This window comes from Triticum urartu, chromosome 2A (genome assembly GCF_056163025.1).
Source record: "Triticum urartu cultivar PI428250 chromosome 2A, HENAU_Tu73, whole genome shotgun sequence".
Lineage (NCBI taxonomy): Eukaryota > Viridiplantae > Streptophyta > Magnoliopsida > Poales > Poaceae > Triticum > Triticum urartu.
In genome coordinates this window covers 201,199,364-201,271,084 of record NC_141874.1, presented here as the reverse complement: position 1 = coordinate 201,271,084, position 71,721 = coordinate 201,199,364, and the positions used below count along the sequence as shown (strand labels likewise).

General features: G+C 45.6%; 4 protein-coding genes, 1 long non-coding RNA gene and 1 pseudogene across 6 annotated transcripts in view; 1 reads left to right on the top strand and 5 right to left on the bottom strand.

The window, feature by feature from the left end:
• Window positions 1-18,717: 18,717 nt before the first annotated feature.
• On the bottom strand, window positions 18,718-19,211 carry LOC147984540 (uncharacterized). The gene is made up of 2 exons (XM_087539773.1): window positions 19,153-19,211; window positions 18,718-19,070 (listed from the first exon to the last, which is right to left on the bottom strand). Exons 1-2 carry the CDS (start codon window positions 19,209-19,211, stop codon window positions 18,803-18,805), a joined length of 327 nt encoding a protein of 108 aa, XP_087395899.1. The 3' UTR covers window positions 18,718-18,802.
• A 1,971-nt stretch (window positions 19,212-21,182) lies between these two features.
• On the bottom strand, window positions 21,183-28,712 carry LOC125541526 (meiotic drive suppressor JIEYAO-like; annotated as a pseudogene). The gene is made up of 10 exons (XR_015615054.1): window positions 28,611-28,712; window positions 27,689-27,865; window positions 27,529-27,603; window positions 26,664-27,173; window positions 25,884-26,249; window positions 23,481-23,572; window positions 23,348-23,391; window positions 23,200-23,261; window positions 22,687-22,749; window positions 21,183-21,707 (listed from the first exon to the last, which is right to left on the bottom strand). The product of XR_015615054.1 is annotated as a meiotic drive suppressor JIEYAO-like (transcript).
• Window positions 28,713-31,491: 2,779 nt separating this feature from the next.
• LOC147984539 (uncharacterized) lies at window positions 31,492-35,377 on the top strand. Its single transcript, XR_015616096.1, has 4 exons — window positions 31,492-31,833; window positions 31,979-32,112; window positions 32,774-32,883; window positions 33,370-35,377. It is a non-coding gene; the product is annotated as an uncharacterized LOC147984539 (long non-coding RNA).
• A 109-nt stretch (window positions 35,378-35,486) lies between these two features.
• LOC125537220 (receptor protein kinase TMK1-like) lies at window positions 35,487-38,693 on the bottom strand. The gene is made up of 2 exons (XM_048700526.2): window positions 38,029-38,693; window positions 35,487-36,795 (listed from the first exon to the last, which is right to left on the bottom strand). Exons 1-2 carry the CDS (start codon window positions 38,428-38,430, stop codon window positions 36,136-36,138), a joined length of 1,062 nt encoding a protein of 353 aa, XP_048556483.1. The 5' UTR covers window positions 38,431-38,693; the 3' UTR covers window positions 35,487-36,135.
• Window positions 38,694-68,678: 29,985 nt separating this feature from the next.
• On the bottom strand, window positions 68,679-69,732 carry LOC147984538 (receptor-like kinase TMK2). Its single transcript, XM_087541145.1, has 3 exons — window positions 69,330-69,732; window positions 68,976-69,253; window positions 68,679-68,783 (listed from the first exon to the last, which is right to left on the bottom strand). Exons 1-3 carry the CDS (start codon window positions 69,730-69,732, stop codon window positions 68,679-68,681), a joined length of 786 nt encoding a protein of 261 aa, XP_087397271.1.
• A 1,133-nt stretch (window positions 69,733-70,865) lies between these two features.
• The window catches only part of LOC147984537 (receptor protein kinase TMK1-like), a 915-nt gene continuing 59 nt past the window's right edge, over window positions 70,866-71,721 (bottom strand). The window contains exon 1 of the mRNA XM_087541144.1: window positions 70,866-71,721. This exon is cut by the window's right edge and continues 59 nt beyond it. Coding sequence (XP_087397270.1) covers window positions 70,866-71,721 — 856 coding nt within the window.

Sequence of the window (71,721 nt, the reverse complement as noted above, 5' to 3'; positions counted from 1 at the left end):
GCCTTCTTTTTAATTCTGTAAACCCACTTACAATCAATAATATTTTTACCTCTTGGCTCAGGTACAAGATGCCATGTATTGTTCCTCATAAGTGCCATCAGAGGCGGAGCCAGGATTTCACAAAGCCTAGGGCTAAAACTAACTGACTAAAAATAACGTCAAATAGCATGCACACCAACGTGTGCTAGAAGTATGCCACAAATTCACATTAAAGATGAAATATAAATTCATTATTACCACGAGAGAAAATTCGATAAAACAAATAATTTAACAAAGTGCATTTTTGCAAACATTGTTTGGTACCAAATTAATGAAGCCTGCTTAATTCTAGGCAATTGTTTCTTCACCAGCAATAGTAGAAGGACCTGGAGCTGCAAACATAAAATCTAGTATTTAAAATTAAGACACTGGACATATACTAAAATCAATTGTTCGTATGATATTTTGCAAAATAAAAATACCATTGTCACGAAGTGCACGAGGTAGTAGCCCCTTTTGTTTCCTCATTTTTTGATAGCACTGTATAATCTTAATATAATCAATGCTTGCAAATACATTACGCTCAATATAGCACACCAAACGATGATTCATCCATTCATCATTCATCTTATTCCGCAACTCAGTTTTGACAATGCTCATAGCTGAGAAAGCTCTTTCTACGGTTGCTGTAGTGACAAGCAGAATCAAGGATTTTGAACAATATTTCCTCTTCAATTGTTCGAATCCTCTTCATCTTGGATTTTGAACAATATTTCCTGCTAACAAATAACAATGAAATAGAAGTGATTAAAGTAATACAATTGAATGTCACAAACTCATTGACTTCGGCAAATAGAAAGAAAACTAGGGAAAATCAGATGATAGATACAGTAAACTGAAGATTACCTGTCCTGTCCTGCTGTCTAGCCGATTCTGAAGATGAAAAGGAAGAAGGGATGGAGCCTGGAGGGCACTGCTCGGAGTCGACGAGGCGATGATCCGTGCTCTGAGCGGCGAGCGCCAGCCGCCTGGGCGCAAGTACAGACGCGGGACGCCAATCTGTCCCGTGGGAAACGGCGGGCGGCTGAGGTGGCGCAGCTGTGAATGGGCGACGTTTTTTGATTAATTGGGCGAAAGATCAGGCGAAACACTGGACGATTGATTCCTTAGAAATCGCTACTAACCAAACCAGTTGTGGTGGTCTCGAGTCGTGGCATAGGACATCTCCATTGGGCTGGGAAGTGGGAACTTACGTGGGCTGAACATGGGGCTGTGCTTGCACGCCTGGGGCTGGGCCTTGTCTGTATATAAATATAAAAAAGAAACTAATAAATGTATGCCTACTAGATGGGTCAAGCCTGGGGCTATAGCCCCAGTTGCCCCAGGCCCAATTCCGCCCCTGAATGCCATGTATTCTTCATCCATTGCATTTTTCCACTTTGGATCTTCAAGTGCATATTCTAATTTTGTGGGTTCTTCTGTAACACACAACATACCATATCATATATGTAGCGACCCGACCCGAATGGATCAAGTCTCTGTGCTTAAGTGTCATCCCTGGATCGGTATGCTGACACACACAGTACTTGAAGGATTTATAACAGAGGTAAATCACATGTATAAAGTAACGTAAATACTATTACCTCAATCCATATAGCGGAAGCAACCAGGTTGTGGATTCCCATCAACACCAACGACAAAGTTGAGTGTAGAAATCGTAACCCTAACGTATCACTTACTCGTCGTAAGAAACCTGCAACATGAGATGTTGCAGCCCGAAACGGGTCAGTACATTGAATGTACTGGCAAATTCACACCATAGAGAAAATGATAAACAATGGCTATCACTACATGCATATATGGCTGGTGGAAAAGCTCTATGGTTATAATGTTTTTGCGAAAAGCCAATTTTTCCCTACTGCAAAGGAATAAATTTTATTTAACTATCATGGTGGTTGTTAAACATTGAGAATGGTTGACAGCATTCTCAATCCCAATTAAGCATCATCATTAAAACCCAACAAAATTAATTAAAGTAACATGATGAGATTCAACAGGATAATCCAAGAACTAGATACTCAAGACGTCCATAACCGGGGACACGGCTAATCATGGTTAGTTTGTACACTCTGCAGAGGTTTGCGCACTTTTCCCACAAGACTCGATCTCCTCCGTTGGGATTCTCGCACTACAGGGTGTTTGAGAAACGGATGACCGAGACATAGTCTTTCAGAAGCGCTAGCACCTTATGATCGGGTAGACAGTACCACCTACATCCCCTAAATCTGCTAGTCTACCACTGTAAGAGTTCGCATGACTTAATCAACTATGCTAGAGCCCATAGTAGCTTGTGGCTGCACACGGAAGTTTCTAGTATGAATAATCTCATGATCCCTTTGAGCCTGGGTGGCGGTTCATAAAAAAACAGGCAATCCTGGTCTACCCAGGTGCCTAGACAGGCAATCCTGGAATACCCAGGTGCCTCAATCCTCCCAGATGTGTGTTTAAGTTTCCACCTTAAGTAAATCGTTAATTAACAATCTCACATCTGTCATGGATACTCTCAAAACCCAATCCACGTCTACGAGCATAGCATCGCAATGTAAGCATAACGTAATAGTAACTCCCAAGGTTTGAATGCAGGGCAATAGGTTCCTACCTCATCAACTACTTCCCAATACCCACATGTTATCAATCCTACTCATGCAATGTTTGAGGGTTGAAACTAATGCATAAAAACTGGGTACGAAAAGCGATATGATCAAAGTGTGCACTTGCCTGCAATGTTGATGAAGATGATTCGCACTCAAAACTCTTGACAGCTCTACTCGTCATACTCCGGTCAATCTATCGTAATCAAGCAATAGTAACCACACATAAGCAATCACTCAAAAGACCAGAAAGATCGAAGGAGTCGATTCGGAAAACATCAAAACCAAGCAAATAGCTCTTGCAACATAAAACAATTTCTAACAGTGCCAAAATTATGTGAATTTGGCCTTATCAGAAAGTTTATGTCAAGAGCTTTAATTTGCAAAAAGAATCAACTCAAACGGAGCTACGAAACTCAAGTTACGATCAAATGAAGTTCAAATTTAAATCTGATCTAATTCAAATTTCAAATCTTTCAAAAACATGTTTGAGTTTGATTACTGGATAGAGGGGATCACAACGAAGAAGTGGGCGTTGGTTTCGTTGAATTTGGACAAACGAGTGAAAAGTTACGAAGGTTTGAAGATCAGGGACTAAACGGTGAAGAAACTAATTACATACGGGTCCCTGGCCGAATTTATTAAACAGAAAAAAGAAAAAAAAACTATCTAACGAACGTTCGCTACAGAAACCAAACCGACGAAAACCGTTCACTCCAAAGGCATAACTAGTGAATGCTCACTACATAACTAAACATAAAAAAATCAGATCTAGGTTTTCTGTAGAAAACCGATCTAGGGTTTTTTTTAATCGAAAGAAAAAGCGGCGGCTTTACCGGCTCGGGGGAAATAAACCAGTAGTGGTGGCGGTTTTCCGGTGTCTTTCCGATGAGGCGGCGACGGCGGCGGTTGCGGCGGATCTCGCCGGCGGCTTCGACGGTAAGCGGAGGCGGCGACGAGGCGTGGTGCAGGGCGGCGGCAGGGAGCGGCAGCGGCGCTAGCTGCGGCGGCAGGCGGAACGTGCAGCAGCGGCGGCGAAGTCCGGCGAGGCGGCGCGAGAGGCGGGGCACTGCAGCGGCGGCGGCGGCGCGATGCGGGGAAGAGAGGGGCGGCGCGGGGCTCCGGGCGGCGCTATTTATAGGCGCGGGAGGCGAGGCCTCGGAAGGCGTGGAGGAGGGGGCGGGAGAGGAGGAGTCCGGCGGGGAGACGGCTCCGGCGAGCCGTGGCGGCGGCGGACTCCCGCCTGGTCACGCGGGGTGACGGGGCGGCGCGCTGGGCTGGGCCTTGGCCTGGCAGGAGCTGGGCCGGCCCAGTACGGCGGAGAAGATTTTTTTATAAACATTTTTGCAGACAAGAAAAGAAATGAGAATAAATTAAACTAAAAATATAATATAAGCATATTATATATCAAAATTTTCAGAAAAAGATTTCCTACAATTTGAACATTTTTCTAGAGTCTAATAAAATACACACAAATTCAAATAAAGCAAAGAGTGCTTCTGGTCTAATAAAATCCAGTAAAAATTATTTTAAAAATACCAAAATGATTTAAAACTTATTTATCTCCAATTTTCTGACGTAGGGAATCATGTTACCCTATTTTCCATATATTTTATTTTTGGAGAAAAATAATTTGAGTAAAACACAAATAACTCCAAATAGAAAATAATTTCAAAAGGACATTAAATTTTGATCTTTGAAACTCCCAACTCATATTTCATAATTTGAAGAAGTCATTTTATCTTCTCTCGTGAAAATCATTGAGTTGCATAAAGTTTCAGAATTGGAAAATATTTCCAAATGAAATTCAAATATTTTCAAAAACCCTTTTCATTTATTTAAATGGAAGAAGTCATGTCATCTTCTCTCTAGGGTTTTGTAATGAAAAGAATTTGAATTCACGGAGATCATAAATGCAAAAATGAAAGTTTGGGAAAGTACTTTTATTCCCTCTCATTGAACTTTTAAAAAGTTTCGAATTTCACTCAATCAATCAAACAGTCAATCAAATCTATCTATTTAATATAACATTCCAAAATTTAGAATTTTGGGATGTTACAATATAGTGCCATCAGTTCTAATCTTTGGATTTCGTATACCTTTTTGTAGTCGAGTCATAACATGTGACGCTGGTTGCGGTGGAACATGGAGTGCAGTCCGTTGTACACGAGGTGGTGTAGAGAACTCAGCCGCAGACGATATGAAGAAAGTCTGGACCCGCTTTGCGTAGAAGATCCCATAGCCTGCGGTGTGGCTAAAGGGGTAACTGCATCCAGCCTAGAGCCCGCAGAAGATCCTGGGGAGTCGTCCTGCACATGCATGTGGGACTGCGATCTCGAGCCAGATGCGGCTGTGGACGCGGTTCCTGCCGCGCTCGCTGTCGGGGCCCCGCGCGTGGGGCGCGGAGTGGAGCCTGCATTCAAGGGCGTGGCGCCCTCTGGTTGGTGCGGGTCAGCTCTGCCCGGCGCGTGGTGCTGAGTGTATCTGTGTGCGCGATCCAAGGAGGACTGATGCACAGGAGTTCCAGGAGACAGCTGATTTTCCTCGTGCTCGGCGCCAGCTTCGTCCAGTTCTGGCGCATGAAATATAGGGTAGTTTTCTTCAAAAAATTGATCATTTTTTCTGCATCGTTTTCTGCCGCATTTTCTGCATGTCCCTGCACATGAGGAAGCACAGTACAAGTACTAGTAGGATTATCAGTTGGGTTAGTACAATCATCATCCCCATGATCAATGTTTTGGAGATTTGATGGAAGGAGGAGAATTTCTTTTCTAAGGAGAGCTCTGGCATTTGGATGCAAAGATTCAAAAGGATATACTGATTCATCGAATACAACATCTCGAGATATGTAAACCCTCCCTCTGGACACATCCAGACACTTGACTCCTTTATGAATGGGACTATAACCAAGAAATACGCATTTCTTGGAATGGAAAGCAAATTTGCGTGTATTGTATGGATGAAGGTTGGGCCAGCAAGCACAACCAAAAACACGAAGCGATTTATAATCAGGAGTAGTGCCAAAAAGATGTGTGATGGGAGTATCAAAATCAATGACTTTGCTAGGAAGAAAATTTATGAGATATGTGGCAGTCAAGAATGCTTCATCCTAGAATTTGAGTGGCATGGATGCATTTGCTAGTAGAGCTAATCCTACTTCAACAACATGGCGATGTTTTCTCTCAGCAGAACCATTCTGTTGGTGTGCATGAGGACATGAAACATGGTGTGAAATACCAAGTTGCTGAAAAAGGAGATTCAGTTTCTTGTATTCACCTCCGAGTCAGTTTGCATGGCAATGATCTTAGTGTTAAGTTTTCGTTCAACAAGGTTTTGAAAATTCCTGAAAACTTGAAACACTTCAGATCGTTTCTTGAGAAGATAGATCCAAGTAAATTTGCTATAATCATCAATGAAGCTTACATAGTATGAATGTCTACCAACAGAACTAGGGGCTGGCCCCGAAACATCTAAGAATACAAGTTGTAAGGGTGCAGTGGAAATACTGGTAGATATAGGGTATGGTAGTTGATGACTTTTAGCTTGCTGACATGGATCACACACAAACTCAATGCTAGACTCATGACTATGGGGAAGTTTATTTTTACTAAGGACAAACTTAACAATAACTGACGAAGGATGACCTAATCTGCTATGCCACTTTGCTGAAGAAGGCTTGACAACGAAAAAAGCTTGTTTATTCGACGATGATGATGATGAAGATATGAGTGGATAGAGGCCACCCACACACTTGCCCCTAAGAAGTACCCTCCTCGTGTCCAAATCCTTTACCAAAAAGAAATAGGATAGAATTCAATGAGAACACGATTATCAAGGGTAAAGTGATGAACAGAAAGAAGATTCTTTGATGTTTCAGGCACATATAAGACTCTTTTTAGATGCAAAATTTTCATGGGGGTTTTGACAATTGAACTACCAACATGAGTAATTTCCATACCAGAACCACTCGCAGTGTGTACTTGGTCACCCCCACGGTACTTGTCTCTGATCGTCAGCTTGTCGAGCTCCCCCGTGATGTGATTTGTAGCTCCGGTATATGTGTGCCAGTTTGTGTCGATGCCGTAGGGGTCAGTGACAACATTGGCCTCCTTCTCCTCGTACTCGTCATCTTCATAGTGATCCCAACACTCGCGGGCGCCCCCACGATGATGCTTGAGGCAGATTTGGCACTCGGGATAATCCCGATGCGGTTGGCGTTGCTACTGTTGGGGTTGTGGACGACTGCCGCGCGCTCCTCTGTTGCTGCCGCTTGGAGCAGAATGAGATCGTCTTCCTCGGCCGCGACCTCTGGTGCCGCGTGCACGCCCCCGAGGCTTGTACTGGACACGGCCACGGTAGGCCAGATTGGCGGACGTGTGGAAGCCGCCTTCACCACCATCACTGAGCATCTCCAGGCGCTGGTCGAAGGCGGCGATCTGAGCAAACAGCTCGTCGATGGTGATGACAGACTTGACAGCGCCGATGGCCGCCACAACTGGATTGTAGTCCCGATCCTGTCCAGCGAGCACGTAATCAACCATCTCAGGATCTGTGACGGGGCGTCCTGCAGCCGCAAGCTCATCCCCAAGACTCTTCATCTTGGAGATAAAGGAGGTACTGGACATGTTGCCCTTCTTCATTGTGGTGATGGCGATTCTCAGGTTTGTAATCCTGGATTGAGATTGCGATGCAAAGAGGGTAGTGATGCTAGTCCATAAATCATAAGTGTGTTCCTTACCAACAAATTGGGCGAGGACTTGTTTGGAGAGGGAGTTCAGCAAGAAACCAAGAACTTGTTGATCCCTTGATAGCCATGGTGCGTATAGTGGGTTTGGCACCATTGTGGCGGTCTTGTCCGACTGTTGCTGCTCCACCATTGAAGGGGGCGCGGCGTTGGTTCCATCCAGGAGCCCTGTGACCTGCGCTCCTTGCAGGCCAGGCATAACCTGGGCCTTCCACAAGAGGTAATTCCCCTTGGTGAGCTTCTCGGCTGGTGGAGATCCGAGGTTGAGGGCAGCTGGTGAGGAAGACGACATGGCGATGGAGATGAGTTCTCGTAGCTAGATTGGGAAGAGAATTGGCTCTGTATACCATGTAAGATTGAAGCGTTCCTACTCCTCGATGAGGAGCCGCGTTGGTATATATTGATGTGAGGTAGGAATAGCCTCTGCCGTGGCATACAAGACTTGCAACCCGATCGCTAGGATTCAGGTTGTCGCTAGGAGAAGAGATAGACACGAGAGGGATAGAAAAGTGAGACCATTGAGATTACAATTGATCTTTATCTCTAACTCTAACACCAAGAACTAAAATTGGTAAGACTTCTAGGTTAGTGGTGAAAATTTAGTAGTCTCCTCACAAATTCTCTAGAACTACAATCAATCATTCAAGATGTGTTCCCCTTTAATACTCTTACAACCTCGTAGATCACATTTCTTTAGCTCTTCTCTGATAATAAGTACAATAACGAGCAGAGAAGTGCAAATTGCATGTCTTCTCTCGTGTGAGGAAGAATAGGGAGTTTATCATTTGTCTCAGCATGTGTCCGCGGCTGACCTAACTGTTAGTAATTTTTGAGACACCAGTTTTGTTAGTACAAATTTGAATTTTAAGACATTTGCTAAATGGTGGTTAAGTAACCGAAAGTTTTCGCTTTCCGTGTACTTTTCGTTACCCATGCATTTTTTATCACTTTCTTCGTTTCATAATACAGTACATATTGATCTTCTCAAAAGTTAAACTTATCACTTCCTTCGTTTCTTCTTAACTCATGTTCAGAAATGGTCGGAGATATGATTATCATGCTGATTTGGCGGATATGGCAAATACGCAATGACTGCTATCATGGCAAGGAAGCCCCACCCGTGCCTGCATCGGTTGAATTCTTGGATAGTTACTATAAATCTATCAACCTTGCCGGCAAGTTTCCAGTTGAGGACATTATCAAAGGGAAAATGCCCTCGATGACACAGGAGGTGTCACGCCAAAAGGTGGCTGTTCCCGTTGTGCCCTGGCTGGCTCTGGCAACATGTACGGTGGCCCTGTCTGTTGATGGTTCGTTCAACCCAGAGGATGGCTCCGCGGCGGCTGGGTGTGTTCTCAGGAACAGTGAGGGTATGATCTTATTTGCGTCATACAGATACATCTTCCACTGCAATGAGCCACTAGAGGCAGAATTACACGTGATGATGCAAGGTATGGCTCTGGCCATCCAGCATTCAAACTCACCGGTGATGTTGCAATCGGATTCCTTGGAAGCATTATCTTGCATGTCAACAAATGCTCTGCGGCGGTCAGCTTATGGTCAGTTAGTCTTGGAGATTAAACATTTAGCTGGTAGTAGGGAGTTTGTACCTCAGAAAATTAGTCGTTCTCAGAATAGAGTTATCGATCGTTTGGCAATGCTACAGCCGAACGGAGCGAGCCACTGTTGTTTGGCTTAGTACTGTAACTCTATGACTTTGCAATAAAACTCCCTTTACCCTCGCAAAAAAATAATTTTTGATCTAGTTTATAGAGAAAATTATATGCACCTATAATACCAAACATATACATTATGAAAGGTATGCAGGACCAGGAGGAGTGAACATCGGAAAGCTATGCATTATGGGCATGTGGATGCTATGGAAACATCGAAACGACATTGTCTTCAATGAGGCGGCACCGTCAATAGAGAGGATCAAGCGGCGGACAGGCAATGAGGGTAGGATTTGGAGGAGGGCCGGGCTCTTCATAAGGGATGAGGATGCCGTGGACGTGCCATTGCGGGTACACCACGAGTAGTCCGTCTAGGTGTTTAGGGTGGCGGGAGGCGGTCGTTTCCTTTGTAAGGATCATGTAATCAGTGGTTTTGGGGATTCTTTCCCATCCATGTTTAATGAATGACACACACTCCTGCGTATTCGAGAAAAAAATACCAAGCATATACAATATGAAAATATACCTCATGACATATGTAATGATATGCATTTGGTACCCTAATGTGGAAAGTTTTCTCTATGAACTCGATCAAAGTTTAAACTTTCACTTAGAAAATCTATAGACACTACGTTATGAAATAGGAAGAGACGGAGATCCATGTTTATTTGATTTGGAGAGCTCTGCCAATGGTGTCGTGGTTTCGTGCTGCATGCATGCGTATGCACGGAAAAAGAGCAGATATCAAGCGGACATGGAGCCTGGGTTGTGCTTCGACCCGAATTAATCGTGTGCCTACTAGAGAGTTCTTTGCCCAACATTTTCCATCCAACACACACAGTACACAGACCTTTTGTTGCCCTGGCGCGTCTGGGGAGAAGAGCATCCCCGAATCGTGAACGTGTCACTGTTAGTCCTACTTCCTTTTTGGGAACATTGCAAAGCAAGAGGACCGATGGATGGATATTTGCTTCTGCATCATCGACCGGTGAGGCGGTGACCACGGCGTCTCTGTGCTGTGATGTATCCAGCCTCCTTTGCCTTTCCCTCATCACCGTATCTGACAACCTGACCCGCTGCGCGCGAGAGAAAATGATGCACTGCGCATGTTTTTTTGGAAATGGAGGCGTGCTCCCGGCCTCTGCATCATAATGATGCATGCATTGCGCATGTACTCCTTTATACTACTCACTCCGTTCATAAATATAAGTCTTTATATATTTCAAATGGACTATCATATACGGATGTATATAGACATATTTTAGAGTGTAGATTCACTTATTTTGCCCCGCATGTAGTCACTCGTTAAAATCTTTAAAAAGAACTGAGGGAGTACTACTTAAATATCTGCGGGGATCGCCATTTACGGTTGTTGGTGGAGTGGAGCACGCTAGTTGGAAGAGCACTGGTTCATGTGGAGGTGATGGGCCTCCTATTCGGTACTGATGAAGTGGTCAAATGTGCCCCACCCCCTGCCCTGCTAATTTTTAATGCTTTCACATGTTAATCTGTTATTTATCAAGTGAAATGCGTCATTGGTCTATTAACTCAAACGGATTGCATGTTGTAGACGAACAACTAAAAAATTGATCGATTTAGACCATAAACTCGTTAATTTGATAAAATAAGGTCAAACCCGATTCAAATGGGAAAAACCAGCCAAGTTGTTGCCGCACCAGCCTAAAAAATAAAAATAATTAAAGGCCACAAGAGTCTGTGTTGAACCGGGCTCGGACTCGCGACATTAGTCCGTTAATTATAACCGACTGCACGCTTTAGGCCAACAACAAGAAATTAATCGATTTAGGTCACAAGCTAGTTAATTGCAGACTAATTGCATACTTCACTTTTATTTATCGATATTTCTCAGTTGATGATATTCGATTTTCTTAGGCTAAACTTGCCTTGCTCTCTGCAAAGTTCTAGGAGATGTTTCTATCCCCAACAAAAAAAGCACAACTAGCTTGGTAGTACTACTAGAAAGATGCTCTGTGGAGGGGAGAACAAAGTACTCCCTCCGTCCCAAAATACTTATCGGAGAAAAGGATAAAAATAGATGTATCTACAACTAAAATACATTCAGATACATCTATTTGTCCGACAAGTATTTTTGAACAAAGAAAGTACATACTAGTACAAGTAATTATGGAAAAGTTCTCTCTACTTCTGGGCCCTGCTTACCCGTCACATGGACCGGTGGTGGTACAAACTATATTTGACCAATGTGCCGATGTATATTTGGAGAAACATTTTGACTAGTAGATAATTCTTGGCCACTCCAACGTTGCCAAACAACCATCTTAAAAAAAATAGTTGCCAAGCAACCAAATTTTTTTTTTTGAAACAAGGCAAAAGATTTGCCATTTTCATTGATTAAGAAGAATAGAATTGTCCGGCTAATTAACGGAAATCCGGACTAAAACCGTTACAGAACGCCCACAGAAAAGGGCACATCGGCCGACCTGGCACCCATAAGATCACGCACATCGTCGAGGAGAGGACACCGTCGAGGCTGCCTGCAATGTCATCGTCATCACCTCTCCCCGAGCAGGCGACTTCGACTTCGCCGCTAATGACCCGTCAAGGCCCCTCCGAACGAACGACGCCCAAGAACCTCGTCGGCAATAGCCAAACAGTCAGCCGAGACGTCGAGGACCGGCAGCTTCGATTTTGTTGATGCGCTTCGCAGGAGAAAGTTGCAAGCCTCGCACCGACCTAGTCCAACGCAACCTCTGGAGAGCACCGTCCGCTGAAACCACCCTCATGGAGTCATCGTTGCCGCAGGGGCCCCGCCACACGCAGCTTCGACTTCTCTGTCACGGTGAGAAACAAACATAGGCGCACCCAACGGCGAATCGGACCATCGACATCAGAAGGACAAGCCGCGACCCAGCTCGCATGCCATCATCGTCGTCGCCGCACAAGTCGCAACGCCAACCACTCGCATCACCGATTGGGCACCCGCCAACCGTGATGCCGTGCACGTCCAGCCCGAGGGAAGCGCAGAGAAGGATCACTGGTCTTCAAAACAATGCCCCAAAGGAGGAAATGTTGTAGAGACGACATCGTTGCCCGACCCAGCCGGGTCTAGGCTTTCACCCGAAGAACCAGATCCAAGGATGAAGCGCGGTGACAAGAACTCCACGGTGACGCCTTCAAGAAGGGAGCGACGCCCACAGGCGCCGCCGCCACCGGCCGACGCAAGCCAGGCAAGCCTTCGCTAGAAGCAACTCGACAACCACCCGCCCCACGCAGTCGGCCATGCCGACCCGCACATCCGCTGGCCCGTACACCTCCTGCGCCTCGACGGCGCCATCAACACACAGGAGCCACCACCAATCCTCGTCGCCAGCCAACGCCGCGAGCCAGATCTGACCAAGCCCGGCCAGATCGGACAACCACCAGCAGCCGCGCCGTCAGCGGAGGAGCCAACGGCCGCGCCACCAATGCACCAGGGGCACACCCACCAGGCAGGGAACGTGGGCTGCCACCCCACCGCTCCAGATCCCCTCGCTGGAGGGACGAAGCCCTCGAGCTCCTCGCTGCCGCCGCATGAGGGAGCGCCGCAGCCACCACCTCGCCGGAGAGCGCCGCCTAGGGATCCGCCTGAGTGTGCCAGGGCGGCCGCCGAGCCGCCGAAATCCGCATCGCGCAGCCGCGGAGGTCCAAGCCTCCCCCACCATAGACACGCGGAGAAACGCCCCGCCGCCGCCGTCTGCCGCGCGGGCTTAGCCCGCCGGCGTCCTCCGGCGGCGGCGAGGGAGGAGGAGGCGAGGGGAGGGGCGGCGGCTATGGTTCCGCCCGAGCCGCCCCCTAAGCGACGCGGGCGTGGGTTGGGAACCTGTGTGCCATTGTAATCATTGGACACTAGAGAAAAAAAACATAACCAATTTTCTTTGGAAAGGAGGTTTTCTCCCAATTACATACTGTAATATAAAACTTTTTTTGCGGGTAAACTGTAATATAAATAAATAAAACGGTAGAGTTCTCAATAGTATATCTCCGGGGACAGACGACAGCGTTTGATTCTTGTCCAGTTGTCCCACGCAAAACAAGCAGCGATGGTTGGAAGAAATAGAATGCTCTTTACTTTTTCTCACACTGTTTACCAAGCCATGCTCTTCGCTGCTCAAAATAACCACAACTCTTTTAGAATCGATGCAGGCAACACCAAACCATGTGATACCCAACACTGATGACGAGCCTACCAATGCTCGATCTACTAGAGGAAGGAAAGCGACGATGAACCTCCGCTTGTGTGGCTCTCCACGGGTTGCCATCATGCCTGTAGCCGCTTCTGTTCTTGTGTCCTACGCTCCTGCCACCTGACTCTCCACGGCTTGTGTGGCTTCCTCCGGCATCCTCTTTCCCTCTCTCACCACTAGCTAGTGTCTCATGCATCCTCCTCTACACCTTTAGACCTGCCACCGTCCACCACTCCAACTCGTCCTCCCGGCGCCTCGTCCTCCTGTGCTTCTCCCCTCCTCCTCCGGCGCCGGCGCGTTTCCGCCCAGGTCGCCGACGCCTGCACGTCCCGGTGCATCAAGCGCGTTGGCACTGGGAGTACAGGCAGCCGCTGCCCTACCCCGACGTCACGCTGCCGCACCACTGGCACCTGGATCCGCAGAGGATCCTGGTGCCGGCGGTTCCTCGAACCCAGCGGGCGCACGAGGAGGATGTGCGCAGGCACCACACGCAGCGGTGGATTACCAAAATTGTTCCTACCAACAAAATTCATATCCATAGATTCATTATTATTCTCAATCAAAATAGACAAAGGCATATCATTAGGATCAATAGAGCACTCTTGCTAGCAATAAATTTCATAGATTCATCCATCTTTTCACTCAAAGTATTAATTTCTTCAATATCATCCACTATTTTACTAGTAGAAGATTTTTCGGTATGCCATTGAGAGTAATTTATCATAATATTATCTAGGAGTTTAGTAGCTTCTCTAATGTTATTTTCATAAAGGTACCCCCCGCGATGGAATCTAAAAGATTTCTAGATGCAAAATTCAACCCCACATAATTTTTTGTATGATCATCCACAAACATAAACCATGAGTAAGGCAATTTCTTATCATCAATTTCATCCTCTCCCAAGATTGTGCAACATGTTCATGATCAAGTTGCTTAAAATTCATTATATCGTTCCTAAGGGAGATGATCTTCGGGGGAGGAAAATACTTGAAAATAAAAGCATCCTTAAACTTATTCCACAAATTTATACTATTTTTAGGCAAGGACGAAAACCAAGTTTTAACACGATCTCGTGGTGAGAACAGAAATAGCTTAAATTTAACAATATCATTATCTACATCTTTTTTCTTTTGCATATCACATAATTCAACGAAAGTATTTAGATGGGATGCAACATCTTCACTAGGACTACCAGAAAATTGTTTTTTCATAACAAGATTCAACAAAGCGGCATTAATTTCATGAGATTCCGCACTGGTGGCAGGAGCAATCGGAGTACTAATAAAATCATTATTATTAGTGTTGGGAAAATCACACAACTTAGCATTTTCTGGAGACATCATGACAAAGACGAACGGAAAGAAGGTGAATAAAAATAAATTATTTTTGTGTTTTTCTGAAAATGTTTTAGAAATGGGGGGTAGGAAAACGAGAGGCAAATGGGGAATAATGTAAATGCAAGAGATGAGAGTTTATGATAGGTACTTGGTAGGCTTGATGTAGCTAGAACCTTCCCGGCAACGGCGCCAGAAATTCTTCCTGCTACTTCTTGAGCTTGCGTTGGTTTTTCCCTTGAAGAGAAAATGGTGATGCAGCAAAGTAGATATAAGTATTTCCCTCAGTTAAGAACCAAAGTATCAATCCAGTAGGAGGAACACACAAGTCTTCAATGATCGCACCTGCATAAACAAACAAATACTTGCACCCAACGCGATAAAAGGGGTTGTCAATTTCTTCACGGTCACTTGCAAGGATGAGGTATGATAGAGATAGGTATAAAAGATAAATAAAAGTGCAAAATAAAGTAAATGTAAATAAATTGCAACAAGGTATTTTTGGGGTTTCGGTCTTATAGATCTGAAAATAATAAGATAAAAGATAGACCCCCAGGTCATAGTTTTCACTAGAGGCTTCTCTCTTGAAAGAAAGCATACGGTGGGTAAACAAATTACTGTTGAGCAATTGATAGAAAAGCGATTAATTATAACGATATCTAAGGCAATGATCATGAACATAGGCATCACGTCCGTGACATGTAGACCGAAACGAGTCTGCATCTACTACTATTACTCCACACATCGACCGCTATCCAGCATGCATCTAGTGTATTAAGTTAACAAGAACGAAGTAACCCTTAAGCAAGATGACATGATGTAGAGGGATAAACTCAAACAATATAAAATAAACCCCATCTTTTTATTCTTAATGACAACGATACAAATGCGTGCCTCGCTACCCCTTCTGTCACTGGGTGAGGACACCGCAAGATTGAACCCAAAACAAAGCACATCTCCCATTACAAGAAAAATCAATCTAGTTGGCCAAACCAAATAATAGATCGGAGAGAAATACAAAGCTATTTTAGTCATGCATAAAAAAGTTCAGAGAAGACTCAAATAATATTCATAGATAATCTGATCATAAAATCACAATTCATCGGAACTCAACAAACGCACCGCAAACAAAGATTACATCGAATAAATCTCCAAGAACATCAAGGAGAACATTGTATTGAAGATCAAAGAAAAAGAATAAGCCATCTAGCTACTAGCTATGGATCCGTAGGTCTGTGGTAAACTACTCGCACATCATCGAAAAGGCAGCACGGTTGATGTAGAGGCCCTCCGTGATCGAATCCCCCTCTGGCAGAGTACCGAAACAGGTCTCCAGATGGGATCTCACGAGGACAGAAATTTGCGGCGGCGGAAAAGTATTTTTAGTGTGCCTCCGGTATACGGGGAATATTTGGGTATTTATGGAGCTGAGATTAGGGTTGGAGGAGTCCCAGGGGCCCACAAGCTCATAGGGCGCCCCCCTAGGGCGCGCTTGGTGAGCTTGTGGCTCATCCGTGGCTTTTCTGGCCTCCTCCCGAAGCTTCGTGGGTGTCTTCTTGTTCAAGAAAAATCGACAAAAAGTTTCTTTCCGTTGGGACTCCGTTTGGTATTGATTTTGTATAAAAGACAAAAATAAGGAAAAAACAGTAATTGGCACTGGACACTAGGTTAATAGGCCAGTCTCAAAAAATAATATAAAATAACATAATAATGCATATAAAACATCCAAGATGGATACTATAATAGCATGGAACAATAAAAAATTATAAATATGTTGGAGACATATCACAGCTGCTCGAGGGCGCGCCAAGGAGGATCGCCATGGCGCCATGGCCCGAGCTCAGCTCACGTGGCTCTGCCGCCGCCTGGATCTGCCGTTGGTCGTGGCTGAGGGTGACATCCTACTGCCCACGCTCCAAGATGGAGGTTAGCCGGGCTACCGCTGTTGTGGCCCCACCTTGCCAGCTCCGGCGCCTCTACCGCGTAGCCGCCGACCGTTTTACATCTTCAAAGTTACATCTGTTAGAGTTGGACTTTACATCACCAAATATACATCATTTGTTGAAGTTGCCTCTTTTTTGAAGATGAAAAATGCTTTTTTTGGTGATGTAAATTTTACGTCTCCTAGTTTTGCAACTCCAAATTTGCATAATCTATTGAAGATGCTCTTAAGAGCCTGTTCGACAATCCACTAGCTCCGCGAAATCCTAGGATCTTCGAAGCACTTGGTTCCTCGCTCCGCAAGTGCTTCGCGATTTTCAACTGCAACTCCGCCTGCTTCGGGAGCGGAGGGACTCCGAACACAGCCTTATAATGGATTGAAGGAAGTAGTGGTTTAGTTCATTTGTTTTTAATAATGCTTCTTGTCAATTGACTCCCTATTGTCGTTACCCTACCAGCCAGCTAGCGTTTTTTGTAGTTTGTCCGAGCAGATGATGTTATGCACTGATGGTAAAATATCCGCTATGAGCCTACGAGTTCTCTTAGATGGTAGCTTAAGTAATAGACCTATGGTTTACAGTATGTTTTCAAAATTGTTGTGTAATACTATAAATTACATCAAGACATCCTAGTACTGTGCAATGTAAGCTTGTGATTTATGCTTGTATTCTTCCATTTCTCTACCTGCATCACAGTATTACTTGCTATTGCCATGTGGTGGAGCTAAACTGGTAAAATCCATTTGGCCCTTTTTTAGGGGAAAATTGCCCGTCTTACCGTTAGTATCGTCTTGTCTCACCTTTGTCATGTGCCGGTCTTTGAACGCTAGCGCCGCGCCAGTGCAGTCAAAGCCACCGTTCACAGGATACTTCATGGTGCGACTTGCATCCATCCAGTTTAGAGTAATTCTAGCAGACCCCGCATCTCGCCGGTCTGCAAAACACGTTTGCAGTTGGCGCAAAATCGCTTTTGCGTGCCGGCGCGGGCTGGCACAGATGCAAACCCCCCAAACGGATCCGTAAAAAAATATATTCATGGAATATGCCTTTTTACGGGTCGGCTTCTGCGGGTTCTACTCGGGCACCACCGCGACGACCCGCAAACAGAAAAACAGCAAATCTCGTATTTGACATAGGGTTTCACAAACAAGTTCAAATTCAAACGACATAAACAATTTTACGCGCAAATAAAAGCCAAGTTCATTACGGCAAACGCAAAAGAGGGCCCTGCAAAGGTTTGTGCCCATGTCCGGCATCATCTTGGTTGATCTTCACTCCACGCCATCAAGTCCATCTTGAAGTTCATCGGCGCCACCGAATCCACCTCCGGCGCTTGTCCCAATTCCCGCACTGAAATCATCCACATTGCCACCATATGGAGCAGAGAAAACATCACCGGAACTGTAACACGGACCGGCCGACGCGACCATTCTCCTCTTCAAGATTTCTTCCTTGCCATATCATGCCATGTTTTGGTGAGGTCGTCCATGTCATTGCGGTTCATTGACATGATCTTGTTCTCTTCGGCGAGCAACATGGACATGGATTTGTTTTCAGCGGCGCGTGCTCTTCTCTCCTCGATGGCAGCTTTGCGCAGCCCCTCTTCCTTAAGCAATTGCCACTCTTCTTGCTTCTCCTTCGCCTTCTTCTCGGCCAATTCTTTCTTGATCTCCAACGACTTCAACAACATCGACTCGTTGGATTGCACCATGGCGTCAATCTTCTCCCTCAAGCTCGATGCTTCTTGCTCTCTCTTGATCTTCTCCTTAGTCTTTTTGTCGCCATCGGGCTTGTGCAAATTTCTTGGGCCATCATCATCCTCATCTTTATCCATGTTTGTAAGTGAGCCTCTCTTTGGTGGGGATTCTTTGTCGATCAACTTCCACTTCTCGCACTTTTGGAGCAACTCCCAACAATGCTCTAGTTTGAAAAATCTGCCTTCCGAAGCTTCCATGTCCTTGTATCTATGTTGAGCAATCTTGTCCTACACAATGTGAACAAAGTGATCCAATCATTTCCCATGATGCAATATGATGATGCACAATTTGAACAAAAGCAAAACAAACTCACATAGTCGGACTCCACGGTGCCACTTGAAGGTGCATTGCGTACTTGCTCCAAGCAAGCTGCACATAGGCTTGATGTTCTCCCAACGCCCTTGAAGCGACCGAAATGTGCGTGGAGTCCTATTGGGATGCTTTGCCATAATGCGGAAGTATTGATCTTCGATTCTTTGCCAATATCTCTTGGAAGTTTGAGAAATGCCCGTGCATGCATCAAGAGACACCGCACTCCATGCTTGAATCAAAGCTTGATCTTTCCAAGATCGTGTAGTTCTTCGATCTTTGGCTTTTCCCAGAATTTTCTTGCGATTGCTCATACGGTTCCGCTTCGATCTCCTCCAATTCGTCCGCACAACCATGATCATCCACGCCGCCCTCCGTTCCATTGTAGTCGAACGGCTCGAAAGGGGCTTGATCAATGTCAACCGCGTTCGTGTCCAACAAGTTCACGAACTCGGTTGTTGCATTGTTCGAACCACCGCTATAGCGAACGATAACAAGTCACGAGCTATCGAGAATAATGGCGGAAATGAAAGGAAATCGCCAAGACCGAAGACGCATACCTTCCGGCCATTTCGTCGAACACCTCGCTCGCGGGGGGAGTGGCACTGTTGAACGGCATCACCGGAGCACCTCCTTGCGGGGGGGGGGGGTGGAGTGAGAGGATGAAGAAGGTGGCTTCTTTGAAGCCGGAACCTTCCTCCGCTTTACGCCCGCGGCCTTGGCGACCTTCTCCGCCGCCGGCCGGGATCACGCTACCGCGTTGGCGCCCGGAGCGCGGGCCATCGCGGCGGGGGCAGCCGGATTCCCGCCCTGCACGACCACGTTGCCCTGCCGCTTGCGGGCAGGCGCGGCTTGTGCTTGGGCGACGACGGCGAGGCCAACATGGCCGGCGACGAGATCCGCCCGAGGGGAAGGAGCGTGCGCGACCTCGACGGTGACGGGGGACAGCATGGGGTCGTCCATGGCAGCGAGGGACGGCCGAGGAGGAGGAACCGAAGCTTGCGGAGGGGGGCAATGGTGGCGGAGGGTGCGGGGAGCGGGAAAGGGCGCGCGGACATGTCCCTCCCGCCAAATCTCGCAGCGGATAGGGGTTGAGCTCGGGTCGGCCTCCCAGCCCATGAAGATAGAGGTTGGGGAAGAAGATTTGCTGCGCCCCGTAAAAATATTTGTGGGCCGGGGCGGGATGCGGGGTCTGATCGTGCAGATTTTCCGGCCCCAACCCGCAATTTGGCGGTTATTTTGCAGGCCGGGGCGGGATACGGGGTCTGCTAGAGTTGCTCTTATACCTTCATGGTGCCCCCTCGCCTCCTTACAAAACTACATATAATAAAACTTCTTAGGGACACAGGAACGTGATGCTTAGCGGCTATCAAGTCAAGCGTCTGTCTGAATGACGCCGTACAGAGTAGCCCAATTGTCGTAAAGAAGTTGAGCCTCCTGCAGAGTTCACCAGAACGGAGGGAAATTGACAAAATCAGAACCACTTTGATAGAAAAAATGAAAATGACGTGGACAAAAAGGAAATGAAATTCTGACGCATTGTTCGGCGTCATAAGCCGGAAATTTAGTTCAGGCCAGTCATTTTCCCCACTCAATCCAGAGATCACCAGCTTTCATTTGGCTGGTGATTGAAGCACTACTCAACTCCATGTAAAAAAATGATCGTAAAAAAGAAACTCCATGTCGGTGAGCATCAATAGAAGCCACTGCATTAACAAGTGTTGGGTGTTTGGTTGACTAATCTATATCTATACCTACTATTAAAGAGAATAGGTATTTTTGGTTTGGTTCCACTTTGTTTCGTCCCGTTCTAAGTATTTTCATGTACAATATTTTTTTTGTAAGGTCCGTTTTCCGTTTGACGAATATACATGTGCAAACGGAAAGAAACCGTGACGTGATATACGTGCAAAGGAAACTAAGCGTACGTGTTAAGGAAACTAAGCAGCCAGCCCGTATTTCTATTTTTTTTTCTTATCGAAACAATGACCTCTCGTTTCAGACTTACCTGCCTTTCTGAACAGTACAAAAGGCTGCTTGCATGCCTTTTTTTAATCAAATTGCTGGGCCTATTTGAGCATCTAACAATTGTTGCTAAGCTTTTCTGGGCCGCGAGCCACATGAGAAAAACTTAATCTCCAGTCCAATAGGCTGCAAAACATCAATATTTCATGTGAAATACTCCTACCTTGCTCCTTTTAAGACAATTCCCACCCGTTTATATAGGTTAGGAAGTTGGCTGTAATATCAACAAGACACCTAGAAAAAGGGAAGATGACAACGGACGAGAGGGCGACTAAAGTCATGACAAAAGAAACGATGGATTTAGGACGTGGTGCACCTTGCAAAGAGGGACGTGTGGGCTCAAAGAATGAACTTACTAGGAAGGATTGTGTGTGTGGGTCGGAACATTCAAGGAAGGAAATGTTGCATGACACTATGAGTATTTTTAAAGTTAAAGGAAGGAACAATTTTAAGGCTGCAAAGAGTAGCAAGGATTGTGTGTGCGATGTCGTGCGCCGATTATTAACTGGAGGCCTAAATTGTTCGGAGAATGTATTTTTTCTCTAAACCTTGGCAACTCCTTGTCATTGTTTGGATGTCGTCTTGCTGGTACGCATTTTGGCCTACCAAAGCACGGGTTGTCGTGCTAGCACATGCACACCAATTTATTTCCCCGTTGCAACGCACGAGCATATGTCCTAGTAATACTACCCTATGCACAGGATCAAATGTGTTGCATAAATATTTCCCAGGGTTGAGAGTTCCCTAAGAAAACAAAAACATACTATAAATCATGTGGGGCATGCTCGGAAAATTTGGGACAGATAGACGGAACTCATGGCATACCTTTCTACTCTACTTTAGCACCTTCAAGAGCCTGAATGCACCAATAGCAGCAGTGACAAAGCTCCTTCTGGGTTGATTGTTGCTTGTAAATGGCGAGGTCCTTGGCATTGGACCAAGTTTATGATTTGGACTAGGATCTGAGCTTGCATAGGCTGGATACACCTTCAAAGGAAGCCGGGCTTGTAACACTGACCTCCAATGTGGAAAAAAAACTTCTCCTTGTGTATGTGGGATCCCATCCTCGGCCTACTTTCTTTCTCACAGCCTGTCATATATTTCATTAGAGGTACATCATAAAACAAAACATCCATACTTCCAGCCAGCACCTCTCGCTTGAGATGTATTATGTTGATCAATACACAACATTGGTGTTTCATTAGATATGAATGATGTTACTGCAGTATAGTAATTCAAGTAGCATGCTTAAGCAACATAAAAAGCTGTTGAACCAGCACAATGCATGGCACAAACTCGCAGCTGAAACATGCTTTGTTATTGGTTTATTGCCTCTAACGATTATATTACACTGGATCTTATTCTATCAAAATCTTTCTCGCAGGCACCAAATAAATTTCAGATGCAACAGAGCATTCAAGAACAATAATAAAGTGTTGGAAGTAACAATAATGTGCAAAGCCCCCTTGGTGAAGTCCCAATGTTGACGTTACTTGGAACCTATAAAGTTCAGCTATCTCATTAAGCTAATTAAGCCTCCTTTTTATTGCATTTACCCCTTTTCTTTGGTAAAAAAACCTGATGGGAAACACATTAGGATGGGGGAGATGAACCATAGTTGGAAAAGGTGATATGCATTTGAAGGCAACTCAAAGCTAGAATTCAGTTTCTATACATGTAGTTTCTATACATGTGTGTGAACACACACTAGGTATTCTAGGCTAGAATTTAGATGTTTTGTACTCCCTCCGATCCATAATAATGGTCGTGGTTTTAATTCAAATTTGAACTAAAACCACGACAATTATTATGGATCAGAGGGAATAGCTCATTTAATAAGCACTAGAAGCAGCTTGAACATGTCCAGTTCAGTAGCCAAAGTCCATTAGAACACAAATACTTATACTCTATAAATATGGCTGAATTCGGTACTGCAAAGCTTCCCAACTTTGCAACACCAAAACCATCACGTTGTGCTCTAGTTAGTAATCCATTTGTGCTGCCACAAGGTGTAGGCAAAGCTGCTTGGTACTGCTGCACCAAAATCAGTATTAAGGTATATGGGTTACCTTTGTTTGTTTGGTGTGTTGCCGTGCCATAAGGGAGAGACCGTCATTTTCAACAGTTGTGACCTGGACTCGAGATTAGGGCAAGATGAGTACAGTCAGAAGTCAAGAAAACGAGCCTTAAAACAAAGATTCTATTATGTATCTGAAAGCGTTCATGGGATTTGTCAATTTAGGAAAAATTTACTACTCCCTCCGTTCCTAAATATAAGTCTTTGTAGAGATTTCACTATGGACCACATACGGAACAAAATGAGTGAATCTACACTCTAAAATGCATCTATATACATCTGTATGTGGTTCATAGTGAAATCTCTACAAAGACTTACATTTAGGAACGGAGGGAGTACTTTACATATTCTTAAAAATAGTTGATGTAACATAAAATAAAAAGAACAAGGAAAGGGCACATATTCTTATAGCTTTCTTTCTTTTTGCTGCCACAATATCATTACCCGTTACCAACACCATCAGTCTATCCAAAACTAGATCAACCGCGGATTTGATTATCTTTACCTTTTTCTCTGCAGCATCCAGATTGGCTGATTCCATAACTGCCATGTTTGCATCTGTAAGCCCTATTATCCATTTTATTAAAAAGGAGAGAGATTAAGACTCGGTTTGTTTAATGCAAAAAGAATCACTTGAGCCCCACGGCCCCCACCTTTGCATGACTCTCCGTTTGACTTTCTGCAGTCATAAGGCTGGCTTCAAGAAATGGAAGACAAATAGAATAATCAGAAAAATAATCATTTATTCACATAGAAAATTATCGTGAGCAATACAAAGAGTAGTACAGATTTATAGTGTCCATGGGATCTCCATTAGGGCAAAATCCATACTCCTTGAGGATACATGAAACATGTTGAAAGACCTCCACATGGGGCACCTACATGACATACAAGCTGTTGTATAAGGCAATATATCACTAACATAGATCTACCATATATACAATGTAGCAATTACATAACCAATTGTAAGCAGCGAGATAATTAATATGAGTTGGAAGGCAATAGAACAGTGTGCAAAAAGAGTAATCGCATTCAATTCACTAGGTTTCATAAACTACATAATATACATATTCGGATTCATCTAGATTAATGTATCATGTCTATCTTGAAGCAAAATCTGTTAGCTCCCACAAGTTCTGTGTATTTAACTACACGTTATGATCTAGACGCTTCAAAGGTACGGGTAAAAAACTGCATCACACTTCTGTATATTTAACTACACGTCACAGTTATTCAAATTCCAACTAGTTCAAATCACTTTAATAGTTTTATTTTGGTTCCCCAAAGAGAAAGGTGTCAATTTCTTCAGGCTTTCTTCAGGCTGTATGATCCAAATGAAGTTCAGACAAACTTAAAGACCATACACCTAGTGTTTCTTGAACTACATTGAACTGTCCTCCTGGACCACAGACAAGTTACTGTAATGAGCTCCAACTCCCTGTTTCTTGGAGGACCTGGAGTTTGTAGGCTAAATAAAGTACATTAAGCATAAATTTCCAGTCTAACATGAATAAAGAAGGCTCATGTCAACGCCCTTAATATACCCCCAGCTCCAGCACCTAGAATATTTGGAGCTGGGAATCATGCCAAACAGCTGCAACCATAAAAATATGGAAGTTGCCATTTTTGCCAATTTATCTTCCATGCGTCCAGAAAATAAACAAAGAGAAATGACACAAGCACATGTTCTGTATTCATGCACCATGCAACAACATTAACCAAACGCCTGATGATGATACATGCAATTTTACGGCTAAAAACGATACAACGCAGTGACAAAACGAGAAAATAGACATAAGTGAAGCCAAGAACAAACAAAATTGGCATTTCACACTATACTCTAATATGGAGATCAAGAGTTTCTGTCACCAATTTTTTCACTATTTATGCATACATTAAATATTAATTGTAAGATTCGTATTTCCATGACAAAAATGCATATGGTAGTGGAAAAGGAACTAACATGCTCCTTTTAGTTGTAGTGTGTGAATTCAATGTAGAAACCATCAATAGTATCTATCATGAACTCGTATAGCAATCTCCTTCACAATGTAATAATATCAAGCAATGTCTTAGAAGATAAAGAACAAAAGGTGTTCTTATAGTTTGTTTGTCTGGTCAATGACGAAGATAAAATAAAAGAAGTAGCCAGACAGGGGATCTGATGTGGATAACTAATAACAGGCTGGTTGTTACTAATACTTCTGACATAGAACAATTCATTAAAATAACTAAAACGACGGCTTTACTCCCATCAATTATTTGCTCTTGTTTCATTATCTCTGCCATCACCTTTCCCAAGTGTTCAGAAATAAGAGGTGTTTGTACAGTGGCGGAGCTAGAGAAGAAATGCTGGAGGGGCAGAAGGCAAATATAGCAATCTTGAGGGGGCCAAAGACTATACTTTTTCTAATTAAGCACATTGAGGTCAGTATTCACAAACTACGCATTCTCACACATATTATCAGGAAACTGCACTTTCTTTAGTATGAGCTACAATGATAGGCCAACAGGTCAACCACTCTGAGGTCAGAGCCACATGTGTATGACATGTTGTTCATAGTTGTCCAGCTGGTAAAATATGCAGCTTTATGATAACATTAGCACAATAAGTACAAATCTGGGATAAGGGCTTGAAAAAGTAGTAATTCGGTGATAATTTTGAGATAGATAATTGCTGCAAGAAAAGTTCATTTGTTTAAGCAAGACAACTCTCAAAACATTGCAGCAAAAGGATAAAACAAAACTGGAGTAAAATCAAAGGCAAGGTTCAACAATATATAAGAGTTCCATCCTCCATATTAGACCCAAGAAACCTTCCAGGAGCAACTCTTGCATTAACCGCTGTCGTTAATTACAGGGGCAAGATGTGGAGCGCCAGGAATTTCCATTGTGCCTTGGTCCTAGAATTTTGGGCCCCCCAGCCCAGTAAACGCAGGCGGAGCAAGTATAACATTATTATTTTTATTTGTGGTGAGAACTATCTTCTTGGCAAGACAGAGCAAGTATTACCTCCGTCCGGGACGGAGGGAGTATAACATTTTTATTTTCAGTTGAGGTGAGAATTATCTTCCTGCTAAGACTAGATCATGTATTTTTTTAAACAACAGCACTAACAATAGTAAAAGTACAAATATTAAGTAAAAGGCATATGAGGCACTGCGGCCACAACATACCAAAAACGCTTACCTCAGAATGCGTTTGAATGTATGCAGAAAGATCTTCACCGGCATGGGAAATTACATCAACAAGCAGCCATGCGCAATCAGTAAGTGTCTTCCTTTCCTCCAAAAGCTCCGGTGCCGTTGCATGTGAACCTTTCTCCCATCTCAAGGCAAATGAACGCCTCATTATACATTTATTGATAATGTCAAACCCATTTTTCTTACTACTGCCATTTATCTTGGAAGAACTGCCCCCACGGATCTGCTCTTGAGCAGCCAGTAGTAGAACAGCAGACTGGATAATTTTTCCATCCTCAATGTAATTCCAGAGCTCTTGAAGTACATTATTTGTTTTTTCTGCAAGCAGTCTAGTTGTGTCCAAGAAGACCTTCTGTAAAACAACAACGAACAAAAAATAAAGTCCATTTAGCATTCATATGCAAGCAAGTAATGTTGAATAAACTTTCTGTGTATCGCCATGTTTCCTCCTATCAAAGTAAATATGGATTAGGGACAATCTCCAAGGCAAAGAAAATAACATTAATAACTAGCAACACTTTTTATATATTTTATTGATGACTTTTTATCCTTTACTATAAGAACATACGGAAGACATGAAGTAAGACAAAAAAGGATCAACAAACAAAAACTTTACACTCTCTGACAAGTTGAGATGAAAGGATGCCCGGCACTTAGTATCACTAATTTCATTATAACCTGTCACGGGTTTATGGTATGACCACAATTACTTTTTGTGTCATGCTGCAAAAGTAGTAATACATATAGGGAGGGAAATGAAACAGACCATCTCAGGTAGACACAGCAGATGAATAAGCTTGTAGATATAATCCAGATGACTCTGGTTGTGAGAAAGATTGTCCTCCAGATACTTATGGAGGCAAGTATTCTCAACTGTGACATGGAGCGGGAGTAGATTCTCAATGACATCAAAAATGACATCATTGCGAACTGTGCGCACATTGGGCGATGCACCATGGCGTAAAAGCAGCTTGATCATGTCCACAGAGAACCTTTCAGCAGCTTCGTGGAGCGCAAAGTATCCAAATTTGTTTATGCAGTTGGGATTGGCGTGCATCCCATAGAGCTCAGGTGCCATGCCCTCCAATACAACTTTTGCACATCGCAGGGCATTGAAACTGACCATGAAGGTTAAGGTTTGTGCGGTGATGGTAAGATCCGATGACATGCCCCGGCCTCTACAGTTCTGGAAGAGTCGGAGGAAGCACCAAGCACTATCCTTTACAAGGATGGGCTCCAATTCGGCATATTTGTCCAAGAAGTTATCAGCCACCCACTAGATGAGTCCGTCACAATTGAAAAAGGTGAAAGGCGTCAGTTATCCCATTAAAAGCACAACAAAATAAACTGTCTTGTGGTCTACGGAGGGTGCATGTATGACAACAACAATGAGAACAACAACCCAAGCATAAAGATAAAACCAAACATGAGGCACCAACAAGGAGGGAGGAGAAAGTAAGGGGATCTAAAGCTAGCATGGTTCAGGCATGTGAATCCACGTGCTCCAATCCAAGGTAACAAACATATTGTTTTAGTAGACTTAAGTACCCTATAATACTACCGGGTTAAATAATAACTAATATAATGGAATGAGCCATCAATCAAATTATGTGAATGAAGGTAACACAAACTTGGGGAGCAGGGTCTGGGATGATTATGTCGTTTGCTATGGACTTGGCGATCTCAACATCCCTTTCTAGCATAAGCTGAAGAGAGAATGTCAAGAGTCAGCAGTGGGAAAGAAAATAAATAAGGGGAGAGAAACATCACACAGATGGATAGTTATCATACCTTCTTAACCTTTTTCAAATCAAAACCCTCAGTAACTTGAAAATAAGGGACAGGGTAGTCTGGATAATCATTTCTTACTGTAATTGCTTTAACTTTACCATTAACGTTGTATTTGCTCAGGGCAAGTAAGTCCCTTTTCCACAGTGCATCAAATTTCAATTCCATCCTTTTGTTTTCCTGAAACAAGGAAGTTTAATCTCAAATTATGTTCCAAACAAGATTACTATGCATGGGCCACTGAAATAAATCCAGGATGACCCTGAGATAAAATGAGTCCTCTCTAAAATGGGTCGCGGATCACTGAGACATAAAACATATGGTGCAAACAGAAAACGATGTATTTACTCTGTGAATCCTGAAATGTAACAATGCTAGGTGTGAAATGAAGGGCCGCAAAAGTCCTGTCGAAATTTGATGTTACAGTTGAACAAGTATAAACGATATTCACTGGTTAATGACTCTCATGAATAACTAAATTGCCCTGTTGATGCCACCTGAAGCACAACGAGACATCTTCACATGCAAGGAACGACTACCAACTAAACAAAAACAGTAGTCGCATTTTAAGTACTGCCATATTTACTTTTCATATAAAAAACACGTCATGAATCAGTCCAATGTTCAGTCCAATGTGCAAGGAATCAGTCCAACAGCTCGCAGAGTACATACACACAGATGGGCTAGGAAGCAACTGAGACTCTGGCGAAACAAGGTGCAAGAAAATTAAGCTTTCAGTCCGATGTTCAGATTAGACACCCGTCGGAGAGAGTTTTATACTCAGATCGGAAACTAGATCAATCAAGAAGGACGCGACTAACAATTTCAGCAGTAATCTAGGGCAAGATTCAGCGCACACACAGAAACCATACATCAAACGAGAAGGACCGGAAGAGCGGTGCGCGTGCGGCGGGAAGAGCGGTACCTCGTTGGCGGCTCGCCGCGGATCTGGAAGGAGGCGACGGCGCGTACGTCGGCCACTCGCCTCGCGCCGGAACACTGTATCTGACGGCTGGGAAGGGGGAGTTTTTTTTAGAGAGATAGAAGCCGACGTGCGATCAGAAAGGCCCATTGAAATTATCAGAACGGCACGGCGGGCGCGGCTATGTGCCGCCAGCAGCGAGACCGAAAAGGGCCGGCCCAGTAACCACTTGCAGCGCCACGCTAACGTCAAGATGACATCGTACGTGTTCATTTTTTTTAGCTTTCCCTTCAAACTACCACTTTCGTTTTTAAATTATGTTTATGTTTGAAATATTCTAATTAAAAATATGTATATTAATAAAACCCTTTACATCAAATTAAGAAAAGGTTAATCTTGCATTTGAAAAATATTAAATGTGTACAGAAAATGTTTCTAATGTATACAAAAAATGTATAACATTAATGAAAAAACTAGAAATGTTTATCATGTATGCGAAAAAATGTTAATCATGTGCAAAAAATGTTCATCATGTCTACGAAAATGTTAGTCATGTGTACGCAAAAATGTTTTTATCAGCTGAAAAATATTTCAACATGTATTTGAAAAATGTTAATATATTTCGAACATATTGTTTTGCAAAAAATTTTAAATATGTATTTGAAAAAATTTAAATGTCTATAATTTTTTTACATGTCTACAAAAAAATGTACAAAAGTAGGCATGTGTTGGAAAAATAAAAAAAAAGTAGACATGTTTAGAAAAACAAAGAAAACCGAGAAAAAACAAAAAGGAAAGCGAAGAAACAAAAAGAAGCAGGAAAGAAACAAAGAAAATCAAAAGTGCAAAACAAGAAGAAAAAACTGAAGAATACCGTCAAAAACAAAGGAAACTGAAAAAATAACAAAGAAAAAAGAGAAAACAGAAGAAAGCAGCGATAAGCTAAAAAACAAAGAAAATAGATGCAAAAACAAAGGAAAACCGAAACATAATGAAGAAAAAAACCAAAGAAAACTGGCAAAAAAAGGAAAACTGAATGAAAAACAACGGAAAAGGAAAGAAGAAAATCAGATTGAACCGACGAACACACCTATTAGACCCGGCGCGAGGGAAGCCAGCGATCGACGCAGCTAAACGGGCCAGCCCATTACTGTGTCGCCCAGTGGCGATTCCTATTAAAAATCAGTACCCGCGACAAAATAGCTGTCACTCGGCATCGCCCACCCAGACACTCTTAATACACGGGATGTGTCGGGCCAACGGCGCTAATGTTTGAAAAAAAATCTAGAAAAAAAATAGGGTGTGTAGCACACATGCCCATCCTCGCGGTCCAGGCACAACCCGGTTATAAATGTGTCCGGTCAGCCCCATCATGGGGTGGGCACATGCTATGGGGCCAGCACGCCAGGATACATACATTTGGCCACCTTTGGAAATGACCAAATGAACAATTAGAAGCCTCGACCCTTTTTATGAGTATGGCCACCTCGGTTATTTTTTTGGTTACCACTAAAAATGTTTATTTTTTGGCCTTGTTTAACGAAGAGGAATGGAAACAATTTTAGAGAGGGGAATTCACCTTATGTGGCGATCTCTAGCGAGCCGCTGGTCCTTATCTCTAACCTCCCGAAGCTTGAAGAGGCTTAACTTTTCAAAAGGTCATTTTAAGGAGTTAGGCCGCACCTAACCGAACCGTCAACCGATTTTTCTCCTCAATAATTTAGGAGTCACTTCGGATGTGCCTCAAATTTAGAAGTCCGACGCAACTTCTCAGCAAAAGATTGCCTCACCCCCCCCCCCGACAGCCTTGCTCCCCCGCTCGCCCTCATCCATGTCGGCGTTGACTTTAGTGTGGACCCGTAGCCTCCGCCACCATCCCGTCGACACCATGTACCCCCCGCCACACTTAGATTCGCTCACCGGTGGCCATCGCTGCGCTTCGCTAGAAGTGTTCACCCTTTTAAAAATTCGATGAATGCATTTTAAATTTCATGAACACTTTTTAAACCATGTAGCATCCGGCCACGTAGTTGTCTAGTTCCCTCCGATGTCTCTTATAGACGCAGACGTCACAAAACATGTATATACACTCATCCCTATAAAATCCACGTACACTCTACCCCTATGAACACATTCGAAGACTAAGCTGACACTTCACACATGTGCATCGCTATCGACAGGAATGTCGCCTCCCACTAAACGAATATTCTGCCTTTAGGAGACACCAAAGCGTGAAAAATATGTGGTCTGATCCCTTGTGGGATTAGGGTACCATTGCTCTAGTAACCATCCAATTAAAGATTGGTTCTCATGTTCTGGTCCTGATTGTAATCCAATTCTGTTTTTCATTTTTCAGGAATTGTGACACCAAACTTTATTAGGTAATAGTAATGTTTACAGGTAAAATAATTGGGCTATAAGGTAGAGCCCGACCTATACCTAGCAAAGACGCATGCTTGATGAGATTATGAGCTTCAAAGTTGAAATTCCATTATTCATGAGCAAGCTTGGACTGAATGTAATCTAATTTTTTTTTTAGACAACCTTATGAAGCTTTTATTAATTCGTCACAATGTTTACAGGAACGAAGGGAAGGTCTCTATGGTGTCCCAACCACACATGGTGGCCATCCCCGAGAGATGAAGTATACTTCGCTAAGTTGTGAGCTTCGAAGTTCGAGCTCCTAAATTCATGGCTAAATTTACAAAAAGCAAAATCCGAGGAGTGACGTATGATTTCAATGTTGATGCTGTGGTTCCTTTTCTTTTCTAGAAAAACTAATTCTGCTTTCTAGGGCCTCTCTTCCCACTAAAATTGGGCCCAGAGCCTGGATCACTTCCTCTCCAAATTCAGCCCGTAGCAGCCACAGAAATCAGGAGCGGCCCATAGTAGTTTTCCTCTCGACCAAATAAACGGTCAGCGAGTTATCAAAAAAAAAAAAAAGGGTCAGCGGCGGCGATACGGCGAGCGAGCTCCTCTTCCTGCCTCGCCGCTGCTCATCTTCCTCTCCGTCCCATTGCAGGTCCACGGGACGGGAGGAGCCGCGGGCCGCTGCTCCTCGACCGGCACCGAGCAGCGCCACCGTAGGTCCACTCCGCGTGTCGCCGCATGTCCTTCCTGTTGCCTCTGATGGGGATAAGACACGCATCTGCGGATCTGCCTCCGGTGCTCCACCACCTTTCCATCAAGCTGCAGTCTTGCTGCGCTGGTCCTGATGAAATGCCTGGTAAGTGATGTAATTACTGATTTTTTATGTGGTGGTCAGGTGGTCAGGTAGGCAGTGCTGTTGACACAAGTTGCTCCATGTTTGGTATGTGAAATTCAGTTAAAAAATCAGCAGTAGAGAAGTTCATATTGTGCTCGTTTCACAGCTCAAGAAGGCACACTTGGTCAAGCAGGATCTTAATCAAGTTAACCAATGCACCCAAGATTGCCCATATCCCCATCAAACCCTTGCGGCATTGGTGATGGGCCATGCAGTCTAGGCACAGACAGACAGTTTCTGGTAAGGAAAAAAAAATTCAGTTTGCATAATGGTGATGTGCTCTTTTTCATGGATTGTTGTCATTGCTGTTCAGAGAGGCTGCCAGAAAGCATGTGACACAATTAGTGTATGTGACCAATTAACGCATTTCTGGTAGTACAAATAATAGATGGACTCCACAGCGTCACATCATACTCTTAGCAGTTTGGATACTTTAATGTCATGGATATTCTGTAGTGCTATTTGCTCTGGGTGGGTTCAGAGGGTACCAAACTTAACTGAAAGTATGTTAGAAAGGTGAAACTATCTCCCGCGCCACTCCCTTCCGAAAGAAACTCAAATTTCATTGTAGTTAGTCTTTTCTGAAAGAAACTCAAGTTTCATTGTAGTTACCACATTCCAGTATCCCCACCATTATTGTTGATTCCACTCATTTCTGAAATTAGTAACAAAGAGAGGGTTTGCTTATTACGCTCGAGGCGAGGATAATCCAAATTTCTTTAGAAGATGCTACAGGCTGATTAACAAGTAAAAGTTCAGTACCATTAATTCCTTTTTTCTTGGGTGCAACATTCATTTACATCAGTTTCTTTTTTGTGTGTTTCATTTCTTTCTTTTCAGCATGAGATCAATTTGTGTATTTTAGTATAACGGCATTGTACTTTGCACCTTTGCTTCGCAGATATTATTCTGAGGAGATACACATCCATGTATTATGCGGAACATGGCTTGAAGATAGTGCTAAGTAGCTGGATGCCAAAATGGATACATGTTTTAGTGCTATGTTTCAGTGTAAGATCACCCCATCCCTGGCTATGTCTTCTATGATATTTTAGTTCAGTTTATCAGTTTCGTTCGGCAAGTACCCACATGCCTATTTAGTTAAGATCCCAGCCTATAGTTGTGAATTATACTTGCATGTCCTTTCAGATGAGTGTAATCCTCCTCCATCTTGATATTTTCCAAACTACTAATATGTTCCCTTTTACCAGTGAAAAACGGTACTACATAATTCGATCTAACTGTAACATAACTTATTTACTGCTTTATAGGTTGCTCCCATGAGACATGATGCTTCTTTTGTCACATTAGAATAGAGGTAGATCTGCAGTTATGTTCCTGATCTTAGGTAATGGTACTGTGTTAGAGAACAAATCCATTGATGCTTTCTTACTTTGCATGCAAATTGCTTTCTGTAGCTCTCTGCATAGTTTCTACATAAAGTGTTAAGGGGGTTTTGCCCACCATCTACATAAGTGTTGAATGATAATTTTGCAGGTTTTGCAGTCAATGCTAACTTCGCACGATTGTTGAAGATACTTGGCTTTCCTTTTTATCCTGTAGACTGCTAGGGAAAACATACATGTTATTTGCCAAAGTCTGCTCTGTTGGGGCTCTAAGCACTCTACGACTGCCACCATCTCAGCTCAGGGTCAGCCTATACGCCGATGACGCGGCTCTGTTCATGTCTCCTTCGGCAGCAGACATTCAAACTACCAAACAAATCCTGCTGCTCTTCGGTTCTGCCTCTGGGCTCAAGGCCAATGTTCAGAAAAGTGTTCTTCTTCATATTGCTTGTGATGATATTAAGCTCCAAGAGCTGCTACAGAACTTCCCGGTTCCCATCAGTCAGTTTCCTTGCAAATACTTGGGTTTGCCTCTCCACTTCAGGAACATCACAAGAACGGACATCCAGCCAACTCTTGTTAAACTGGTACCTAGGCTGCAACGTTGGTGTGGTAAGCTTTTATCTAGTGATGCTCGCCTTCAGCTGATAAACTGGGTACTCTCGGCAATCCCCGTATACCTCATCTCCCTTTTCAAGCTGGATAACTGAATCATCAAACAAATAGATAAGCTGAGAAGGAATTTTCTGTGGCGCTCCAAACCTGACGCTGCGGGTGGCATGGCTCTTGTGAATTGGAAAACTGTGTGTCGTGCCAAAGCTCGGGGTGGCTTTGGCGTACTCGGTCTCAGAAGATTTTGACGTGCCCTGCGACTGTGCTGGAAGTGGTTTGACTGGACTGATAAGGATAAGCCTTTGGTCTTGCTCCTCCATCCCCTGCATGCGACAAAGATGACTTGGCTGGCTCTCTTCTCGGCTTCCAGATATGTCACGGTTGGCAATGGTCAGCGCACCAGTTTCTGGTGTGATCAATGGCTTGATGGGCAGGTTCTGCGCTACTCTGCTCCTGACATCTTCAAGCTCTCTAAGTGCAAGAACATTTCTGTTGCACACACACTTACAGATCATGGTTGGATGTTTGGGCTGCAAAGGATGTCAGTGATTTCTGAGCTTCGACAACTCACACAAGTCTGGCTACGTCTGAAGCAGGTATCATTCCAACCAGATACTGAGGACACCATTAGCTGGGTCTGGAACCCCTCCCAGGTGTACACGGCTGCATCCTCGTACCACTGCCAGTTTCTTTGTTCCTTCTACCACTTACCATTTGATAAGCTTTGGAAGGCCCCGGTTCCTGCCAAGTGTCGTTTCTTCATGTGGCTGTGGCTTCGGGGAAGAATCCAAACAAATGACAATCTGGAGATTCATGGCATTCCCTGTAATGATGCATGCAACCTATGTGATCAAGAAGATGAATCCCCTTTGCACCTTATTCTGAAATGCTCCTATGCTAGAACAGTTTGGCAGCAGGTTGCGAACTGGAGTGACACCCCTGCTTTGGCCACTCATGCCCAAGAAACTGAGTCCATCATGGAGTGGTCAAACGAGCACACCTGCAACTTGCCCAAGAAACATGTATCCACTGCAATCTGCACTGCATGGAATCTATGGAAAGAGTGTAACAGGCGAGTCCTCGAGCGCAAGTTCTTAAATGAAGCTGCTCTTTTATCCACTGAAGAAAGATACTCCCTCCGTTTTTATTTAGTTCGCATATTAGCTTTGGTCAAAGTCAAGCTTTACAAACTTTGACCAAGTTTATATACAAAAATATTAAGATATACAATAACAAATCAACAACATTAGATTTATTATTAAATGTACTTTCACATCGTATAGATTTATTATGATAAATGTCTATATTGTTTTCTATAAACTTGGTCAAACTTTGCGAAGTTTGACTTCAGTCAACTCTAATATGCAGAGTAAATAAAAACGGAGGGAGTATATTGCAACCGACTTTCTCCTTCTGCTGGATAGCCGATGTTCAAAAAGCACCAGAACCTGAGCCTGACTAGTTCTGTATTAGCTTGGTGTGGGACACCTTAACCCCAACCTCTTGTAAAACAAGGAATTTGTATTTGTTTTCTCCTACTTAATATATTGGCAGCAAAACTGCCAAATTCCTCAAAAAAAAAAACATAGATGTGAAAATACTAGCAAACAATTTTTTTCAACTTCTCACGGCCCTGGCCGAGACATTACTTTTCAGTTCAATTGCAGCACAAGCATAAATGATAACATAGCACTGAGTACCGATCCTAAGATAATCATCACAGACAGCAGCTAATTAAGCAAGTACTTAAGCATCGCAAAGACCATCTAATCAAACAAACAGAACAACAATGACCCTCATGGCGGCCACAACGAAGCTCGAGATGCACGCCTGGGAGGTGCCTGAGACGGTGAGGTTCGGGTTGCCTTCAGCCCAGATCGTCGTGGTGCTTCGGAATCGTGGCATGGTGCCCTCCAAAGAGTTGTGGGAGACGTCCAAGACCCTGAGAGACGGCAATCCCGCAATAGAACGCGGTACAACGCCGGTGATGTTGTTGCCTGCAAGAAGAAGCGCCACGAGAGACTTGAAGTCATCGAAAGCGGGGTGGATAGTGCCGTTGAGCCCAAGGCGGCAAAGGTTGACACCGGTGATGGAGCCGCTCTTGTCGCAGTGGACACCGAGCCACCCGTCACAGGGGTGGTTCCCCTTCCAGCTCATCGCAAGAATCTGTGGGTAGTGAAGTGCCCCGGCGATGGTGATGAAGGACTCGACACGGCTGTTGTCAGAATCGCGATTCTGTTATACGATTCTACGACTTTATGATCCAAACTAACCTCTATGATTCTACGATTTTAGTTCATAGAATCTACGTTTCTATGATCCTGATAGTGAAGATTCTACGATTTGCGATCCTATCATCGGAGCTCCGATCCGATTCAAAATCACGATTCTGACAACCTTGGCTGTCACATGGCCCGGGCTGTGGACGACAGAAACTCCTATCGAGGGACGCCTCAGCAACATCAGTCTGCACCGATCCTGCGAACACTGGAAGTGGCCCTTGGAATAGATTGTTCCTTAGTGTGACAGAAGAGAGACCTTCGAGTCGGACTAGGGTCGCTGGCACAACACCAGTGAGATTGTTATGCGCAAGAGTAACCACCTGGAGGCTCCATAGTCCGCTGAAGTCAGGTAACGGCCCGGTGAAGCTGTTCCGGTCGAGTCGAAGTTCTTCGAGTTCCGGAAGTTTCGCAATGAAGTTCAATGGCCCCGAGAGGAAGTTAGCACTCAGATCCAAGTGGGTGAGGGTCCGGCTTGAGAACGTCGTCGGAACCTCGCCGGTGAGCCGATTGTTCCCCAAAGAGAGACTGCCGAGGGCGGCGAACGTGCTGGAGCCGAGGAATCTCGAGAGCGTCCCGGTGATGCTAGCGTTGTTGGCGATGTAGTCTTGGAGGTTGCCAATCGTGTGAGGATTGTTTGGGAGATCCCAACCCTCAAGCTGCGAGTTGTTGCTGATGGTGAAAACCTGCATCATGGTTTTCCTTTCAGTTTAGACTAGTAAGTGATGTTCAAAGTGGTAATGAAGGCGAAAATCAAGGATAGACAAATATTGAATAATGATGAAAAATATATGAAAGAGTTGAAATATAAACTTGGTTCATACATAAGATGTATCACATACATTGGAATAGAAAGATAACTGCTTCTACAAATTTTGTCAGTGTCTTCTTTCGCACGGCATAACACAACTACTATGCGAGTGCATCTTTGTAGAAAATATCATGTAAATTTCCCAACGGATTTTTTTGTTAGATCGACACAGGCTTACTGTGTGGTGTTTATCAATGGGAAGTGAAATAACTGAAGTGTGTGCTCTTTCAAGTTTAAAAAACCTATTATTTACAAACGGTAGGATGATAAGTCAACTGAGATCAGATCATGCTAAGAAAACGTTGAGACCATGCAACCTACTCCTTCCGTTCCTAAATATAAGTCTTTGTAGAGATTTCATTATAAACTACATACGAAGCAAAATAAGTGAATCTACACTCTAAAATGCATCTACATACATCCATATATGGTCCATAGTGGAATCTCTACAAAGACTTATATTTAGGAACGGAGGGAGTAGTTACTTATCAAGATTAACTTCGTAAATTGAAGATGTAAAACATCTAGAAACAGCAATGACCAGAAGGCACAGACTTTTGGCGTCCCTTTAAATAAGTGAAGAAGACTCATTAAGCAACCACTTGCAAATTTTCAACTAATAAAGCCAACAGCCGACTAAGCAATTCTACTCGGTTGAACAAAGTGAATAAAAGGAAAATGAGTAGAGGGGCATTAGTTGCACCAGAAATTCTGAAAGATTGCAGAGTTCAGAATTGTGACACTGGGTGGGTTGCACTCCTCAATGATCTACAAGCAGTATATTGTGCCAGCCGCTGCCTTTCCCTCTGCTCCCTTTACCTCTCCCAATGTAAAGAAACAAAGAAAGAAAACACTACTCCTACCTCATAAGATTCCTTAACCATGTGTTCATCCACCCAAATCTGCTATCTTTCAGAAAAAGCATACGTCTGAAGCAAAATTGACTAACTGCCTGAAACGTTTTCGAGCGCTATTCCTAATCCTAAACTGAACTGAAGTGAGCTGCTAATTCATCATTCAAGTCAAGCACAGAGTTGGCACATTGAGCAACTGAGAATGAACTTAACTGAATTATATATCGAACTAACAAAGTACAGTAGATCATTACCTGCAGCGATCTCGCGCCGGCCAAGAACCCAACGGCCACGGACGTGAAGTTGTTGTTGTCCAGCCGGAGGAAGACGGTGCTGGGGAGCTGGCCGGTGATGGCGTTGTCCCGCAGGTCCAGCTCCTTCAGCCACGGCAACGCAATCTCCCCCGGCAGCGTGCCGTTCAGGCTGGCGTTGCGCGCGCGGATCGCCGTCACCCTCCCACGCTCATTGCACACAACTCCGGTCCAGCCGTGGGTGCACGGGGATGAGTCGTTGCCCCACCCCAGAGCACGGTCCGCGCCGAGGGACGTCGCGATGGTCTGCATGCTGTAGTCGTCGTTGACGCATACGCATCCGGGGATGGCGGATGCGGCGAGGAGCAAGAAGCATCCGGCGACGACGGAGAGAGGTGACGACATGATGGAGAGAGGCGCGCGACTCCTTCCTAGGCGAGGCGGAGGAGGAAGACGCCGGCGTCGTGTTGGTGCCGCACGCGAGCAGAGCAGAGGGTGCAGGGGGGACACGCCGGCGGGTCGGCCACTTGAGGAGAAGAAATGGAGCAAGGGGAAGACGCCGGCGCCGGCTTGGTGCTCTGAGGAGGAGGAGGAGCAAGGCGCCGGCGTCCCTAAGGGTGGGCAGCGGTGCGGTGGTGGTGCCGCTGCCCCATGGTTTGGAAAAGTGGGAGCTCAGTCACGCGCGCGGATGGCTTGCTCTCTAGTCTCCCTTCTGACTTGTCAGACTCCAACGGTGGTCAAACCAAGTAAACACAATGTGATGATATTTACCTTTTCTACTTTCTTTACTTTACTTGTATGTACTGTATATAGGAGTAGTAAGTATGCTTGCTATCCTGGTCACCGGCCACAGAGCGATCACAATCGGGAGACCCATGTCATCCATGTGCTCCAATATGTACCGGGCTGCCCAAGTTTGCATCTCCAAAGACACAAAATCTCAATACAACAGCAATATAAATCTGAATAATTAAAACAATAACAAATGGTCCGGAATTAAAATAATTGTTCAAATCACAAATGAATACAAATGAATAAAATGGGAGTCTATCTCTCATACATTTGCCACTAGTACTCAATGAGATCATTACGAAGCTGGGTGTGTGTGGCATTGTCCTCAATCTTCTGTTTGGTCTCAAAAAATGAATTGATCTGATCTGGATTCCTGGCAGGCTTGACACGACTACCAATATTTTCATAGTAAAAATCTAAGTTTACATCCCTCTTATTCTCGATGATTATGTTGTGAAGAATTACACATGCAGTCATGATATTTGAGAGGAGTTTCTTATCCCAGAAGCAAGCAGGACGTCGAACAATGGCAAACCGAGTTTGGAACACACCAAAGAAGCAAACCGAGTTTTCCACTAGCTAGCTGAGCAAAAAGATATGACCTATGCAGTACATTTATATCATTGAGAGACCTCGGCCATCCAAAGAAGCAATGCCAAATCCACAAGTCATGTGAAATCATGGCTTCAAGAACAATAGTGGGTGTACTGCCCGGCCCAACCCATAGGGCAGTTTGTAACACCCTCGATGCGACTATATCTCCCACGTGTCGAGGCATGACTTAGAGGCATAATCGCATTGAAGGCATATGTCGCAAGTCAGGTAATCATCACAAACATCCCATGTAATATAGATAATGAAAAGGGATAACATAGTTGGCTTACACTCGCCACGTCAATCAAGTACATAAATAACATACATCATCCAAACACTCATGGCCCGACTATGGCGCCAAAATGAAAGATAACCCAACATGCGACATGGTCCCGATCACCCCCAACAGGGCACCACTACTGATCATCAGGAAAAGAAACATAGTAACGCTGAGAGTCCTCGTTGAACTCCCACTTGAGCTCAAACGCGTCAACTGGAGCGGTATCACCTGGACCTGCATCTGGTGTAATAGTAATCTGTGAGTCACAGGGACTCAGCAATCTCGCACCCTCGCGATCAAGACTATTTAAGCTAAATAGGTAGGATAAGGTAAATATAAGTGGAGCTGCAGCAAGCGACTAGCATATATGGTGGCTAACTTAATCGCAAAAAAGAGCGAGAAGAGGAGGCAAAGCGCGAGCGAGAAACTAGAGAGCAACCTGCAAATATTACTCCAACACCGTGTCCACTTCCCGGACCCCGCCGAGAAGAGGCCATCACGGTAACACACTCAGTTGATTCATTTTAATTAAGTTAAGGTTCAAGTTATCTACAACCGGACATCAACAAATTCCCATCTGCCCATAACCGCGGGCACAACTTTCGAAAGTTCAATCCCTGCAGGGGAGTCCCAACTTAGCCCATGACAAGCTCTCACGGTCAACGAAGGAATAGACCTCCTCCCAAGACGTTCCGATCAGACTCGGTATCTCGGTTCTTCAAGACACTTCGACAGGTTAAAACAAGACCAGCAACACCGCCCGAATGTGCCGACAAATCCCGATAGGAGCTGCACATATCTCGTTCTCAGGGCACACTCAGATGAGCAAGACGTCGGGTAGGCCAGCCCAGAGTTGCCCCTGGTAGCCTCGGACATCGCTCGGTTGGACCAACACTCAGAGGAGCACTTGCCCGGGGGGGGGGGGGTTAAAATAAGATGACCCTTGAGTCTGCAGAACCCAAGGGAAAGAAAAGGCTAGGTGGCAAATGGTAAAACCAAGGTTGGGCATTTCTGGAAAAGCTTTAATCAAGGTGAACTATCAAGGGGTTCCCATTATAACCCAACCGCGTAAGGAACGCAAAATCCGGGAACATAACACCGATATGACGGAAACTAGGGCGGCAAGAGTGGAACAAAACACTAGGCGAGAGGCCAAGCCTTCCACCCTTTACCAAGTATATAGATGCATTAAGATAACATGGCAATATAATGATATCCCAACAAGTAAATAAATGTTCCAAACAAGGAACGGCCTCCAATCTTCACCTGCAACTAACAACGCTATAAGAGGGGCTGAGCAAAGTGGTAACATAGCCAATCAACGGTTTGCTAGGACATGGTGGGTTAGAGGTTTGACATGGCAATTTGGGAGGCTGGCAAGCAAATGGTAGGCATCGTAGCATTGGCATAGAAAAAGAGCGAGCAAACTAGCATAGCAAAGATAGTAGTGATTTTGAGGGTATGATCATCTTGCCTGCAAAGCTGTCAGAGTTGACTGGATCCTCGAAAGCAAACTCAACGGGCTCCTCGTTAGCGAACTCGTCTCCCGGATCTACCCAAACAAGGCAAACAAGCAATAAGGACACAATCAACCACGTGCAAAGCTCAAACAATATGATGCAAAGATGATATGCTATGCGGGATGCTATGCGGGATGCATATGCGAGATGTGACAAGAAATGCATGAACCTAGACTCAACTTGGAAATGCAAGTATGCCACTGGAAAGATGAGATGAAATCGCTTGAAAACGATATAAAGAACGCCGGAATCGGAGTTACGGTTTGAAAATGGCAAGCGATTCAAATATGACACCGGTCTGCGATTTACAGCAAGTAGCCAACTAAATGCAATGAGATGAACATGCTACAGCACTCAAACATGGCATCAAAATACATGGCAGGGAAGCATTCAAGATGCTTAACAAAAGTCTAGCACTGAGCTACGGCCAATTCATCCATTAACAGGTTCAAACAAGCATGGCAAAAATGCAAATGGCAAACAGATCTCAGACTTAGTGAAATTAACACTTGTCTGGAATTTCAGACCAAGTAGCTCTCTTCGGAGCAACAAAACAACATGCTACAGGACCTGAACATGACAAAGTAAAACATAGCATGGAGCTACTCAAATAGCTTAACAAAAGTCCTTTAGTGACCTTGAGCCAAAAGGGATCAGAAAATATACTAACAAGCACACAAACATCGCAAAAACATAATTAGTTTTCAGACAGTGAAAACTGGCACATGCTGAAACTTAACTCAAGTAGGCATGTTTACGAGCTCGATGCACTCACCACGGTGCAAGTCATGGCAAGACAAGCATACATCCATTAAGAAGGCACAAAATTCAAGTTAGACATGGCAAGAACAATAGCATAGCATGCATGGATCAACTACAACATCATCGGCAAAATTGCAAACAAGTTGACAATCTGCCCAGATTCACAAAGTAGTAAAAGTAGAGCTCGATTGACTCAAGCTAGGGTGCTCCATAATTGCAAACAAAGACATGGATAGATAGAGCACCACAATATTAACAAAACTCCTTTACTGATCATCCTCAAAAGAGGCACAGATCACTAGGAAACAACAAAAACATATGGCATCATGAGATAAATAGCTCCAGGACTTAGTGAAATTACTAAGTTCCTGAAAACAGAATTACCAAATGCCTCACTTTGCAAGCTTGCACTAGTCACCACAAACATCACAAAAATACATGGGTTGCACCTCTGGAAAGATGACAAAACTCTTAACAAAACATATGTAGAGCATCAGGGCATATCATGCACACAACAATCATGGCAAAAATGACAAATGTCTAAGATGAAGTAGCAGATCTGACAATTAACTCAAGTAGCCCTCTTCTAATAACATTTCGGGCATCAAGATGAACTCAAATGAAAATGATGCAATGGAATGAAATGATGTACTCTCTGAGTTGAACATTTTGATATGCTATATGCATAAATCGGAGTTACGGATGCAAAGTTACGGGGTCATGAACATGTGCACTTGGACTGGAATTTCTGGGACTTAGGAAAAATTCAACCTCCGGATTAGGGTTTTTTGGATCTAGATCTCGCGCACAGAAATCGAGGCGGACGGAGCACTGTAGACGGCCGGAGTTCGAGCTCGCCGGCGAACTCGCCGGGGCGGCGCGGAGGAGGGGCGGCGGGAGTCGAGGGAGGCGGCGGCTGGCGCGGAAGGAGGCGGCGTCCGACGGGGTCGGCGAGGAGGGAGACGGCGGCCGGGGCGGCGCTGGCGGCCAGATCTGGCGCGGCCCCCGGCGATGGCGTGTAGCGGGGCTGGCCTGCTCGGCGCCGGAGCGGAGGATGGTGGGCGGCGCGGGCGAGCCGGTGGGAGGCGGCGCGGGAAGCGGGCCGCGGGGGCCGGCCGTGGGCTCCCGAGCCGCGCGGTGGGAGGCGGCGGCGGGTGCCACGTGGCTGGGCGCAATTTGTCCGGTGGAAAACGGACGTGTCCGGCGCGGTGCGAGCGGATTTTTAGGGTTTCGGGGAGGAAGGAGATCCGAAATTTCGAGGGGGGGGTGTTTAAATAGGCATAGAGGGAGCTAGGAGAGTCCAAATGAGGTGCGGTTTTCGGCCACGCAATCGTGATCGAACACTCTATATGATGGAGCAGAGTTTGGTGGGTTTTGGGCCAAAATAGAGGGGTGTTGGGCTGCAACACACATGAGGCCTTTTCGGTCCCTCGGTTAACCGTTGGAGTATCAAACGAAATCCAAATGATACAAAACTTGACAGGCGGTCTACCGGTAGTAAACCAAGGCTGCTTGGTAAGTCTCGGTCCAATCCGGAAATGTTTAATCCCCACACACGAAAGAAAAGTAGAATTGACCACCGGAGGAGAACGAAGCGCCGGAATGCAAAACGGACAACGGGGAAAATGCTCGAATGCAAGAGGCGAACACGTATGCAAATGCAATGCACATGATGACATGATATGAGATGCATGACAACGACAACAACACACGAAGACAAAGACCCGAACCCGAGAAAATAAAATAACTTAACGCCGGAAACGGCAAGAGTTGGAGTACAAATTGGATAAGTTACATCCGGGGTGTTACAACACTCCACCACTACGAAAGGATCTCGTCCCGAGATTTAGGACTGAAAGAACACCGGGTACTCAGAACGGAGGTGATCCTCGCGTTCCCAGGTAGCTTCACGGTCGGAATGGTGTGACCACTTGACTTTAAGAAATTTGATTGACTTGTTGCGAGTCTTGCGTTCAGTCTCTTCGAGAATAGCAACTGGGTGCTCATGATAAGAGAGATCTTCTTGGAGCTCAATGTCATCGAAGTTGACGGTGCGGTCAGGAGTCTTGAAGCACTTTCGAAGCTGAGAGACATGGAACACGTCATGAACATTTGCAAAGTTTGAAGGAAGCTCGAGTTGATAGGCGAGATCGCCTCTCCTGCTGACAATCTTGAAAGGTCCCACGTATCTAGGGGCGAGCTTCCCTTTGATACCGAAGCGACGAGTACCTTTCATAGGAGAGACGCGGAGGTAAACATGATCTCCGATCTCGAAAGCCAAATCACGGTGCTTACTATCATAGTAGCTCTTCTGGCGGGATTGGGCTGCTTTGAGGTTATCACGAATGACTTTGCACATTTCCTCTGTCTCTGTGATTAAGTCATTGCCCAAAAGCTGACGTTCATCGGTTTCAGACCAGTTGAGAGGGGTACGACACTTCCTGCCATACAGAATTTCAAATGGGGCCTTGCCCGAACTTGCTTGAAAACTATTGTTGTAGGAGAATTCAGCATAAGAAAGACAATCCTCCCACTTCATGCCGAAGGAGATCACACAAGCCCTGAGCATATCTTCAAGAATCTGGTTGACACGCTCGACTTGACTGCTAGTTTGAGGATGGAAAGCTGTGTTGAAGCGGATGTTGGTGCCCAAGGCCTTCTGAAAAGAATCCCAAAACTTTGAGGTAAAGATGCTGCCACGGTCTGAAGAGATCACTTGAGGAATACTGTGCAAAGAGACAATCCGAGAGGTATAGAGTTCCGCCAATTGAGCTGCAGTGATCGACTCTTTGATAGGCAGAAAGTGAGCCACTTTGGTGAGTTTGTCGATGACAACAAATATAGCATCATTGCCACGCTTGGACTTTGGAAACCCAGTCACGAAGTCCATTTCAATGTGGTCAAACTTCCATTCTGGAATGGCAAGAGGTTGGAGGAGACCAGCTGGCCTTTGGTGTTCTGCCTTCACTCTTCTGCAGACATCGCATTCATTCACGAATTGAGCAATTTCTCGCTTGATTCGAGTCCACCAATAAGCTTGCTTGAGGTACTGATACATCTTTGTACTCCCAGGGTGGATGGAGAGGAGAGAATTGTGAGCCTCGTTCATGATCACTTTACGGAGGTCACCTTTGGGTACAACAATTCGATCCTCGAAGAAGAGAGTATCCTTGTCATCAAGGCGGTAACACTTGTACTTGGGTTGACTCTTGGCAATCCCAATCTTCACCTTTTTCACCATAGCATCAAGAAGCTTGGCTTGGCGAATCTGATCTTCCAAGGTAGGAGAGACTTGAAGGTTGGCGAGGAAACCTTGAGGAACAACTTGCAGATTAAGTTTGCGGAAAGCCTCACAAAGCTCGGGTTGATAAGGCTTGAGAATCAGACTGTTGCAATACGCTTTTCTGCTCAATGCGTCAGCAATCACATTGGCCTTGCCTGGAGTATACTCAATACTCGGATTATACTCTTGAATCATTTCGACCCATAGAGTCTGCCTGAGGTTGAGATTAGGCTGAGTGAAGATGTACTTGAGACTCTTGTGATCAGTGAAAATGTCCACTTTTCTTCCCAATAGAAGATGTCTCCAAGTCAAAAGAGCATGCACAACTACCGCCAACTCGAGATCATGAGTGGGGTAGTTCTTCTCATTAGGCTTCAACTGGCGAGAGGTATAAGCAACAACTTTCTTCTCTTGCATCAACACGGCGCCAAGACCTTGGAGAGAGGCATCACAAAAGACCTCGTACGGCTTGGATTCATCAGGCAGAGTCAGAACTGGAGCAGTGATCAATTTCTCTTTCAAAGTGTTGAAAGCAATATCACACTCCAGAGACCAAACGTACTTGACGTGCTTCTGGAGAAGATTAGAGAGAGGCTTCGCGATCTTAGAAAAGTTTTCAACGAATCTTCGGCAGTAGCTTGCAAGACCGAGGAAGCTACGAAGTTGCTTCATGTTCTGAGGAGGTTCCCAATTCACAATTGCAGACACCTTCTCAGGATTCACGGCAATGCCCTTGGCGGAGATGATATGACCAAGATAAAGAACCTCATCGAGCCAAAATTCACACTTGGAGAACTTGGCGTAGAACTGATGTTCCCTGAGCTTATCAAGAACCAAACGCAAGTGCTTGGCATGATCTTCCTTGTTCTTTGAGAAAACCACAATGTCGTCGAGATAGAACAAAACGAAGTCATTGGTGTAGGCGTTGAAGATGAAATTCATCATGCGAGAGAACGTCGGAGGAGCATTGACGAGGCCAAAAGACATGACAGTGTATTCATATGAACCAAAGCTAGTTCTGAAAGCCGTCTTGGGAATATCTTGCTCACGAATTCAAATCTGATGATAACCCATACGAAGATCAAGCTTGGAGAATACTTGGGCACCTTTGAGTTGTTCGAACAACTCATTGATGTTGGGAAGTGGGTATTTGTTCTTGATGGTCTTCTTGTTCAATGGATGGTAATCAACACAAAGTCGGCCCGTTCCATCCTTCTTCTTCACAAAAAGAACACCACAACCCCACGGAGAAGAACTAGGCCGGATGAGACCCATTATTTCTTGCTCATCGAGTTGCTTCTTCAGCTCCTTCAACTCTTCAGGTCCGAGCTTGTAAGGGCGTTTGCACACAGGTTCCGTACCGGGCTCAAGATCAATAACGAATTCAACTGGCCGATGCGGAGGCATTCCTGGAAGCTCTTCTGGAAAGATGTCTTGATATTCGCAAACGACTGGAATTTGCGAGATAGCATCCAGTTCACCCTTCTCATTGAGAGAAAACAGACGGATAGTATCATCAAGAGAGGCAAAGACAATTACATCCTTAGACGAATGAGTCAATTGAATCTGCCTGGCTGCACAATCAAGATGTGCCTTGTGCTTAGTAAGCCAATCCATTCCGAGAATAAGATCAATATCCGAGTTACCAAGAACCATAGGAGAAGAAAGGAACTTGTAATCGCCCAAGGTGATAGTAACATCCGGAGCCATCATTTTGGTGTTCATGAACAAACCCGGAGAAGAAACCGCTATCGGCTTAGGCAAATCAATAGTATGCACATCATGCCTTGATGAAAAAGGCTTCGATAAAAATGATAAAGATGCACCAGTGTCGAAAAGAACTTTTGCAGGAATGTCATTAACAGGAAGGTTACCCATGATCACATCTGGTGATTCCTCTCCCTGAGCTGCATTCAGCAAGTTGACCTTGGCGGACTTGGTGTTATGCTTGACCATAGCTGTACTTGCCGATCTCACAGGAGGAGGAAGAAGACGCCTCTGGTTGAAACACTTGTTGGCATAGTGACCCTTCTGTTGGCACTTGTTGCACGTAACCTCTGAAAGCGGACGGTGGTACTGAGCACTCGATCTTGGAGGTTGAGACGAAGTCTTGTTCTGAAAGCCAGGGTTGGGTGGGTGGGAAGAACCACTGCCACCTTTGCTCTTCTGCTGATACGGCTGACGGAACGGAGGAGGAGGAAGCCAATACTTCTGCTGCTTGGCCACTTGAGTAGAGGAAGGAGTAACATCTCTGACTCACTTCTTGGAAGCATCACACCTCAACTGAGCAGCCTCTTGCTTCAGTGCCATGTTGTGAACTCATCGTACCTCAAGGGCTCAAAGAGGACAAGAGCTAGCTGAATTTCTTCTCTGAGACCACCCCTGAACTGGTATATCATGCTCTTCTCATCAGGGACGTCCTGCTTGGCAAAGCGGGCGAGCTTCTGGAACAACTTGTTGTAGTCATAGACAGACAAAGAGCCTTGCTTCAGGTTGCGGAATTCCTCACGCTTACTTTCAACCACGCTTTGAGGGATGTGATGAGCTCGGAAATCTTGACGGAATTCATCCCAAGAGATAACACGTCCACCTCTGGAGTCCTTGTACTGCTGGAACCATTCTGCAGCTTGATCTTTGAGTTGGAAGGAAGCGAACTTGACGAAATCTTCAGGCCTGATGTTGCTGCACTCAAAATGCTTACACAGTTCCACAAGCCAATCGTCAGCATCGGTTGCCTCAACACAATTGCTGAACGTCTTTGGCCCATTAACAAGGAACTGGTTCAGTGTAGCAAAATGATTCTGATTGTTTCCTTGATTCCCTTGGCTGCCTTGATTGCGCTCTTGGAGAATTTGCATGATTAACTGTGTGTTTGCATTGGTTGCGGCCATCACAACTTACCATGCCTTCGGAGGAGGTGGAGGTGGTGGCAGATCTTGATTCTGATTCTGACTGATGCTCTTAGCGGGAGCCATCCTGAAGAGGTTGACCACCATTAGCACATAGACAGATAAATGAAGCTGAAACCAACGGAATGAAAATTGTAACATAAAATCATCACATCCGAACAAAATGAACGAATGCATTCCTCTTGAAATGGTCACATATCCATAAATTGAAAAGCCATGTAGAATTAAGGTAGATAAATAAATCAACAAGGTACGGCTCAAGAACGAATAATCGGTAAGAAATCCCAATCTCAAACCAATATCCGTGGAAGAAGAACTAGAACTACTAGAATTCCCACCTATGAAACTTCCGAACCTTTCCGGTTATGCAATCAGGTGTTGGGGATACAGGGGAAGCATAATATCTCACCCAAACTAGCAAATCCTACATCGAGCTGTATCCATCCTTCAACACATAACCGAGAAAAACTTCGGAAACCATCTACCTCAACCTTCGAAAAGCATCTGTTATACAAGTTATGGCGATACTCCCGAACTCCCGCCCCAGTACTGGGTGGCATCGAGGTTATCTCACCAATGAACTGCATAAAAGAGATTTTCGATGTCGGCGTACTAAACTCAAGTATTCCAGAATTGCAATGATAAAATTATGATGACAACACCTCAGAGCTCAACTCCCCGGGACACTTCCACTAAACCCCTGACAGGAGGCACCAAGACAATGTTCTCATCATAAAACCATCAGAACGATTCCAAGATACCCGCGTGATCCTAAATTTTTTTTAGTTAAATTTGAGAAGAGAAGAGTCAAAACTCTACGCCAGGATGCCTTACCAGAGCGATGAGGAGACTGGGAAGTAAAAAGAATTCCTAAACTCTCCGATATATAATTTCTAAATGACTCAAAACATTTTTCTAGACACAACTCGGCTGCTAAAAACGATCAAGCAATGGGGCTCCTAAGGTCGGGGAAGGCTCTGATTACCAACTTGTAACACCCTCGATGCGACTATATCTCCCACGTGTCGAGGCACGACTTAGAGGCATAATCGCATTGAAGGCATATGTCGCAAGTCAGGTAATCATCACAAACATCCCATGTAATATAGATAATGAAAAGGGATAACATAGTTGGCTTACACTCGCCACGTCAATCAAGTACATAAATAACATACATCATCCAAACACTCATGGCCCGACTACGGCGCCAAAATGAAAGATAACCCAACATGCGACATGGTCCCGATCACCCCCAACAGGGCACCACTACTGATCATCAGGAAAAGAAACATAGTAACGCTGAGAGTCCTCGTCGAACTCCCACTTGAGCTCGAACACGTCAACTGGAGCGGTATCACCTGGACCTGCATCTGGTGTAATAGTAATCTGTGAGTCACAGGGACACAGAAATCTCGCACCCTCGCGATCAAGACTATTTAAGCTAAATAGGTAGGATAAGGTAAATATAAGTGGAGCTGCAGCAAGCGACTAGCATATATGGTGGCTAACTTAATCGCAAAAGAGAGCGAGAAGAGGAGGCAAAGCGCGAGCGAGAAACTAGAGAGCAACCTGCGCAAACATTACTCCAACACCGTGTCCACTTCCCGGACCCCGCCGAGAAGAGGCCATCACGGTAACACACTTAGTTGATTCATTTTAATTAAGTTAAGGTTCAAGTTATCTACAACCGGACATTAACAAATTCCCATCTGCCCATAACCGCGGGCACGGCTTTCGAAAGTTCAATCCCTGCAGGGGAGTCCCAACTTAGCCCATGACAAGCTCTCACGGTCAACGAAGGAATAGACCTCCTCCCAAGACGTTCCGATCAGACTCGGTATCTCGGTTCTTCAAGACACTTCGACAGGTTAAAACAAGACCAGCAACACCGTCCGAATGTGCTGACAAATCCCGATAGGAGCTGCACATATCTCGTTCTCAGGGCACACTCAGATGAGCAAGACGTCGGGTAGGCCAGCCCAGAGTTGCCCCTGGTAGCCCCGGACATCGCTCGGTTGGACCAACACTCAGAGGAGCACTGGCCCGGGGGGGGGGGGTTAAAATAAGATGACCCTTGAGTCTGCAGAACCCAAGGGAAAGAAAAGGCTAGGTGGCAAATGGTAAAACTAAGGTTGGGCATTGCTGGAAAATCTTTAATCAAGGTGAACTATCAAGGGGTTCCCATTATAACCCAACCGCGTAAGGAACGCAAAATCCGGGAACATAACACCGATATGACGGAAACTAGGGCGGCAAGAGTGGAACAAAACACTAGGCAAGAGGCCGAGCCTTCCACCCTTTACCAAGTATATAGATGCATTAAGATAACATAGCAATATAATGATATCCCAACAAGTAAATAAATGTTCCAAACAAGGAACGGCCTCCAATCTTCACCTGCAACTAACAACGCTATAAGAGGGGCTGAGCAAAGCGGTAATATAGCCAATCAATGGTTTGCTAGGACATGGTGGGTTAGAGGTTTGACATGGAAATTTGGGAGGCTGGCAAGCAAATGGTAGGCATTGTAGCATTGGCATAGCAAAAGAGCGAGCAAACTAGCATAGCAAAGATAGTAGTGATTTCGAGGGTATGATCATCTTGCCTGCAAAGCTGTCAGAGTTGACTGGATCCTCGAAAGCAAACTCAACGGGCTCCTCGTTAGCGAACTCGTCTCCCGGCTCTACCCAAACAAGACAAACAAGCAACAAGGACACAATCAACCATGTGCAAAGCTCAAACAATATGATGCAAAGATGATATGCTATGCGGGATGCGATGCGGGATGCATATGCGAGATGTGACAAGAATTGCATGAACCTGGCCTCAACTTGGAAATCCAAGTGTGCCACTGGAAATATGAGATGAAATCGCTTGAAAACGATATAAAGAACGCCGGAATCGGAGTTACGGTTTAGAAATGGCAAGCGATTCAAATATGACACCGGTCTGCGATTTACAACAAGTAGCCAACTAAATGCAATGAGATAAACATGCTACAGCACTCAAACATGGCATCAAAATATATGGCAGGGAAGCATTCAACATGCTTAACAAAAGTCTAGCACTGAGCTACGGCCAATTCATCCATTAACAGGTTCAAACAAGCATGGCAAAAATGCAAATGGCAAACAGATCTCAGACTTAGTGAAATTAACACTTGTCTGGAATTTCAGACCAAGTAGCTCTCTTCGGAGCAAAAAAACAACATGCTACATGACCTGAACATGACAAATTAAAACATAGCATAGAGCTACTCAAATATCTTAACAAAAGTCCCTTAGTGACCTTGAGCCAAAAGGGATCAGAAAATATACTAACAAGCACACAAACATCGCAAAAACATAATTAGTTTTCAGACTTAGTGAAAACTGGCACATGCTGAAACTTAACTCAAGTAGGCATGTTTACGAGCTCGATGCACTCACCACGGTGCAAGTCATGGCAAGACAAGCACACATCCATTAAGAAGGCACAAAAGTCAAGCTAGACATGGCAAGAACAATAGCATAGCATGCACGGATCAACTATAACATCATCGGCAAAATTGCAAACAAGTTGACAATCTGCTCAGATTCACAAAGTAGCAAAAGTAGAGCTTGATTGACTCAAGCTAGGGTGCTCCATAATTGCAAACAAAGACATGGATGGATAGAGAACCACAATATTAACAAAACTCCTTTAATGATCATCCTCAAAAGAGGCACGGATCACTAGGAAACAACAAGAACATATGCCATCATGAGATAAACAGCTCCAGAACTTAGTGAAATTACTAAGTCCCTGAAAACAGAATTACCAAGTGCCTCACTTTGCAAGCTTGCACTAGTCACCACACACATCACAAAAATACATGGGTTACACCTCTGGAAAGATGACAAACCCTTAACAAAACATATGTACAGCATCAAGGCATATCATGCACACAACAATCATGGCAAAAATGACAAATGTCTAAGATGAAGTAGCAGATCTGACAATTAACTCAAGTAGCCCTCTTCTAACAACATTTCGGGCATCAACATGAACTCAAATGAAAATGATGCAATGGAATGAAATGATGTACTCTCTGAGATGAACATTTTGATATACTATATGCATAAATCGGAGCTACGGATGCAAAGTTACGGGGTCATGAACATGTGCACTTGGACTGAAATTTCTGGGACTTAGGAAAAATTCAACCTTCGGATTAGGGTTTTTTTGGATCTAGATCTCGTGCACGGAAATCGAGGCGGCCGGAGCACTGTAGACGGCCGGAGTTCGAGGTCGCCGGCGAACTCGCCGGGGCGGCGCGGAGGAGGGGCGGCCGGAGTCGAGGGAGGCGGCGGCTGGCGCGGAAGGAGGCGGCGTCCGGCGGGGTCGGCGAGGAGGGAGACGGCGGCCGGGGCGGCGCTGGCGGCCAGATCTGGCGCGGCCCCCGGCGATGGCGTGTAGCGGGGCTGGCCTGCTCGGCGCCGGAGCGGAGGATGGTGGGCGGCGCGGGCGAGCCGGTGGGAGGCGGCGCGGGAAGCGGGCCGCGGGGGCCGGACGTGGGCTCCCGGGCCGCGCGGTGGGAGGCGGCGGCGGGTGCCACGTGGCAGCGTGCTAGTGGCTGGGCGTGGCGGCGTGTTTGTCCGGTGGAAAACGGACGTGTCCGGCGCAGTGCGAGCGGATTTTTAGGGTTTCGGGGAGGAAGGAGATCCGAAATTTCGGGGGGGGGTGTTTAAATAGGCATAGAGGAAGCTAGGAGAGTCCAAATGAGGTGCGGTTTTCGGCCACGCGATCGTGATCGAACGCTCTAGATGATGGAGCAGAGTTTGGTGGGTTTTGGGCCAAAATAGAGGGGTGTTGGGATGCAACACACACGAGGCCTTTTCGGTCCCTCGGTTAACCGTTGGAGTATCAAACGAAGTCCAAATGATACGAAACTTGACAGGCGGTCTACCGGTAGTAAACCAAGGCCGCTTGGAAAGTCTCGGTCCAATCCGGAAATGTTTAATCCCCACACACGAAAGAAAAGTAGAATTGACCACCGGAGGAGAACGAAGCGCCGGAATGCAAAACGGACAACGGGGAAAATGCTCGAATGCAAGAGACGAACACGTATGCAAATGCAATGCACATGATGACATGATATGAGATGCATGACAACGACAACAACACACGAAGACAAATACCCGAACCCGAGAAAATAAAATAACTTAACGCCGGAAACGGCAAGAGTTGGAGTACAAATTGGATAAGTTACATCCGGGGTGTTACATAGTTCTTCCCCTCCAATGCATGCAATCCACACTTCCAAGCATGCCCGCCCATCATCTTGCTTCATTCATCACCATAAACTTCTTTGTGTCCTCATTAGGAGCTCGGAGATACCCGTGACCAAAAATCTGGATCAAAAGCTTAGCAAACAGTCGCACGCATTTTAGCGTGGTATTTTCTCCAATGCAAAGATACTCATCGGTGTAGTCAGCCAGAATGCCATATGGTATCAATCTCATTGCCGCCGATATCTTTCGGTATGAACTCAAGCAATCGGGCGGCATCCCTCCAGCGAATGAAGAAATGACAATTTTGCTCGCAAGCTTGAACAATGCGAAGAAACCGCATATGTCCAAACCCGTCGACCTCCCTCAGCTGGACCCGCCTAAACATCACCGACCTGCCCCACACACCCTCCTGCAAGCGGGTTAATCGCACAGGGTCACACCCTCCCCTGACGTGTGTGACGCTCGTTCCTCTCACATGCATGCGTCTAGGGTTAGGGATTCAGTGGTGTCGGATCCGGGAGCTGGTTCCACGGGTGGCAGCTTTGGTGATTCATTATGGATGAAGAAGTTTTCATATTGGTCATCGTCGACAATCACCTCGATGAGTCCCCTATCACTCGTCACTATTTGTGTTCTCCCACTCTCTCCGCCCGGATGAAGGGATGATATGGTTTCGAGTTTTTAAGCTAACTGGTTGTCTTTTGTTTTTTAGGAGAGCTAACTGGTTATTTGAAGCTTTTACAATTTTGAGTTTTTAAGAGCTAACCAATCTGAATTTCACTCAATTTTTGCGGCATTGCCAGCAAACCTTAGAACCATACTCAATAATTGACCGCGAGCACGTGCGTGCAGTACCGTGCAAGACCGAGCCGTGCCATGTGAAACTACACCTTTTTGTTGTTGCTGAGAAACTAGACTGTTGACATTGGCGCAACGAAACCCTAAAAAAAAGAGAGACATGGACGCAACGACTACCGCTGCGCTAGCCCGTATCTTTTGTCAGCCCTCCTCTAGCCAACTACTATAGCTAGCTTTTTTTAGAAACACTACTATAGCTAGCTAGACTGCTAGAGGCTACCATGTCACGCTCACGGGCTCTTCTCGTGAGAGACCCAACTGAAGTCCAAGTCCCTACTATCTTGCACACATGCAAGGAATGCATTTGCTAGCACCACGCGCCATCTTATTTGAAATACAAAACAGGAAAAAGTTGGCAAGGAAGGAATGCCTTAAAATGCCCCGGCCTATGGGCAAAATGGAAGAGGGATAAAGTATTTGGGTTGATTTATATTACAGTTTACCCGGAAAAAAGATTTATATTACAGTATGTAAATTAGGAGAAACCCTCCTTTCCGAAGAAAATTTGTTGCTTGGCAAGTTTTTTTTGGACGGAGTGGCCAAGAACTATGTACTGGCCAAAATGTTTCTCCAAATACACATCGGCACATTGGTCAAATAGGTTGCACCACCATCGGTCCATGTGACGGCCGGGTAGGTAAGCCCAGAAGTAGAGGGAGCTTCTCCATGATTACATGTACTGTGTACGTTACTGTTGGTTCTCCCCTCCAAGGAGCATCTTCCTAGTAGTACTTGTGTTGTTTTTGTTGGGAACAAAAAGGTCTCCTGAAGCTTTGCAGGGCAGGCTAGCCTAAGAGAAATGTGGATAAATAAATGTGAAATGTGCCATTAGTCTATTGACTCAAACTGAGTCATGCTTTATGCTAATAACTTGGGAGTTGATCGTTTTAATCCCAACGTTGATAAACAATTTTTTACATGGGTCTTTTTTTTTGCAAATGGACAAATTGACTAGCTTGTGGTCTAAGTCGATCAATTTTTCTTTGAAGAAATCAATCAATTTTCTAGTCGTTAGCCTAAAGCGTGCAGTCAGTCTGAGTTAAAGGACAAAGGCCGCGAGTCCGAGCCTATTGAACACAGACTCTTGTGGCCTTTAATTATTTTTATCTTTTAGGCTATCACGGCAGCTACATGGTCGGTTTTCCCTTCCGAATCGGGCTTGACCTTATTTTGTCAAATTAACGAGTTTATGGCATAAATCGATCAATCTGAGTTGTTGGTCTACAACATGCAATTCGTTTGGGTTAATTGACTAATGACACATTTCACTTGATAAATAACAGGTTAACCTGAGAAAGCATGGAAAGTTAGCAGGGGCAGGGGTTGGGGCACATTTGACCACGTCATCAATAACGAATAGGAGGCCAGATCCCGTGCCACATGGTGTGGCAGCGCCCAGATCCGCCGCCGCCATCATCTGGGAGAGCCGGATCTGGCGGAGGTGCTGACGACCGATGGGAAGCTGCGGCAAGGGCGATGGGCGGAGATGCCAAGGCGCGGGCGAACACGACGACGTCGACGGCCCAGACGGCTTCATCGGCTGCGGTGGATACTCCAGATCCAGCGGCCAAGGCCAACGACAAGCTCTGCCTCAACTGCAATCTCCCAGGTCATTTTGCTCCTCGCTGCCCTACGGTTCGCTGTGAAAAATGCAATAAGCTGGGACATATGGCGCAACTTTGTCAAAATCTGAGGCCGTGGGAATGCATTCCTTTTATGTGTGGTTTCCAATCTCCTGGACAGGGTTTTTTCTATATCCCTGATATGTCTGCTGCTAGGAAAAGTGAGAAAACGAACAATGTAGTGATTACTATTGTGGAGGGGAGTGCAACAACTAAAGAAATTGAATCTGAATTTAATGGGTTCTTTGCTCATAAGCCCAGAAAGAAAAAATGGAGATGTACTACTTGTTCCATAGGCCGTAATCAGTTTGTTATGAGATTTCCTAATGCTAGTGAGGTGGAGAGGGTTTGTTGCTATGGGAAACACCTACCCGTGAAGGATGGGGCTACGGTGGTCAATTTAAAACCCTGGTCCGCATCTATTGGTGCTAAGGGGGAAATGGAAAAGGCTTGGGTTAGAGTTAGCAACATTCCTTTAGAGAAGAGATGTGCTGAACATGCTGCATATGCAGGAGCACTGGTAGGCATCACTCTTGAGATTGATGAATCTACTCTGCATAAACCTGAGTATGTTAGAATTCTCTTGGGTTGTAGGGAGGTGAGAAAAATTCCCCCTACCGCTGAGGGCATGTTGGGAGAACAGTTCTATGATATTTATTATGAGGTTGAAAAAATTGTGACGGGGGAGGAGAGAAAAATCAGACCTCTGTCACTGTGGATAGCAGTGCATCCCCTTCCTTCCTGAAGAAAGCCAGGATGAATTCCTATCCTGCTTCGTCTGATGGACAAGGGGAAACTAGTGCATCTGTGATGGGAAATTTTTCTTCTCAAAACTATGATAAGGGGTCGCAGAGATTATCTGCAGTGGCTGAGAGTGAGGAGGAAGGGGAAAGTGATGAGGGGAACCATACGGAGCTTTTGCTCGAATCTATGGCCAGGGAATATGCAGCTGATAAAATGACTTATTCTGAATCACCTGCTGAAAAAGATCATGAGGAAAAAAATGATGAGATATCAGAAAGTGAGATGGAGAGGTCTCCTATTGCGGCTGACAATATGAAAAAAGGTGCTTGGGATATTATCCAAACTCCTATTCCTCCATCTCCGATGTTTATGCAACATGTTGATAAATCTTATGGAGAAAAATTTTCCTCCCTTGTCAGATTATGTGGTGTGGCCATCTCTGCCTCATATTGTGCCTCTTGATGAAGGGTCAACTGAAGGAGGGGATAATCACAGTATTTACACTATTGAATCGCTCTCTGGATCGCCAACGCGTGACAATATGGCTCCGGAAGGACGGGCTTCGCGCAGGCAATTTCTGAAAATGGAGCGAGTGGAGGAGATGGCAACCAACAGACTGAAGAAGCGTGATGCTGAAGGTAAAAAAATGTCTTACTCGAATAATCAATTTTCTGCGCTGGATGATACTGCTATTATTGCTCGGGCTGCTATGATGGGAGTGCATATTCCTGACGATAGCTTTGATACGATAGATATTTTGCGGGAATTAGAGGTACCTAGGACCTTGTTACATGATAAAAGGGTTGAAACTAACACTGCTCCTATTACAGTAAATGATGGACTGGGTAATGATATTCCCTTGTTATTAACCTGGGATAACGAAAATGTGGATGAGGATGAACCTTATATTTTGGTACAGTCCAGGCAAAAAAAGAAACATGCCCATCAACAAAAAAAAGTGAAGGTCTTGTCCCCTCATGATATGGACAGACCTGTCACGAGAAGTCAGATGAAAAAAAAGGAGGGTAAGTCTGCCCTGAATCCTGGCAGACCTACTAGGGAGAGGGGGAAACCTGCAAGATATAAATGATAGGATTGCTTTGGAATTGTAGGGGGGTAGGCAAGAAAGGCATGTCTACCTGCCTCACTGATATCATTTGTGCCAATAATGTGGACTTTATTGGTCTTCAAGAGACTATGAAAAAAACTTATAATCCTTCCTATTTTAGGAAATTGGACCCTGAAGGTAAATTCGAATGGGATTGGATTCCTTCTAGGGGTAAATCAGGGGGTATTTTGGGTGGTATCAATAAGGACAAATTTGATCTTATTAATGTTAAACATGGGAAATATATCCTTCAAATGGATCTTTTTGATGAAGGCAAGAAATGCAACTGGGCTCTGCTGGTTGTGTATGGAGCAGCCCAGGATGAAAACAAACCAGAATTTATTGCAGAATTGTCTAATATGTGTAATAGGACCCACATTCCTTATTTGGTGGGAGGAGACTTTAATATTCTTAGACACAGTGGAGAGAAGAACAAGAAAACTTCCATGTCCCACTTTTCTGATGTGTTCAATTCTGTCATCCACCTGCTTGGTCTGAGAGAGATCAGTATGTCAGGTGGATGTTATACTTGGTCTAATAAGTAGGAAAACCCTACCCTGGAGAAATTGGACAGGATTTTGATGTCAACGGATTGGGAGGACTTGTATCCTCTTGTTTCAGTTAAAAAGTTAGTGAGAGAGTTATCAGATCATAATCCTTTGCTTTTGAATGGATGTTTGGCTTCATCTAGAGCACCAGGTTGTAGGTGCTTTAGGTTTGATAACAACTAGCTTAATAATCCAGAGTTTTTACCTCTGGTTGCTGATATTTGGTCGAGACCTATATATACCAAAGACCCTATTGACATCCTGAACATAAAACTGAAGAGATTAAAGAAATTTTTTAAAGGATGGGGGTCCAATATTTTTGGGCACAACAAGATTAGGAGAGATATTATCAAACTCGAACTACAAGAGCTGGAAGGGCTTGAGGAGACTGTTGGATTATGTGGACAGGCCTATACCAGGAAACTGGAAATTTTGTTAGAGCTGAATAACATGTATGTGGAGGAGGAATTGTATTGGCACCAATTCTCTACTCAGAGATGGCTTATCAAAGGTGATAATAATACTAACTTTTTCCATAAAGTAGCAAATGGCCGCCGGAGAAAAAATACTATGATCTCACTGGAGTGCGGTGCGGTCACTATTGAGGGGGACCAAAGACTTCTTGGCGCATGCCACTGAATATTACAAAAATCTCTTCGGACCTGCTCCTGGAAACCTGTGTCAGATTGATGGGGATCTGTGGCCACTGGAAGAAAAAATTTCCTCTGAAGATAATGAGGAACTGACTAAACCCTTTTCTATTGCAGAAATTAAGAAAGCTCTATTTGACATGAAATCTAATCGGGCACCTGGGCCTGACAACATCCCGGCTGAGTTTTATCAACATTGTTGGGAGGTCGTAGCTCCAGATTTATTTGCTATGTTTGAATGGTTTTATGAGGGGAAACTAGATGTACAAAGGCTGAACTATGGCATTATTACCCTGCTGCCCAAATCAAATGATGCTAATAGGATACAACAGTATAGACCCATTTGTTTACTACACTGTCCATACAAACTTATTACCAAGGTCATGGACCTCAGGGTTGAAAAATATGCACACAAACTGTTTAGCATACAGCAAAATGCTTTTATCAAAGGGAGGCATATAGTAGACGACATTTTATCCTTGCATGAGATTATGCATTATACTCATGTCAAAAAACAAAAAGGGGTGATACTCAAACTTGACTTTGAGAAGGCATATGACAAAGTCAATTGGGACTTCTTATTAGAATGTCATGTTAAACGTGGGTTTAACCAAAAGTGGTGTGGTTGGGTAAACCAGATCCTGAGAAATGGGACAGTCAGTGTGAAAATCAACGACGAGATGGGACCTTATATACAAAGTGCTAAAGGGGTAAGGCAAGGTGATCCACATTCTCCATTCCTGTTCAATGTTGCGGCAGAATGTCTAACCAAGATGATGACCTCGGCCCAGAAAAATGGCCTTGTCAAAGGGTTGGCGTCTGATCTTATAAAAGACGGAGTTGGGATCTTACAATATGCAGATGATACTATCATTTGCTTCGAGCATGATATTGATAAAGCAGTTAATGTGAAACTACTACTTTATTTGTTTGAACTCATGTCCGGATTGAAAATCAATTTTGACAAGAGCGAAATTATTATTATAGGAGGGGATAATGAGATTGATATAGCATATGCTGACATGTTTGGGTGTCAGCTGGGTTCTTTACCTATGAAATATCTGGGTACACCGATATCTTACTCCACTTTAAAAAATGTTGAGTTGGAATTTCTGGATGCTAAGATGGTAAAAAGTTAGACGCCTGGATAGCCTATGCAGCCTCGTCTGGTGCTAGGCTTACCCTATTAGGCTCGAGCCTAGATGGAATACCTTCTTATCTTATGTCTATGTTCCTATTCAACAAGACTTTTATTGAGAAAATGGATAAACACCGGAGAAGATTTTTCTGGAAAAGGAAGAACAATAAACGGTCATATCATATGGTGAAATGGACTAGGGTTTGTAGGTCCAAAAGAATCGGTGGGCTGGGGATCAAGGACCTCCACAAGCAGAACATTAGCCTGTTAACCAAGTGGTGGTGGAAACTTGAAACTAAAGATGGGTTGTGGCAACAAATTATTCGGGCCAGATATTTCAAGAATAAAACGGTGGCTAATATTCGTAGTCGTTTTTCAGACTCCCCTTGCTGGAAAGCAATTATGAAAGTTAAAGAGACATATATGGCTGGGAGGGCCGTTAAGGTTAATAGTGGGAACTTGGCTAGGGTCTGGCATGAGCCATGGATAGATGCTGTGCCATTATGTGAAAAATTCCCCGTCTTATTCAGTATATGTCAGGATCAGGATGAGACTATTGCAGATTTTGTGGCGAAAAACTATAGCCTGGGTTTCGGGCGTAGGCTGTTTGGGGAGATCAATGATCAATGGGAATGGGTAGTTTCTAAGGCAAAGAAATATACTTTGAACAATATCCCTGATACAGTGTTTTGGAAGTTGTGCAAGAACAAGAGACTTACCACTAAATCGGTGTATAAGTGGTTGGAGAGGGATTTAGCTGGCCCTAACTATAAGTGGATCTGGAAAGCTAGTATCCCACTGAAAATCAAAATATTCTTATGGCAGCTATTCCAAAATGCTGTGCTTACCCGGGATAATTTGAGGAAGAGGAAATGGCCCGGGAATCCTGTTTGCTCTTTCTGCACGAACATGGAAACTGCGAACCATCTATTTTTTACATGTCCTCTTGCTCGAACAGTTTGGGGGGCCCTGGGACTTACGGATGGAGTATCCTGTTGCCCACGTTCCCTTTGGCAAAGTTGGGCGTGGTTGTATAAGTTTTTCCCTGGTGGAAAACAATTTTTCATGATGATCATTGCGGCTTTGTGTTGGGGGATATGGTGTCTTCGAAACAAAGTTACTTTTGACAATTATAATGCTCGTTCTCCACTGGAGGCTGTTTTCAGTGCATGTTCTTTTATATTGTACTGGACAGGACTACTGAAGGAAGAAGATAGGTCGAAGTTTCAGGCGGACGTGAAGAGATTGGCGTATGTGCCAGCAGCTCTGGCGGACAGGACTCACTCGCGAGGTGTGATGCGACTGAAGGATGGAGAGGGGATCCAGATCGGCTAATCTGCTTGGTTTACAGTCCACTGGGGTTTGATGCCCGTTCTGGAGTCTTATATGCTTTTGGAGAGTTACTTCTTTATGCCTGAGTAGACTATGTAGTCTATCAGGTGGTGCACTATTTTCATGGATGAGGTTAGGGTAGTGGCTAGTCGGTGTCGTCAGGTTTTCTTCCTATGGCAGTTGATCCGTTTTAGGGTCCTTTTGCGGTGGGTTTCCTGTCGATGCTCCAGCTCGCTCCTCCCCTTTCAGTCTTATTTTGGATGTGGTTGGCTTGGTAAAACTACTGGAACATTGTATTTCCGTTGATTGCAAAATTAATGGAAAGGGGTGCGAGCCTGGTTGGAAAAAAAGAGTATTAAAGGGGAACACAGCTGAAGGATCGCTTGGAGTCTAGAGAATTTGTGAGTAGACCTACTAAATATTTTAGCACAACCTAGAGGTCTTACCAATATTAGTTCTTGGCAGATTTAAAGCTTACCTACTAGTTGCCTAAAACAAATCTACAAAAGAGTAAATCGCGAAAACATAACTAGCAAGTAAGGTCAATGGAGTGAGGTAAGAGTTTTTTTTTCTGAAGCCCGGAAGTGGAACAATAGTTCTACAACATTTCTTCATATATAAACAAATATGTACATATAATACAAGAAGAAATGACGGAAAATAAAGCATCCTATACCAAGATGGAAACATCATGTGTCAAATATTGATATTTGAGCTAATCAAAATTTCAAGGTAGTCCAAATTCTTGCTCTTGACTCTATGTTGAAGAAGAGTAAGATCCTCCTTTAAAAGAAATATCCAAGAATTGAGTGTCGGGATTCCCATTCTGAAAATCTTGCAATTTCTTTGGTTCCAAATATTCCAACAGCCTAGAATAATGATGTCCAGGGAAATTTCTTTTGAAGGTCTTTAATAGCGAGAGTGATTCCATTAAAAAGAGAAATACCCGTTGGTTTATAGGGAAGGATGGTCTGCCAGAAACTTTGTACAGAAGTACAGTTCTATGAAAGATGCAACACACAACTTGCTTATTTCAAAGAACATAGTTGTAGCAATCAAGGACACCACAACCATGCAGCGAACAACACCACTAACCTCTCAGAACAAATACCTTCTCCAACAACAGTCCAACAAAATATAGCAGTTAAAAAAGGCACCACCAGAACATAATAAAAATCTAAGTCATCGCAAAGAAAGCCTAATCGAAACAATCAAACAAGCAACCATAATTAATTGTTAGAGAAAATAAAAACTAATCCTGCGAGAAAAGAACAACATGACAAAGTGCGCGTTGGCCTCTAGTGGCAATTTTCTGGAAGGTCTAGTGTGAAGTACGCTAGATAGCCATAGAGAAAGCCACGTACAACACCATCCTCATGGCCCCCCTGGTCGTGTCCATGATCCACGTCAAGACGTCCTCGCCCCTCTGGCCGCCCGGGTTCGCACAGGAATATTTGGCGTCACTGCTTGCACAACCATGATGGGTGTAATTCGAACAACTCTGAGGCCATCGAAATGATGAAGAATTGAGGCAACTCAGCGACACCCACGGCAGCATTTGATAAAATGATGCAAGTATTTTCGATAATCAATAGATGATATGCCTCGAAGGTGCTCATAGGGTGTGCGTGCGCACGTTCATAGGGGTGAGTGTATGCGCGTATGTATGAGCGCTTGCGTCTGTACTGTGTTAAAATAAACTATTTTTTGATAATCAATTTCCTCTAAAAAATCGCAATAAATTATCTTCATTCATCATGCGGATACGGGTGACACGCAGAGGGGGTAAGTTACGCTGAATCTCAATTCCAAATGGAGAGTGAATATGAAACAGTGGGAGTGTTGGTGGATACGTATCAACAAAACAGTCAAAAATAAAATAAAATTGTTCATCTATGTTACGTCCCTCTTGCTCGATCTACTCAATTCATGGCGATACAGGGGAATTCGGGGCTAGGGTTCTTGAGAGGAGAAGGGGATCGAGAGGGAGAGGTTACAGGAGGTGGGAGGAAAGGGGAAAGACAAGGGGAAGCGATTCACTCATTACCACCGTGCCCTAACACCTCGGGCTTACTCCTACTTATCGATCACCCACCAAGCTCCCAGGTGGCCGGGTCGAACAGCCTGTTGGGCTTCTTGGTCCTCTTGGGCCGGGCCTCCTGGTGGCCTGTAGTAGTAGGGGCCGTGACATCCCCTCGGTCTTCAAAAACGGCTTGTCCCCAAGCCACAGCACCTGGAAAACAGCTCCTGAGCTCGAAGAAGTCCTCCCAGGTTGCCAGCGCCTCCGGTTGCAAAGTCCACTTGATCAGCACTTGAGGAAGTTGCACCTGTCCTTTGGTGACGACCCGGCGAGCGAGCACACGTTCAGGAAAACCGGGCGCTGCGTGCGCCAACGGTGGTTCCGGAAGAGCAGTCACCACGTCGGTGCCCGGTGGCAGCGCTGCTCGCAGCAGGGACACGTGGAACACTGGGTGAACACGACTACCTTCTGGAAGCTGGACGCGATACGCCACTGCTCCAATGCGTGCCGTCACCTGAAAGGGACCAAAGTACTTGAAGGATAGCTTATGGTTAGCCCGAGCCGCGACTAAGACCTGCACATAAGGCTGTAGCTTCATGTACACCCAGTCTCCCACTACAAAGGCTCGCTCCGATCGATGCTTATCCGCCTGATCTTTCATCCGCTGCCTGGATCGTTCCAACTGCTGCTTTAACAAGGCTGAAACCACTGCCCTTTCCTCATGCCAGGTTACCAAATCCACTGGGGTTGATGCGGACGCGTCCACGATCCCGAAATGGCGAGGAGGGTGCCCATACAGCATCTCAAACGGCGAATCCTGCACCGCAGAGTGAGATGACGTATTGTATCAGAACTCGGCGAGGTGCAGCCACTGGAACCATCTATGTGGGCAGGAATGAGCAAAACAACGAAGATAGGTCTCCATGCACTGGTTCACTCTCTCGGTGGTTCCATCAGTCTGGGGATGATACGCAGAAGACATCCGGAGCTCGGTCCCCGCTTGTTTGAACATTTCCTTCCACAAAATACTGGTGAAAACTTTATCACGGTCTGAGACCAAGGCATGAGGCAACCCGTGAAGCTTGTAGACATGAGTCATGAATGCGGTCGCGACTTGCAAGGCTGAGAAAGGATGAGCAAGCGGAATGAAGTGAGCATACCTGGTCAACTTGTCTACCACTACCAGGATGCACGAGTAACCCCGAGACACTGGCAATCCTTCCACGAAATTTAGAGTAACCGTATGCCACGCATGAGGTGGAATGGGCAGGGGTTCGAGCAGTCCAGGAGTACGGATCCGTTCACTTTTGGATTGCTTGCACACACTGCAGTTAGACACCAGGTTCACCACATCTTGCTTCATTCCAGGCCAAGCGAACAAGCGTTGCAATCTGTCATAGGTGGCATGAATGCCAGAGTGGCCCCCTGTGGCACTAGCATGAATGGCATGCAAGAGTTTCTGTTGCATGGCTGTATTGGCACCAATCCACACCCTGCCTTTGTAAAAGATCACCCCATCTCGAACAGAGTAGTCAGAGGTTGTGTCTCCCATCTCTTTGCAGCGAAGCAAGATCTCCTTAGCATTTCCATCAGTCTGGTAGCCCTGCACTACTTCATCCATCCAAACAGGTAGAGCCACCGATATCGCCGAAACTTCTGCATCTCGTCGCGATAAGGCATCGACCGCTTTGTTCTCAACCCCTTTCCTGTACACCACTTTGTACTGCATCCCCATGAGTTTTGTGTAAGCACATCTCTGCCAGGGAGTCACTAGCCATTGGTCGTTCAAATGAGACAATGCGCTTTGGTCTGTGCGGATGATGAACTCACTCCCTTGCAGATAGGCACGCCATCGATCAACTGCCATCAAGATTGCCATGTATTCTTTCTTGTAGGTGGACAAACCACGGTTCCTTGGTCCCAACGCTTTGCTGAGAAAAGCCAGCGGGTGCCCATCTTGAATCAGTACAGCCCCCATCCCAAACTCAAAGGCATCAGTCTCAATTTTGAACGGTCTGTCAAACCGAGGAAGTGCCAACACAGGGGCTGAAATTAAAGATTTTTTTAGATGGTTGAACGCCTCCTCAGCCTCGGCCGACCACACAAAAATAGAGTGTTTCTTCAGCAGATTTGTCAAAGGACGACTGATGAGCCCAAAATCACGTACAAGTCGCCTATAATAGCCTGCCAGACCAAGAAACCCTCGCACTTGCTTAACTCCAGTAGATGTCGGCCAATCTCTGACAGCTGCGATATTCTTCTCATTGGTGGCGACACCCTGCTCGCTGATGACGTGTCCCAAGTAGGTGAGTTGTTGCTGGGCGAATTTGCACTTGGACAGCTTTACCTTAAGTTGGTGTTTGTCCAACAGTTCAAAGACTTTTCAGAGAAGTTTGATGTGCTCTTCCAAAGTCTCATTATGGACCAGGATGTCGTCGATGAACACTAGAACTCCATGCCGCAACAAAGGACCCAATACATAGTGCATGCCCCTTGAAAAGTTCCCGGACCACAGCACAGTCCATATGCCAACACTTTGAACTCATACTGCCCCAGGTGGGTTTTGAACACCGTTTTGTAAACATCCTCGGGTGCCATACGAATCTGGTGATATCCCGTCTTCAAGTCCAGGCAGGTAAACCATTTGGATCCCACAAGCTCATCAAGAAGCTCCTCAATAACTGGCATGGGAAAATGATCCTTAACGATGATGGCATTGAGCTGCCAGTAATCCACGCAAAATCGTCAGGACAGATCTTTCTTTTGAACCAGCAGGACTGGTGAAGCAAACAGACTGTAGCTAGGCTGAATGATGCCTTGATCCAGCATCTCTTGAACCTGCTTCTCTATTTCATCTTTCTGAAACGGACTGTACCAATAGGGCTTGATGTTCACTGGTTGAGCGCCAGGTATGAGTGGTATTTTGTGATCAAAAGGCCGAGCAGGTGGTAGGCCTTTCGGAGCCTCGAACAAGGACTGGAATTCGTCGATGAGTTTTGCTATTGGGGGTGGTATCTCCATCTCAGGCTGCTGTTTCTGCTTGTTATCCACAGCTTGGAGATGCACCAGTTGATGCACATCATGACAGCTCATCATGAAGTGCAGTTGATCCGTAGTCATAGGATAGCACTCTTTGGTGTGAGGTTGTATGCCACTCAACGTGATATTCTTCCCATGGTGGTTGAAAGCCATTCTCTTGTCTCCTCAGTGCACGTCCATAGGACTGTGTTGCTCTAACCAGTCCATTCCAATGATCATGTCATAGCACCCCAATGGCAGAACCTTGAGGTCAGAAGTAAACTTGTGCCCTTGCACTGACCACCCACATTGCGTGATAGCATGGTCGCTGAGAAGCTGACCTCCGTCTACTATTTTCACCTTCAGAACATTGGAGATCTTGTGCACTCCTTTCAAACGGCCAGCTAGATCAGAATTAACAAAACTGTGCGAACTGCCCGAGTCGACAAGCATCAACACCTGCTGATTCTGAATCTTGCCTTGCAACCGCAGAGTCTGAGGTGCGACTGAGCCTTGCACTGCTGCCCTGGATATGGTGTGACATTCACTTGCAGTATCTGAGTGTTCCTCACCTGTCGAGCCAGTGGACAAACCCAACACATCAAACATTTCCTGCACAACATGGAGTTGCACTGCTGCTGCACACTTGTGCTCTCGACTCCACCTCTCTCCACACATGTAACAGAGGCCTCTGGCTCCACGATAGGCACGCAGGGTTGTCAGTCGATCTTCCACAGAACTGCCCCCCTTTAGCCCATCAGCGGCTGCTCCCCGACGTTCATCTGTTGGCACGGCGACCGCAAGAGGTGGCCGTCCCGGAGGTGCTGGCAACGGCATGGCCCCTTTGAGATGGGAGCGGCTGCTCATGCCGTTCCCCGCGGTGCTCTCCGAGCGTCTTGGCTCCCGTCGTTTGGAAATCTCCAGCGCCTCTTCCTGTAAATAAGCCAACGAAACAGCAGTATCGAGGTCTTTTGGATTATGAACCAAAACAACAACGCGGATCTCATCGCGCAAACCATCCACAAATCGTGAGGGAAAAAGGGCAGGATCCCAAGTAGTGCTGTGGGCTAATAAGGAATGCATTATCTCAGTGAATTTAATGGTGTAATCGGTCACGGAATCAGTTTGTTTCAAGTGAAACAACTGATGCAGCAGCACCGTGAACTCATTCCTCTCAAACTGCTCACAGACAGTGGTGCAAAAGTGTTCCCACTCCATGTGACGCAAATCGAAATCGCTGTTTTCGAGCCACACCATAGCGGCCCCAGTGAAATGCATCGCGGCGGTGTCCACCCAAAGCACTGGATCTAAGCGGAAAACCCGGAAGTACGACTCGCAATTTCGTTTCCAACTACGAGGTCGTTCCCCCCAGAATTGAGGGAAATCCATCTTAGGCCTCGGAATGACAGAGCTGTGGTGACGATAAGGGCTTCGAGATCGTGGAGGCAGAGGACCGCCAGATCTGGACATGCCCCTCAAAGGCGACCGCCCAGGTGCTCGGGAGCGATGATCGACCGAAAATTGACCCGCCGTGGAAAGGAAATTCGGAGATGGTGCCATACCCGTGACCGGAGGCGGGACTAGAGTGGTGACCACTCCAGAGCCGACCCCCCGGTGAGCTTGGTCGACGCGGTGGCCTTCTGGCCCTTGGAGGCTGCTGCCGGCTTGGTTTTGTGGCGCGCCTCCGGGTCGATGGAAGATGGGAGGCAGATCCCCCGGTTTGAGCCGGAGCACAGGGTTCCGCGCGATGACGTCCAGCTCCTTGCGCACCCCGCCCAACTCCTGCTGCACATCGGAGAGTGATTTCTCCAACGTGGGCTTCCAGGCGGCCAGGTCAGCCACCATCGGCTGGATCTCCGAGATGAGGGTGGTCGTCACTGCCACCGCCTTCTGGATGGCCTCATTCTGATCCTGGATGGCCTTGAGCGCCGCCGCCATCTCCTCCACTCTCTGCTCCATCTCACCCGCCTGTCGCTGCTGGCGCGTGGTGAACGTCGGCTTCTTCAAGTAATCCGGTAGCTCTGATACCATATGTTACGTCCCTCTTGCTCGATCTACTCAATTCATGGCGATACAGGGGAATTCGGGGCTAGGGTTCTTGAGAGGAGAAGGGGATCGAGAGGGAGAGGTTACAGGAGGTGGGAGGAAAGGGGAAAGACAAGGGGAAGCGATCCACTCATTACCACCGTGCCCTAACACCTCGGGCTCACTCCTACTTATCGATCACCCACCAAGCTCCCAGGTGGCCGGGTCGAACAGCCTGTTGGGCTTCTTGGTCCTCTTGGGCCGGGCCTCCTGGTGGCCTGTAGTAGTAGGGGCCGTGACAATCTAGTGAGAGCGCACAGAAAAAAAAACCTTGCACAGATCATCGATCGGGCAGTATATACTCGTATCAACTAGTAGTAGTAAGCATGATTATTTATTTATTACTTATTTAAGAAAACAAAAACTTGGCCCACGCATCCACAAAGCTAGCTAGGGGCAGTCCTTTCCGATTTGGGGGTTTCCGGTAATATTCACCGCAACGCCGGGAGGAAACTTGAGCTTACCGCACAAGTTGTTGTCGGCGGCATCAAACACCTTGAGATTGAGCAGCCCAGAGACGTCTGGCAGCGGCCCGCGGAATTGATCGCCTGCCACATGGATCTCGACGAGGCTAGTCATGCCGGCGACGAAATCTAGAAACCCATTGTACATGCCGAGGCCAATAGAATCCTGCTGCCTGCTAATGTCGAGGAACTTGATCTTGCTGTTCTTGGCGAAGGACGAGGGCAGTCCGCTCTTGAGATCATTCCTCGCTAAAGAGAGGCTCTCAAGGACAGGGAAAAGGGTGGTGTTGCCGAAGTAGGCCGGGAAGCGGCCATAGATGGTGACGTTGTTGGCCGAGAAGCTCCCCCATTATAACCCAGTTGTCGTCGAGGACCACGGTCTCCAGCGCGGTGAAGGAGCGGAAGAAGGTCTCTGGCATGCCCATGAAGGAATTGGACTGTAGGTTGAGGGTCGTCAGGTAGGTGAGAGGCCTTGGGAGGATCGGCATGTCGTCGCCCAGGCGGTTGAAGCTGAGGTCGAGCTCCGTGAGGTACCCAAGGTCGACGAGGTCGGTGCCGGAGAGAGTGCCGGAGAGGCCGGCGCGGCTGGCGTTGATGGCGACGACGTGCGAATCTTTGTCGCAGCGGACGCCTGGCCAGGTGCCGTCGCATGGATCCGCCGACTTGACGCCCCACCCGAGCGACCTGTCCGCGCTGGTAGACTTGGCGATCGCTTGCATGGCCGCCATCTCTATGTCGTCCGTGCGCGCAGCGGCCGAGAGACTTGAGACGCCATCGAGACCAAGCGTGACGAGCAATAGGATCACGGCTATTGACATGTTAATTTATCTAACTGATGATGAATAGAGAAGGGATTCTTCCACCGATACAACGCATCTGCCTCTCGCACCCTCGACCACTTATATGGTCATCTTGCATCTTGTATTGTTTATGGCATGTGCTGCTACCAAATCAAGAATTTCCATATTTTCGCACTATTAACGAAATCTCTATCATCAATCAATAAAATAAAAACAACTACAATTCCGATTGATATATGCTACTACTACATAGTACAAATCTTTTGCACATATCTCCACGTTATGGCGTGTGATATATGCTACCAAAAGTGCGTAGTTCATACCTTTTTACACATAATAATCACGTTCAATTTGATTAAACAGGTTGTGTCGTGCCGACCCACGTGCCCAACCTCATGGCCCAAACACGTCCCCTGACGTGCCAGGCACGGCCAGTTTACCCCTTCCTTACCCCTTCCGTGCAGACACATCCCGTTTACCCCTTTGGTGGCAATTTCACGTCGTGCCATGCTGGCATGGTAAGCCGGCCTGCACGGCCCAAATGACCAGGTTTGCTTTGCACCGACAGCTCAAACCAAATTGGTGCTCGTTGCGATGGGGAAACACGAACCAACTTCATTTTGTTCAAAAAATAAAAACCTCGTGTGTCCTTGACAGCTCAGCTTACCGACACGACGCCAACCACCTCATCGGTGAATCAAGAGCAATCACGCCTTTTCGGCTCGTCAGCGACTGGCTGCCGCTGTTGGTGAGCCGTTGGCGGGTACTGGAGTACGACGTCCTAGGGTGGACTAATGATACGAAACGAAATGACGTAATAGTAGCGTAGATATACGTCCAACCATTGTGACGGATGAGGACCAGACAAACTACCCACGCAATCACATACTCCTTCCGTCCCATAATGTAAGACGTTTTGCGAGTTATAAATTTAAACATGCCTGGAATAGACAAGAGTGTGTTACGACATTATTGATAATAACCGGCCCGTACGTGTGCGAGTAGTAGAGTACATGCATGCATGTTATGATGAAACATTAATTAATTACGAGTACTACTAGCTAGCATGCAAATCCGACATTGGGATTTCCATCAAGGGTGACCGCTGTCCCGGGGGCGAACTTGGGGTGTCCACAGAGGTCGTTGTAGGATGCATCGAAGATGCGGAGGTTGACAAGCTTGGTAACGGGGAGGGGCCCGAAGAAGCCGCTGTGATCCAAGTGAGCCTCCACAAGGTTGACCATGTCGGGGATGAACAAGTCAAGGCGGCCGGTGATCTTATCTCGGTCGTTGTGCTGGCCACCGACATCTAGGTACTTGATATTGCTGTTAGCGCCAAAACCGGTGCCGACGGCCCCAGACATCCTGTTCCTCGCGAGGGACAGCCTCTCGAAGGCGGGGAACAAGGCGACGTCGCCGAAGAAATTGAGGAAGTTGACATATACGGAGGCGTTGTTAGCGGAGAAGCTGCGTAGGGCGAAGCAGGTGACAAGGTCCCACTGATCCCACAATAGTAGCATGTCGTTGTTGTCGAGCGCAATCGCCTCGAGGGCCGGCAGGGCGGCAAAGAAGCCGCCGGGGATTCTTGTCAAGGAGTTGGAGCTGAGATCGATGTTGCGGAGGTGCTGGTGAGGCGTCGACAGGAGCGGGAGGTGGCCGATAAGGCTGTTGAAGCTGAGGTCGAGGTTGGACAGGAACGTGAGCTTGCCTAGGTCGGATCCGTTGAGAACGCCGTGGAGGCCGACGTGGGTGACAACGATGGAGGTGACGCGGCTGATCTCGTTGCAGCTCACGCCCGTCCAGGTGCCGTCGCACGGGTCGGATGAGGGGACGGCCCACCCGATGGACTTGGCGATGGCTTGCATGGCCTCAGCGTCACCGCGGCCCGCGGGCACGCAGACCGCGCCCCATGGGAGG

Bases quoted from the DNA above. Each gene is read 5' to 3' on its own strand.
- LOC125537220 (XM_048700526.2), bottom strand. From the start codon at position 38,430: ATGTCGTCACCTCTCTCCGTCGTCGCCGGATGCTTCTTGCTCCTCGCC. The intron at 36,796-38,028 runs GTAATGATCTAC...ACCATGATGCAG, and splicing joins CCGGCGCGAGATCGCTGCAG to GTTTTCACCATCAGCAACAA.
- LOC147984540 (XM_087539773.1), bottom strand. From the start codon at position 19,211: ATGCCGTTCAACAGTGCCACTCCCCCCGCGAGCGAGGTGTTCGACGAA. The intron at 19,071-19,152 runs GTATGCGTCTTC...CGTTCGCTATAG, and splicing joins TTCGACGAAATGGCCGGAAG to CGGTGGTTCGAACAATGCAA.
- LOC147984538 (XM_087541145.1), bottom strand. From the start codon at position 69,732: ATGGCGGCCATGCAAGCGATCGCCAAGTCTACCAGCGCGGACAGGTCG. The intron at 69,254-69,329 runs GTCACCATCTAT...GCCTCTCTTTAG, and splicing joins GGAGCTTCTCGGCCAACAAC to CGAGGAATGATCTCAAGAGC. The intron at 68,784-68,975 runs GTGAATATTACC...CGCTCTCACTAG, and splicing joins AGTTTCCTCCCGGCGTTGCG to ATTGTCACGGCCCCTACTAC.